This window comes from Chiloscyllium punctatum, chromosome 35 (genome assembly GCF_047496795.1).
Source record: "Chiloscyllium punctatum isolate Juve2018m chromosome 35, sChiPun1.3, whole genome shotgun sequence".
NCBI lineage: Eukaryota > Metazoa > Chordata > Chondrichthyes > Orectolobiformes > Hemiscylliidae > Chiloscyllium > Chiloscyllium punctatum.
Genome location: NC_092773.1, coordinates 17773 through 89861, shown reverse-complemented (window position 1 = coordinate 89861; position 72089 = coordinate 17773).

Genomic DNA, 72089 nt, shown 5'->3' with positions numbered 1-72089 from the left:
ATGGAGCACATCAGCTATGGAGAGAGGCTGGATGAGCTCGGGTTGTTTAGTTTGGAGGAGAGGAGACTGAGAGGGACGTGATTCTGAAGGATAGGATTACGAGGAGCATGGACAGTGTGGATGGACAGCAGCTGTTCCTTTGAGTCAAAGAGCCACACTTTTAAAGTGAAGGGTTTGCGGTTTAGTGAGGATTTGAAGATTGCTTTTCACCCAGAGTGTGTTGGGGCCTGAAATGCTTTTCTTGAGAGGCGAGTTGTCATGGTAACCTCAAAACCATTAGTGAATACATGATAGTGCACTTGAAATGCCTTAAGATTTACGGCAACGGGTATTGTGTCGGAATGTGGGACGAATGTAGACCGTGCTGTATTTCTGATAGTACAGAGTCTTTGCTTCAGTGATTGTATGGCTGTGGAAGGCCAATCACTGAGTACCTTAAAATAGGAATTGGTAGGATTCTGAAGAATATCTTAACAAAGTTTTTCCGCAAAACTTGTAATATTTTCTGAAAATATGTCAATGGCAAAATTAGGGGAAAAAAATGTGCAGCTTTCCTACAGTTTGATAACAGATAATTGAGGACAGGGAAATAGCAGAACCAAGGAGCAAATACTTCAGTTATGCCTTCACAGAAGAAAGCAAAACACAAAAGAAAACTTCCTAGCAATATGAGGGAACTTTAGTCTGGTGAGAAAAAGGGAAAAGAATTAAATTATCAACTAAACAGTTTAGAGAAAGTATCGGACTGAAATTAATGGGCATAGACAAACTCAACAGAGATTCATGAAATAGGAATCATATTTGAGAAAGTGGCTTTTAGCAAAATTATGTCGAAGCTGTCAATGCAATACGATTGGAATTTCAGAAAGATTTTTGATAAAGCCCCAAGCCTACTGTGCAAATTTGAATCCTGTGGGACTGGGGCTAATACATGGACATGGTTCTCGAAGGACAGAGCTGGCAGGAAACAGTGAGTAGGAGTAAAACAACGTTTTTATTATGGAAGGCTAGGAGCATACAGGAAGGATCGTGGCTTGGGCGCCAGCTATTGCCAATACACCTCATATATTTGGTTGAGTGTCTCAAATGCAATATTCCCAAGTTCGCTGACAACACTAAACAATGTCAGCTTGTGAGTGGGTGAGGAGGATGTAAAAAAGCTCCAAGGTGACTGAGATAAGTGAAATGACTGGGCAAATACGAGGCAGATGGAGAGCAATGGGAGAGATGAGATGTTGTGTATTTTGGTGGGAACAATAGAATGGCAGCCTATCATTTGAAAAGGGAGTAGTTGAAAAATGTTGCACTATAAAGGAACTTAAGCTGCATTTTTATTTATTTCTGTGCAGCCCTCAGAGTCCATGTCAGGCAGTGAGTTCTGTATCCATGAGTCAATATTGGTGATGGCATTGGCACGCTGACCAGTGTTTATAGACCCAGCAAGTGGGGAGCTGTAACATTGAAAGGAAACTGGATATCCCTGTACACCACTCACTGAGAGCAATATTTCAGGAGCAGCAAGTAGGGAGGAAGATAAATGCTGTATTCAACTTCAATTCAGGGGGATTTGAGTACAGGAGTAAGAGTATCTTACTTCAGCTGTTCAGGGCCTTGGTGAGACACCATCTCGAACATTGTGCGGCATTGTGTGCAGTTTTGGTCTCTGTTCCTAATAGAGGACATACCTGACATTGAGAGAGAGCAGTAAAGGATGACCAGACTGATATCTGGGATGACAGACTTGTTATGGGATCTGAGTTTGGAGGGACTAGACTTGTGTTCCATGCGGTTTAGGAAAATGAGTGGAGATCTCAGTGAAATATATAACACTCTGATTGGGCGAGACAGATTGGAAGCAGGGTTGGTAATTCCCCAAGCTCGGATGTCTAAAGGAAGGGGCCACAATATCAGTTACAGACAGGCCGCTTTGCATTGAGGTTAGAATAAATGTCTGCTCTCTGAGACTGGCGAACCAGGGGTACTCTCTCCCAGATCAGGCTGTGGAAGTCATGGCGCTGAATATAAATAAGGATTTCTGGAAATTAAAGGGATAGGGATAGAGCAGGAGTACGTTGTGAAGATAGAAGTTCAGCTATCAGTCCAGGTTGTTCTCCAATAACACGGTAGCTGTGTTTCTGAGCAACACTGCGTTGTCGAAAATCATGCAATATTAATAATGGTGTATATGGAAAAAAAGAGGGTAAGGGGCGATCCCAAAAAAATCAGTAAAAACCAAAGATTAAGTTTAGTCTAACACACACACACTAGTTCAGTCTAAATAAATCTTTAAATCACATGTTGTAATGGAACAGTGCCATAAATGTAACACTTTCACACTACAGTCACTCACTGGAGCACTGTACCTTTCACCAGAAAGCACATGGGGGCTGAATAACCACGTGATGCCGATGAGGAATTCCAGGTCTCCTCAAGATTCTCTCCACAGTTTGAAATAAAGTTATTTCGAAATGTAGTCTACACTTTCCAGTTTCAGCCTCAGTTTCAAGGCTTCCTGAGCGCATTGCATTCCTGTTTTAGCTGACCACATTGTTTGTACATTTTGCAGAGAGAGGATACTGAGGCAGGGTTTTGCTGTCCAGCTGGTTCCCGGCAAGGAATCGCGCCACAGTGAACGGGAATTCACTTTATAGAAAAAAGATTCACGAATCACATTGCAGCCAAATTGTATTTAATCAGCACGTGTTATCGGAGACCTGCCTGTATATTGAATGGAGGAGCAAAACCGATGGGCTGAAGGCATACAGCAGTTCTCATTTGATATTTCACAATGTTTAAACATATTAAGGGATATGACTATTGTATGGGGAAAACTGCACTGAGGAGATGTTTGGCCATTAACTACACAGGGAAAGCTCAATGTGTTGTATGACCTGCTCCTGTCACAATGTTTCTGTGCAGTGTGTGGGAAAGCTCTGCAAATATTGTCACAAGCTCTCGACTGTTAGGAAATAGGTCTCTGCAGAGTCGACAGAATTGTGTTTCCCATTCCCTTTTCTACTAACGAGGCTGGGGCCTGGTGTTCGGTACGGGTTTATCATTAAAGATTTCAGTGCAGTTTGATATAATTGAGTGTCTTGCTTGGCCCATTCAGAGATCATTGAAGAGTTTATCACATGTCTGTGTGTCTGGAGTCACTTTTAGGCCAGACCAGGAAAGCACGGGAGATTCACTTCCTGAAATACATTGGGGAAAGAAATCGAAGTTTACAACTGATATTGAACACAAGATCACTATTACCGACACCAGATTTTAGATCTTATTAATTTCTTATTAATTTTTTTTAATTTGCACCAGCTGCCAGAGCATTAGCCTGGTCTGGGTTAGTAATCCAGTGACATTTCCACAACAGCACCATCTCCACATGTGGACCTATCGGAAACCACACTGAGCAGATTATTTCTGTGCTGCTTGACAGCTCTGTCAAATTTGAGCTCCCACCAATTTAACTGTCGTGATGGGACTGAAGGACTAGTAAAGAGTCAGCTTGCAGTAATCCTCCTCTTAGCGGATGGGATATAGTTGAGCAACTTTCCACATGGACAGGGAGATGTCAGAGTTGGAGCTGGGATGGAACAGCTTCCCCAGGGGCAAGGCTTGTTGTGTAGCACAAGTGGTGTCAGGGCCCACTGCATTAGTCATATCTACAGTGTCCAGCTGTTTTTTTTCATGTCACATGCAGTGAATTGAATTGGTTGAAGTCTGCCATCTGTGATTCTGTGGGCATCATGGTGAGGGTGAGGTGGATAATCGACTCAACACTTCTGGGTAAGGATGGTGCAGATACTGCATCTTTTACACTGACGTACAGGGCTGTTCCATTATTTAGGGTGAGGATATTTGTGGAGTCCTCTCTTCCAGTAAGTAGTTTAATGGTCCATTGACTTTTATGTATGGAATTGAGAGGACGACAGAGCTCAGATCTGATTTGTTAGTCTTGGGATCATCTCTTTCTGTATCAGATGTTAGTCCTGCTGTTTGTAGTGTAACCAGTCAAGTGCGGTAGCTTTAATGGATTGTAATCAGGTTTAGGTGCACGTGATTCCGACCCGACCATGTTCACCCACACTTGTCACTGACCCATGGATCGGCTTGATGGTAATGGTAGATGGATGGACTATACTGGGGGAAAAGTTACAGATTGTCATTGAAATCTACAGCATCAGATGATAACCCAGTTTTAGCTGCAATATCTACAATTCAATTCTACTCACTGGCCCCAGTTCATACCGAGACCCATTCACCCATCAGCCCTGTATTCAGTGACCTACTCTGGTTTCTGATGCGGAAATACTTCCACTTTCATGTTCTCATTCTGCTGGAAGTCTTTACTTGGTGTCACGCCTCCAATTTGTTAGATAAACAATATCCATTTAAGGTAATAATCTGAATCTTTTCCTTGCAGTAATGCCATCTTCTGTATTTGAAGTGAATATGTTTCCTTCTGTTTTTCTCCCTGACCATGAATCAGAGCTCTGCAGTGTCAGTGATGCCAGCCTTATGCAGTTTCAGAGTTAAGGAACTTTTCACCATACGTTACTGTTCAGTTCCCAGTGTACGGCACTCCATGTTCGACAGGATGTTTGGTCATCTTTGACAATATGTCGTTGGAAATTGTTCAACAAATAGAAATTGCTGAAGAAATTGCTAAATGTGTTGCAGAATTTTCTGGAGTGAATTCAGAGTTAAATTTTCAGGTCCAGTGAACCTTCCACAAAGGTTTTTGCATTTTTATTTCCAGTATCCATAGTTATTTGTTTAATTGAAGATTTTTTCTGTGCCTATTCATTTCTGGAGAAACTCAGCAGTTCTGTCAACATCTGCAGAGACAGAGAAACAGAGTTAGCGGTTCCAGTCCAGTGTGACAATTCATCGAAACTGAATACAATTGCAAAATGCTCTTTTAATCCCTTGCCAGAAGTGGAGGATGGGTGGCAGGGAAAAGAGGGTGTGGCAAAAGAAAAACGGCTTTTTAGCAGTGGTGAATGAGAAGATTCTGTAAAACGGGTCGAATTTAAGGTGTGAATGGAGGAAAGGGGTTGTCTCTATTGAATGCAAGATAAAGAAGACACAACCATACAAAGTCATACGGAGGCCAGGAGGGAGAATGTTGACCATATGGTATAAGACCATAAAGACCATAAGACATAGGAGTGGAAGTAAGGCCATTCGCCCCATCGAGTCCAATCCGCCATTTAATCATGGCTGATGGGCATTTCAACTCCACTTACCCGCATTCTCCCCGTAGCCCTTAATTCCTTGTGACATCAAGCATTTATCAATCTCTGCCTTGAAGATATTTAGCCTCCCGGCCTCCACTGCACTCTGTGGCAATGAATTCCACAGGCCCACCACTCTCTGGCTGAAGAACTGTTTCTGCATTTCTGTTATGAATTGATCCCTCTAATTCTAAGTTTGTGCCCAAGGGTCCTAGTCTCCTCACCTAACGGAAACAATTTCCTAGCGTTCACCCTTTCCAAGCCATGTATTACCTTGTAAGTTTATATTAGATCTCACCTTAACCTTCTAAACTCTAATGAATATAATCCCAGGATCCTCAGCCATTACTCATATGTTAGACCTACCATTCCAGGGATAATCCGTGTGAATCTCCGCTGGACACGCTCCGCTGGACTGCCAGTATGTCCCTCCTGAGGTGGGGGGCCCAAAACTGGGCACAGTACTCTAAATGGGGCCTAACCAGAGCTTTATAAAGTCTCAGTAGCACAAGATTTATGATATAAATCTGGCCACAGATACATTTTCACTGTCGTAATCATCACACCCTTTAGATAAAGGAATTCAGGTGCTTGACTTCTTATTGACACTAGTAAGCGTTTCATGCTGCCTTAGTATTGTAACATGGAGAAAAACAAATCACAGTAAGACGTTTGGGCTGAGTGTTGGTTACCTGTCATTTTTAAAATTGTTTCAATTTTGCAGTGCTTATCTTTAAACGCTTGTTCTTGAAGTTAGTATTAGATGGAGTGTAGGATGCTGAGGAGTGACATTATAGAAACTTATAAAATCTTGAGAGGTATGGATAGGGTGAATAACCAAGGTCTTTTCCACAGGATAGGGGAATCCAAACAGAGAGGGAATAGGTTTAAGATGAAAGAGGGTAGATTTAAAAGGGATGAAGGGTCAGCGTTCTTACACAGAGGGTGGCGTGGGTATGGAATGGGCTTCCAGAGGAAGAGTGGGAGATGCAAGGAGAGCTACAACATTTAAAACTCATTTGTACAAACATATGAATAGGAAACATTTAGAGGCCTTTGGGCCAAATGAAATCAAATGGGACGAGCTTAATTTGGAAATCTTGCTCAGCACGGACATTTAGAAAAGCTTCACGCAGAGTCAATGTGGGTCTATGAAAGGGAAATGATATTTTGCCCTGTAAAATCATACAAAGTATTTCTGGAGATGCCTGAAAATGTTACAAACGGACTTGATAAAGGGGATCTGGTGGATACCAGGCTTTCCAGAGATTTTCCACAAGGTATTACACATTAAAAGTTCTTGCACAGAACAGAAGCGAAGGATGTTGGATACAGTATAAACATGGGATGATGATTGTTTAACACAGAAATCGGAGAGTCAGGATTAATGGATCTTTATGGTCAAGATTTATCTGCTGGAGTACCACAAATATCAGTCGGATGGCATCAGTTATCTGCAATTTATGCTGACAGCCTGAAGGAGGGAACTGAGTACAATATACATCCAAGTTTATGGATGACACTGAGAATCAAAAGGCAGGCTGTTATTTAATGGAGAGGACTTCGAGAAAAGGAACAGTAAAGGCATTGGAGTCTTCCTGTGTATGAAACATAAAGTCAGCATGATGATGCAGCAAGTAACTTAGATGGTACATTTGGCAGTTTCCTGGGAAGGAAGGGTTGTGTTATTGAGAATCTCTAAAATGGTGAGGCGATTATTCATTGGGGTTTAAATGAATGAGGAGTGATACTGCTCAAACATACAAGACACAGAAGAGGTTGGAGAAGGTTGATGTTTCCATTCTTGTGCAAAGTGTCGAACTCGAGGGTATAGATACCGAATATGGAAAATCCTCCATGCTGATCAACACTTGGAGGAAGCACTGAGGGTAGCACGGACGCAAGATTTACTCTGGGTAGAGGATTTCAATGTCCACCTTCAAGAGTATCTCAGCTATAGCAATACTGATCGAGCTGACCCGGTCCTAAAGGATATAACTGCTAGACTGGTACTGCGGCAGATGGTGAAGGAACCAACAAGAGGAAAATACATATTGACCACAGACTTACTAATCTGCCAGTTGCAGAAGTATCTGTCCATGACAGTATCGGTAAGAGTGGCCACTACATAGTCATTGTGGAGACAAAGTCACACCTTCACATTGAGAATATCCTCCACCATTTTGGGTGGTAGTATCATGGTGCTAAATAGGACAGACTTCGAACAGATCTAGCAGCTCAAGTCTGTGTGTCCTTAAGGTGCTGTGGTTCATCTATAGGAGCAGACTTGTACACCCACACAAGCTCATGGCCTGGCATATCCCCCTCACAACAATTACCATCAATCCAGAGGATCATCATTGGTTCAATGGAGTGTGCAGGAGGGTGGAGTAACACCAGGCAAAACTGCAAATGAGGTGTCAGCCTGTTGAAGCCACCAAACAGGACTAGTTGTGCGCCAAACAGCAGAAGCAGTAAGTGATAGACAGAACTAAGTGATCCCACAAGCAAAGGATCAGATCTAAGTTCTGCAGTCCTCCCACATCTAGTCGAGAAACGTTGGGGACAATGAAACAATTCACTGGAGGAAGAGATTCCACAAATAACCCCTTCCTCCATGATGGAAGAGCCCAGCACTTCAGTGTATAAGATAAGGCTGATGCATTCGCAACAATCTTCAGTCAGAAGTGCTGAGTGGATGATCCATTTCAGCCTCCTCCAGTGGTCCTCAGCAATTCAGTTACCAGTCATCAGCCAATTTGGTTCAGTCCACACGATATCCAGAAACGATTGGAGATACTGGATACTCCAAAGAGTCCATGCTCTGACAACATTCTAGCAATAGTACTGAAAACTTGTGCTCCATAACTTATCACTCCCCAAGCCAAATTGTTTCAATACAGTTACAACAATGGCTATCCCCGATTATGTGGAAAATTACCCTAAGTATCTCCTGTTTATAAAAAGCAAATGTATTTCCAAGTCAGGATGGTGAATGGCTTGGAGGGGAACCGAAAGATGATGGTATTCCCACTCTGTCAGTTTACTCTCGATCATCAGTAAAGTGGTGGAATGTCTCAGTGCTTTTAAGCAGCACGTGCTCAGCAATACCCTGGTCAATGACGCCCAGTTAGGGCTCCACCAGGGCCACTCAGCTCCTGACCTCATTACTGTGGTTCAAACATGTACAAAAGAGCTGAATTGCAGAGGTGAGGTGAGAGCGACAGCCCTTTAAAACGAGGCTGCCTTCGACCAAGTGTGGCATTAAGTGGCATTAGCAAAACTACAATCATTGGGTATCAGAGGCAAACTCCCTGCTGGTTAGAATCATACCTGACACGTAGGAGGATGGTCATGGTTGATGAAGGTCAGTCAACTCAGTTCCAAGTCTGTAGGAGTCCCTCGAGAATTGGCTGAAAGCTTCTTCAGGGCTGCTTCATCAATGACCTTCCCTCCATTTTAAGGTCAGCAATGGGGATGTTCACCAATGATTGTACAATGTTCTACAACATTTGTGGCTCCTCAGATACTGAAACAGTCCATGTTCAAATGCGACAAGATCTGGACAGTATCCAGGCTAACAAGTGGCAAGTAATATTCAGGCCACAAATGCCAGACCGTGACCATCACCAATAAAATACAATCTAACCTGCCCCTTGCCATTCAATGGTGTTACTATCACTGAATCTCCCAGTATCAAATTCCTGGTGGGTAATCATTGCTCAGAAACTCACTGGTCTCACCACATAAACACAGTAACTATAAGAGCAGGTCAGAAGCTCGGAATACTGCGGCGAGTAACTCACATCCTGACTTCCAAATGTCTGTCCATCATCTACAATGCATAAGTCAGAAGTGTGGTCGAAGACTCCCAATTTGCCTGGAAGAGTGCAGCCCCAACAACACTCACGAATCTTTATACCATCCAGAACAAAGCAGCCAGTTTGACTGTCCCTTCATCCACAATGCTTCATCATCAACGCTCAGCAGCAGCAGCAGTGGTTTCCTATCTCCATGCTGCAATGAAATGATTCAACGAAGATCCTCAGAGACCATCTTCCCAACTCACGACCATGTCTATCTAGAAGGACAATGGCTGCAGATTTATGGGAATACCATCATCTTTAGGTTCCCCTCCAAGCCATTCACCATCCTGACTTGGAAATATATCACCGCTCCTTCACAGTCACTGGGTCAGAATCCTGGGATTCCCTCCCTAATGGCATTGGAGGTCAACCAAGCAGGTGGACTGCAGCGGTTCAAAAATGCAGCTCACCACCACCTTCTCAAGGGCAACTAGGGACGGGCAATAAATGCTGGCCCAGCCAGTGACACCCAGATTCACGAAATAAATAAATAGAAATTAAGAGAGGAAGGTTGCTGACGTGTCGCAGGGATCGGTGCTTGGGGACCAGCTGTTGACAATGCCCTTTAAACATTTGGTCGCTGGAATCAGATACACTATATCCCAGCCTGCTGACAGCACTAACGGATGTGGGATTGTGAGTGGGTGAGGAGGATGTAAAAAAAACACCAATATTGCAGGACAAAAAGCAGTTAAGAAAATAAATGGTGTGATGACCTTCATTTCAGGAGGATTTGAGTCCAGGAGAAAAGGTGTCTTACTGCAGCTGCATACGGTATTGGTGAGACATCATCTCAAACATTGTGCAGCATTATGTGCAGTTTTGATCTCCGTACCTAATAAAGGACAACCCTGACATTGATGGAGAGCAGTGAAGGATGACCAGACCGATCTCTGGGATGACAGGCTTGTTGTGGGAGCAGAGATTGGGGAGACTGGGCCTGTATTCCAAGGGGTTTAGGAAAATGAATGGGGATGTCAGTGAAATAAACAAAAATCTGACAGGGTGAGACAGATTGGAAGCAGGGATGATAATTTCCCTGGTTGGGACGTCTAAAACCAGGGGCCACAGTATTAGGTACAGGCAGGTCACTCTGCATTGAGATGAGAATAAATGTCTGCACTCACAGACCAGTGAACCTGGGAATTCGCTCGCACCTGGAAACTGAGACACTGATTATAAATAAGGATTTCGAGACAGTAAAGGGATGGTGGGAGAGCAGGAGTACGGTGTGGAAATGAAGGGCCAACCATCATTATATTGAATTGGTTAGCAAACTCGATGGACCAAACGTACTACTGCACCACCTATTTTACAGCTTCCCAAGGTTACTCACATTAACGGATATGTATATCGTGTGGGGTAAGTGCATTGAGGAGAGTTTTTTCCATGAACTAGAATGGGAAGGCTCACTGTGTTGTTGAACCTACTCCTTTCCCACTGTTTCTGTGCAGTCTGTTGGAAAGCTCTGTCAATGTTGTCAAAAGCTCTCAGATGTTAGGAAGGAGGTTTCTGCAGGGTCGAGAGCATTGTGTTCCCATTCGCTTTTCCGACACTGATGCTGAGGCCGGGTGTTCTGTCCGGTTTCATCCTTTCAGACCTCGGAGTAGTTTGATACAAATGAGTACCTTGATTGGCCGTTTCAGAGACCATTGAAATGTTTATCACATGTCAGGGTCTTTGGAGTCAGTTTTAGGCCAGCCCAGGAAATCATGGGAGATTCACTTCCTAAAAGTACATTGGAGAAAGAAATTCTGTTTATAATCGATATTGGCTTCAAGGTCACTGTTACTGATCCCAGATTTTAGATCTCGATATTTTAATAATTGTCTTTAACTTCCACCCGCTGCTAGAGCATTAGCCTGGTCTGGATTAGTAATCCAGTTACATTACCACAACAGCATCATCTCCACATGGGGACCTATCGGAAAACACACTGAGCAGGTTATTTCTGTGCTGCTTGACAGCTCTGTCAAAAAGAACTCCCACCAATTTGACTGTCGTGATGGGACTGAGGGGATGGTAATTGGTCAGATTGTAATTATTCCGGTCTTTGGGGACGTAACTTAGTTTAGTAATTTTCGACATTGCCAGGGAGATATCAGAGTTGGAGCTGGAATGAAACAGGGACACGTCTTATTGTGCAGCACAAGTCTTCAGTTCTATTGCAGGAATTGTGTCAGGGCCCATTGTCTGTGTCGTATCTACTGTATTCAGCTGTTCTCCATGGCACATGCAGCGAATCAAATTGGTTGAAGACTGGCATCTGTGATTTTGTGGGCATCATGATATGGGTGAGGTGAATCATCGACTCAACACTTCTGGCAGAAGATGGTGCCAGATAAAAGATAAAACATCCTTCTCTTTTACACTGATGTGCAGGTCTGTTCCATTATTTAGTATGGCGATGTGTGTGGAGCCCACTCCTCCAGTTATTTGTTTAATCGTCCATCATCATTTATGACTAACTGTGGCAGAACTGCAGGGCTTCGTTAAGATCTGTTGGCCAAGTCTGGTAGCTTTAATGAGTTAGCATCAGGTTAAAGTTCATGTGATTCTGATTCTGACATGTTCACCCACACTCGTCACTCAGCCTTATTTTCCATTACTATGGTGTTGATGGTAATAGCACACTGAGGTATTACCCTGGCAAAAAGTTACAGGTTGTGGTTGAATGCATGTCTGCTTCTCCTGCTGCTGTGGTCTACAGCACTACATGAATACGCAGTTTCGAGCTGCAATATCTGCAATGCAATTCTGCTGTCTGTTCCCCAATTCTCACTGAGACCCATTCACCCATCAGCCCTGCACTCAGTGGCCTAACCTGGTTTCTGATGTGGAAATACTTCCATTTTCAAACTCTAATTCTGCTGAGGGTCTGTCTCCCCGGGTCTTGCTTCCAATCTGACCCATTCCGCAAAAGCATTTAACTGATCTTAATTCACCTGAATATTTTTCCTTGAGAAATACCATCTTCTGTGTTTAAAGTGAATGTGTTTCCTCTGTTCCTTTCCCTGACTATGATTAAGAGCTCTGTAGTGTCAGTAATGCCAGCCTTATGTAGTTTCAGAGCCAATGAATTCTCTGGATTCCCAATCATCTTCACCACATTGCATGTTTTCTCTTTTGGTTTGATGCCTTATCACTCATGGCTGCCTTGTTCTCCCATGAGTATGTTTCATCTTCTTCGGGTTGCATTTCTGGTATTATCTTCCGAATTATCCCCAGAACCTCATCCCATTGCTGCTCCATGGTCTTTCCTGCTCAACTCCCCTTCCAATTAACTCTGGCCATCTCCTCCCGCATGTCTTGGTAGTTACATTGCTTATTTATAACCACATTGCATCTTGAAGAGAGTATCAGATATAAACTGAAAGAAGGAGTTTTGAGAGATAGGACACGAAGAATAATTGGTGGATTTCTTAACTTGATAGAAATGGAGAACGAGAGAGAGGATATAGATATGGAGATGTGGAAAATGAGAAAACTACATTATCGAAAGAAGTAGATGAACATTCCCCAATGTTTTGGCAATGCCTGTGTGCTGTGGTCCTTTGTGCGCGTGCAACAAAGTAATACGTTCAAATGCTGAGCCTGATGCCAGAATATTTATCTCCAATAATATGACAGACACTAACTTTGGAAAGAACCCAACAGGCCAATATATTGAAGTCCCGGTAAAAAGGGGATTAACTGAAATAAATTGGGACACTAGAATCAAGAATGTGGAGCACACATCCTGGTAAGAATGAGAGATTAGAGTTAGGAATGCCAGAAAAGGAGGGAACGTTGAGAGGATCAAATCATGTTTAATGTTTTATCAATTTTATACATCATATGTTTCTTTTTACGTTAACTGTGTCTCTGTTGTTCATTTACAATGTGTTGTGCACATATGAAAAATGCTACTTATCTGCACACACACATTAATTAAACAGGGTATATAAAATCAATTTTCCAGCATTGAAACTGTCCTGTTGTCGTGTTATGAGGATACATGAACACCAACTGGCCACCAAAAGACATGACGCACTATCACTATGTTCCATACATACAGACAAAGAAAGGCACTACATTGACTGGGACAAAGCACACACACATACGAAGACACGCAAGTACCTTCTTGGAGGAATGGCATTCTAACCAGAAGTCCATCAATAAAAGCATCAATTTAGATCCTGTCTACATTGTATTGTTAAAATCACCGGAAATGACATCACCCATCTTAAGAAACCAAGACCGATAAATATGGAGGCAGGACATACCACCAGAGCTTCAGCGGAGTCTCTCACTGATGAAGTCACCTAGTCATGGTGACGAAACTTCTGAAAACAAACCTTAAATCTCAGTGAGCTAACTTGCACACATATAAATTGTTATTTTTTGTTTATTAGTGGAATTTAGGAGTTCTCTGTCGCTCACGTTTTAACAGACTATGATGTGAGTGAGTTCTTCTGGGTGTGTGGTTTTAATTAACAGAGTGGTTCGACATTGATGTCATAACAGTTTGGGGCCTTGCCGTATGGGATTTGGAAAAACTTGAACAGATTTAGGGTACAAAAGGTCCCAGCAAATTCCAATTCATTGCGATTAGTGATTTTGATCTTCAAATAAAACCAGTGGGAAAATTCGTTTAATTTTGTTACTTGTGGTTGGTTAAATGAAAAGTGAGGGAAATGGCTGTTCACATGACTAAAGAGGTTCCCAAATTTTCCAAGGAAGTTAGAAGGACAGAAGGAGGACATTTTTTAGAATTAGCAAATAGGTTGGAATTGGGTTTAACCAGGGAGAAAAGGGAAGCTGAAATTTTAATGGAGTTGGTCAAGCACTTTGATGTATCTGCAGTAGAGTTAGTAAAACCTTAAATTGCAAATGTGGCAACTGGAGAAAGAAGATAAATAAAGGAAAGGAAACAGAGAGAAAAGAAAGAGAAAGAGAGGAAAAAGAAAGAACGAGAGGATTTGAAATTCAGAAGTTGGGAATTAGACAAGGAAGTTAAATTAACAGGATGGAGATAAAGGGAGAACGTAGGGATGTATAATACTATGCTAATAACTTGTCATATTTCGGTGAAAAAAATGTCAAAACCTTTTTTATTTCATTTGAAAACATGGCAAGGCAGATGACGTGTCCAATGAACTTGTGGGTAATGCTAGTTCAGACTAAGCTGGTGGGCACAGCTGGTGAGGTATGTGCAGCGCTGTCATATGTGATGTCAAGAGATTATCAAGATGTCAAATTGACTATTTTGGATGGTTATGAATTGGTACTAGAAGCATAAAGAGAGAAGTTCAGAAAAATAGAGACGGAACCATGTCAGACTTATATTGAGTTGGAAAGAATTAGCCACAGTCATTTTGACAGTTGGGTGCTGGCCTTAAAAATGGATAAGACCTGTGAGGCTTGAGGTAGATAAATTTGCTGGAGAAGTTAAAAGACTCACTTCCAGAGATAGTAAGAATTCATGTGAATGTACCAAAAGTTCAAGAAGTGAGAAGTGGAGCAGAAATGGCAGGTAAATATGCACTGGGGCATGAGATGATATTTAGCTTCTGGCAGGATTTTCACGTTGTGAGGGATAGAAATTGGGAGAAGGGACGATCACACATTACAAAGCAAACAGTAGCGCACAATACTTTCCCACAGGTGAAGAAAGAAGCCCAAGGGGGTTGAAAGGTAGTGAAAGGCCTCAGGTGTTCTCACTATAAGGGAGTGGAACACATACGATGACAGTGCCGATGGTTTAAGAAGGGCACTGGGAAAAGGTGGTTTCACTGCAGTAAGCTGGGACACACTGTGATGGGCGTTGAATGTAGGCACTTTGGGGAAAGATGTGGTAGAAGAGGCTAAGCCCAGTGGCATTAGTGAAATTGGTAAAGGAGACCCCAAGTAGAGCCGAGGAGCTGCAGGAGAGTGCACAGACGAGGCAAGGGCTGGGTATGGAGTCGGTACCTGATCTCTGAAAGAATTCACCTCTGTGGATAAAGTTTACTCAGAAAGAACAGGGGGAGAAGGACAAAATGTTATACTTTTGTGAGATATGGGATCTGCTCTGCTCAGTCTCTAATAGATGAGAAGTGAGGCTCCGGAAAAGCACAACAGATCAGGCAGCATCCAGACAGCAGGACAATCGAATATCAGGCAGAAACCCATCGTCAGGAATGTGGTGGGGGGACAAGGGGGCTGAAAGATAAATACGAGGGTAGTAGTTGGGCTGGTGGAAAGGTCACTGGGAAGGCAATAAGAAGATATACGTGGGAGTGATAGTGATATGTCGGAAAGGAGCGTGGAGTCAATAGATGGGAAGGAAGTTGGCCAGTTAGGGCAGTCCAAGAGGGCAGTGCGAGATTGAATGGTTGGATCTGGGAGAGGTTGGTGGAGGGGAGATTTGGAATTTGGTGAAGTCAACGTTGATGCTGTACAGTTTGAGGGTTCCAGCTGTCCGACCACCAATAGGTGTCCTATCACCCTCCTCTCCGACCTATCACCATTACAGCTCACCTGCATGGACCAATCGCCTTCCAAGCTCCCTTCCACCCAGCTCCATCCCCACACTCCCATTTATTTCTCAACCTCCTTCCCCCTCCCTTGCCCCCCACTTTCCTAATGAAGTATTTATGCCTGAAAAGTCAACGCCCCTGCCCCTCGGATGCTGCCTGGTTGGCTTTGCTTTCCTCGCCCCACACTTTTCAACTCTCATCTCCAGCATCTGCAGCCCTCACTTTCTCTCACCCTCTAATAGTAAGAGATGAAAGTATTTTCACTCTTTCTGGCATGTTAATCAAGAGAGTGTTAATTTGTAGAATGGGGACAGAAATTAAGCATTCCCTTGTGTAACATCAGGATGCAGTGCGAAATCAAGGTTGGGCAGTAACAGTGACAGTGAATAACAGAGTTTCATTTCCAGGAATACAGTTTGGTCTTGGGAACGATTTCGCAGGATGCGAGGTGGGATATGCACCCCTTGTGGTGGAGAAGTCAACAGAAGACTAGGGAATTGAGATGTTAAAAGAAAAATAGCGAGGATTTTTTCCAGAGTGTGTAGTAACAAGATCCCACTATCATTAGATGAGATTCATTACAGTGTGGAAACAGGCCCTTCGGCCCAACAAGTCCACACCGCCCCGCCGAAGCGCAACCCACCCATACTCCTACATTTACCCCTTGCCTAACACTACGGGCAATTTATCGTGGACAATTTACCTGATCTGCACATCTTTGGACTGTGGGAGGAAACCGAATCACTCGGAGGAAACCCACGTAGACACGGGGAGAACGTGCAAATTCCACACAGTCAGTCAGTCAGTCAGTCAGTCGCCTGAGGCAGGAACGGAACCTGGGTCTCTGGCGCTGTGAAGCAGCAGTGCTAACCACTGTGCCACTGTGCCACCGTGCCGCTCCAAGTTTCACCGTCATAAGTTACAGCAGGAAGGAAAAACGAAAGAAAAAGACAAATGAGTTGATGCTTCGTGAACTGACTCTCTGTTTGATGTAACGGTGCAGGAAACACCTGAACAGGCAGACGATCAGGCAGAGGTGTTTAGTCCTCAAAGGCTAATGGACTTACAACACATATAGACACACACATACACATGCACACACAGAGAAAAGGAATCAGAATATATTGTCGAATGTTGCTAACTTAAGGATAGAATCCTAAAATTAAAATGGAGAACCCAATAGGTCAGTGCAGAAGGGAAATGGGCCGTGGTGCACCACATTGTGTTACCTGTAGCATACAGTGTTATGGCTAGCACATAAACAAGCGGACACCTCGGTGTACAGAAGACTCAAGCTAAGGTACAGAAGCATTTCTAGTGGCCTGGAATGCACAAGGACGTGGGTTTTTTTGTACATGATATAAAAGCAAATGGTATGTAAGTAACAGGCAGTAATAAAACCAGCACCTTTCTCGCCAATTACTGCAGTCGAAGAACATTATACGTGGGTTATGTTTAATTGTGTAGCTCCCCTTCCTAAAATAGAAATGGAAAACTATATTTGCTGACAATAGTGAATATGTCTACCAGATTTCCAGAGGCAATTCCATTACAGAATGTTAAGATAAAAAAGGAGGTGGAGGGGTGGGTAGCTTTCTTTACTCGCTGTGGGCTAGGCAGTAAGATTCAGTCAGACCAAGGATCTCATTTTACTGCTCAGCTTTTTAAGGAAGTCATGGATAGGTTCAGCATGCAGCAGTTTAAATCAAGTGCGTCGGATCCTGAATCCCAGGGAGCCTTGGAAAGTTAGCATCAGACACTGAGGACCATGTTAATAGCGTACTGTTATGACTACCCGAATGATTGGAATAAAGGTGTCCAATTATATTGTTTTCCATTAGAGATACCCCAAATAAATTTACTCAGTTTACTTCCTCTGATTTAATATTCATTTGTGAAGTGAGAGGTCCTTTGAAATTAATTAAATATAAATTGACAGGACCGAAGTCAGAAATCTCACACTTGGATTCTTTGTGTACGGTGAAGGAGAAAGTAGATGGAGTATGTGAGTTTGCTAAATAGTATCTGAAGAGCACAGCATAGAGTGAAGCAGGTGGCAGGTAAAAACTCTGAAATTTGAAGGTTTCCCGTGGGGATGACGTATTAGTATTGCCACCAGTGGTAAGAAATCCTTTCAAAGCCAAGTTTAGTGGCCCCTTTCAAATAAAAAAATGTGGAGTCAGTTAAGCTATCTCGTAAAGATGCTGGAGATGACAAAAAAACTTTATCGAGTATTTTATATGGATGAATAATGCAGTAGCCACATTTAAGACTCAGGAACAGAGCTGTGGCCAGATGAACAAATTGTGCAGTTTATCTGTATGATGTAGTGATCTTTAGCAAGTGATTGAAAGCTCACATGTTACAGTTAGCAGACCAGGTTGAACGATTACAAGCAGCAAACTTGGTAATGACCTTAAAGAAAACAGAATTCGCGAAGGCAGAGGGGACGTTCTTGGGACATTACATTGGACATGGAAGTTTGACCCCATGGAACACAAAGACGAAGGGCTTTGAGGAATTTCCACGACCATCCTCGAAGAAAGAGGTGCTTCGATTTTTGGAATTGAGTGGATTCTATCAGAAGTTTGTCCCAAACTTCAGCAGCGTATTGGCACCACTGATGGATTTATTAAAGAAGAACATAGAATTGTGATGGACAGAACAATGCCAGGAGGCATTTGAGAATTTTAAAGCAGGATTAATCACCACACCAGTTTTAGCTACACCAAATATTCTGAAACCCTTTGAAAACTGTGTTTGATGCTCGGGATATAGGGGTCAGAGATGTATTGATACAGAAAGAGGATGATGGAATTGAATGTCTATTTGTCTACTTGTCGAAAAAACTCAATATCCACCAGAAAAAAATACAAAATCCCCATTATTGAACAAGAATGATTAAGTTTCACACTGGCCTGACAATATTTTAATGTGTATATGACAAACAAATTGTCGGAGATGGTTGTGGACAATGACAAGTCTCTCGCATTTTTTGGAATAGTTAAAGAGCAGAACATGAGACTATTTCATTGGAATCTTATCACACCGACTTTAAACTTACAAAATGTACATGCTGCGGCTCCGACAATGTGATAGCAGATGTGTTATCGCTGATTTAAAGGAAAAAGTATCGATACGATTTACCTTATTCCAGTGTTATAATGGTGTGCAGAATTAATATGAATGATATAACTGAGATTAATACTTTTGCAATTCATAAAATTGGGATTACGAATTAGAGGAAAAGAAATGTAACCATCTTTTCATTCTGCTTGTTCATTTTATTTTCTGAAGCGGGAAGATGTTATGAAGCTAAAAACATGTAGGGTACATTAAAACAGAACGATTTTTAACGAATAGAAATTAATGCCACAGATGCCAGCTGACGGTCAAACTGTTCGACATGTCACCATTAGCTGAGAAATGGATACCTGAGTTTTGGTTGCTGTTTTGACAGCAATTCAAATGCAACCAAAGAGTTTAAATAACGCTCAAGATACCAGAAGCCAAAAGAATTTGAATATTACTGTTTGGACACCTGGTAAGCAACCAAATTATGGGAATTATTATATCATGGGGAGTATACATACCCAGCATTTTGAACACTGGAGGGAGAGCCACTGCCATCCAACAGCAGGTTAGCTGCTGTAGAGCAGGAGTGCTAACTGGCCATCTCAAACACTCTCTGTCAAAGACACATGTTCATCTAAACCTACATGCAGTAAAAAAAATACCCAGGGAGATCAGCAGCTGGAAGAATGAGTACAGCAGGGAAGATAGAGATGGTGCGCTCTTGAGATTGTAATGTTTAATATGTGGATTGTTGGAACAGCATATTTTTACAGAGTTGGGGTCAGATAGTAAGTAGCTAAGAAAAGAGGGGCTTGTATTTGTGAATAGTTGTTGTTTAGTGTTCACTATTAAAGTTAAGAAACTAACTTGATAATTTTATTTTAAATAGTGGAATATAGGAGCACTGTGTGGCTCATATTTTTTTTAGCAACAGGGAGAGTCCTTGCACGTGTTCACAGTCACAGTCACAGTCACAAAATGATCCAGTCTCCAAAGGGAAGGAAACGGTCGACTGGCCAGTCACAACTCCAGGGTGTTGGTGTACACCGCGTGCTCCTTCTCCAAGGACACCCGGGCTCGCTCATATTTTAAGAGATTACGAGGGGTGAGGCGAGCTTTTCTGGGTGTTTGGTTTTAATTAACAGAGAGGTTCGACTCCACCTTGTAGATGTCCATCCACGTTAGCCCCATTTCCCTGCAGATGGCCCATATCCTTCCAGCCCTTTCCTATCGACATATTTTCCAAATGCATTGAAATGTTTTTAATGTACACCCCCCCCCACCCCCCGCCCCACCACCAACCACATCTGCTGGCAACTCATCCATGTACCAGCCCTCTGTGTAAAGAAATGGCCGCTCAGGTTCCCTTTTATTCATTCCCCTCTAACCTTAAACTGATCCCCTCTAATCCTCGATTCTGTACACCTTGGAAAAAGACTGAGAGCATTAACCCTATCCATACCCACATGATTTTAGACAGCTCTATAAGGACTCATCATTTTCTGACACTCTAAAGAAAAGGTCCTAGCTTGTCCAACCTCTCCCTATAACTCAGACCATTTGGTCCTGGCAACGTCTTTGTAAATTTCTTCTGCACTCTTTCTAATTTCATAACATCCTCCCGATAACAAGGTTACAAAAAGTGAATACAATACTCCAAGTGCGGGCTTACCGAAGTCCTGTGTAACTGCAACATAAATTCCCAACTTCTATACTCAATGTCCTGCCTAATGAAGGCCAATGTGCCAAAAGCCTTCTTCACTGCCCTGTCAACCTGTGACTCTACTCTTAGAGAACTGTGCCTGTGAAAACCAAGGTCTCTCTGCCCACTGCACCTCTTAAGACCCTCCCCTTTACCGTGAAACTCCTACCTTGATTTGAGTTTCCAAAATGCAAGAGCTCACACATCTATATTAAATTCCATTTGCCATTTCACGGCCCACTTCCCCACCTGATTAAGGTCTTGCTGCAATTTCTGATAAACTTCCTCACTGATCATGCCACCACGGTGGCACAGTGGTTTGTACTGCTGCCTCACAGCGCCAGAGACCCGGGTTCAATTCCCCCCTCAGACGACTGACTGTGTGGAGTTTGCACGTTCTCCCCGTGTCTGCGTGGGTTTCCTCCGGGTGCTCCGGTTTCCTCCCACAGTCCAAAGATGTGCAGGTAAGGTGAATTGGCCATGCTAAATTGCCTGTAGTGTTAGGTAAGGGGTAAATGTAGGGGTATGGGTGGGTTGCGCTTCGGCGGGGCGGTGTGGACTTGTTGGGCCGAAGGGCCTGTTTCCACACTGTAAGTAATCTAATCTAATCACTTATTTTAGTGTCATCTGCAAACTTACTAATCATGCCTTGCATATTCTCAACCAAATCATAGATAACAAACAGCAATGGACACAGCCTTCAGTCTGACCATCATCCTTCCACGAAACCCTCTGCTTCCGACCATCAACCCAACTGTGTATCCGATTGGCCAGTTCCCCCAGCATTCCACGTGATGTAATCTTCCAGAGCAGCCTGCCATGTGGAACCTTATCAAAGGCCTTACCGAAATCCATAGAGACTACGAGTACTGCTTTGTCCTCGTCAACCTTCCTGGTCACTTCATCAAAGAACTCTAACAAATTTGAGAAGCATGATCTCCCACTCTCAAGTCTATGCTGACCGCTCCGAATCAAACCCTGTGTAAGTAATGGGTGCAGTCAATGGTACGCTGTCCTTCATTGTAAGATGATTTGAGTACATAAGTAAAGCCATCTTCCGGCTGTTGTAGAGCCTTGCTGAGAGAGCATTTGGGGCACTCTCTACAGATTTGATCTCCTTTGCAAGGAATGATATCCTTCCCACAGATGCAGATGGCGGTATCATGAGGGTAGAGTGAAGAACCTGAGAGTTTAATCTGCAGAGCTGTGAAATACGAAGAAATGGTGATGCTGAAACATGAGGTGTAGCAGGTATATTTCGAAAAGACACATTGATAGGGTGAGAAATTCCATTCTTTACTCAGGATTGATTGGTGTGATTTATTGTCACGTGTACCTCAGTACAGGGAAACACTTTATTTATGAGCAGATGAGGCAGATCATAGTAAGCATGGCCAGACAGATCATAGGGTGGAAATAGGCTTGGACAGAGTAAGGCATACAGGTTATACTGCACAAGACAAGCAATCGACAAGATCAACATGAGCAAGATCAGCATTATGTGAATTTAGAGAGTCCATTTATCAGTATAACATGACTTTCCAAATAGTTTATATGCCTAACTTAACTCTCCCCATGTTATTGTGCAGTCGGCGTGTGAACTCTGTACTGAACGTCATGTTGTTCACAATCCCCAACAGCAGCCACAATACCCTCCATCTGAAACAGGTAGCCATTCCCACCAGCTTCCGCCCTACATAAAGAACACCAGGCTGGATTCTCAGAGATGGAAGGTGCCCTCTTGAGACTTCACACAAGACATATGGCTTCCCTCCTCAATACTAGAAAACCACGTTAAAGTCCCACGTGTTTATCATGAGCAACGGAGCCAGGAGGAACAACGTGGAGCAGTCTGTCTGCCCCACTTGTTCATCATATTGGAGCATCAATCTGGAGACAGTGAGGACTGCCGATGCTGGAGATTGTAGTAGAGAGTAGATTGCTGGAAAAGCACAGGTGGTCAGGCAGCTCCGAGGAGCAGGAGAATCCACGTTTTGGGCATAAGCCATTCATCAGGAATCAGCATCAATTACCTCATTCTGTCCCTTTGGAAGTGCGTTGGGGGGAATGGCCTCCTACTGTTCCTGTGTAAGTGACTGAAGGGGCTGAATTGCCTCCTCCTGTTCCTGTATAAGTGACTTTAGGGGCTGAATGGCCTCCTTCTGTACCTGTGTAAGAGACTGAAGGAGCTGAATGGCCTCCTCCTGTTCCTGTGTAAGACACTCAAGGGTCTGAATGGCTTCTTCCTCTTCCGATTGGACATGACCAAGGGCCTGATTGGTTTACCCCTGGTTCCTGTTTGACAGCTCGATGTACTGACAAGTGTGATGATGCTGCAGGCTTTGAGAGGTTATTTTGTCCTGGTTTCTTTTCAGAGAGAGATTGAATGATCGTTACCAAACTGGTTAGTTAAGACCACTGAGTAAACAGAAAGGGAGGCCTTGGGTTTATTTTAATGCAGCCTAAATGGGTGTGGTCAGCTCTCACAGGTTACGATCTCTGGGTTTTGGTTTCTCAGCAGTATCAGAAACTGTTGAGGTCTCCACAGAGTTGGAAGCTTCCGTGACTATCTCCTGGCTGCTACTCTCTGAATTTTCTCTTGGTGCTGTTTTTAATTCCTGGATTAGAGAAATGTTTGCGACAATCTGTGTCTGAATTTCCCTTTCTGCCAGGGGCTGTGTTTATGGGATTTTCCTATATTGGTACAGTTCATTAGTAATAGTTCCTAGATTTTTTATTCTGTTAACTTGTCTAATAGAATTACGTTTTTCTAATATCCTCTTTCTTTGCTTTCATTTTATCTTTCGAGTTTCAATAAATAGTATTTAGCTTCACACCGAGTAGTTTGACCTGTCACAATGCATCTGGGACAGACACTTCACATTTCCTTTAAAATAAAAAAAAGATTCTAGGCTACCGCCTTCAAATATTTTCGAGGGGCTCTGGTGTGGTCCATCACACTAGACTCCCTCTCTTCCAGAGTAATAGGCTGGAGGCACTGAATGGGCTGTCCCTGTTCTTCTCCGATCGTGTCAATGGGCTGAATGGCTTCCTCATATTCCTGTGAAACCAGAGTGAGGTGCTGAATGAACTCTTATTTTACTGTGGCAATGTGCAGTGTAAGGCATTGCTGGTAGATGAATGTTACGGACCATTTAACAGCACAAGTCTCAATGGAGTCTGGGTCTTGCTGCACATGGACACTGGCTGGTTCAGGAGCTGACGGGGGTACAAAATGTTCTGAACATTGTGCAATCTTCAGCGTCCATCCCCACTTCTGATCTTATGGTGGGGAGGGTGGGGAGGGGAGCCATGGATGAAGCAGCTGAAGCTGTTTGTGAAGGGGAAGCTACCCTGAGGATCTCCCACAGAGGTGACCCAGGACTGAGATGATGACCATCTTCCTTTGTGCCATGTTTGACCCCAAACACTGGAGAGTTTACTCTGATTCCCATTAAGTCCAGTTTTGTTAAGCTCCTTGATGTCAACAGAAGTTAATCACTGCCTTGATATCGGGACCAGTCATTTTTACCTGAACCCTTGCCTCAACCTCTTTTGTTCATATCAATAAACCATGATATAGGAGCAGCAAGTGTTTTCATCAAACAGGTGGGATTGAATGTCAGGATTTCTCTTCTCAAGAGTGTTCGGGGAGCGAGATGACTGAAAGTATTTGAAGAGGAGGTAGATGGATATTGATCTGTCAGAGACGTGAGGGCTATGAAGAATTGGGTATGAAAGAGGATTTGAGACAGAGAGCAGATCAGTCATGATCTTAGTGAAGGGCAAGGCAGGCTTGGGGCGTGAATGACCTGTTCTTGTGTCTGATGTTCTCACATTTTGTTCTTGGAAAGTTAGTGGGTTTTATTTTCATGAATGTCTGTTATGGAATGTTGCAGTCAGGGAGACCAGACGAATTTGTGAGCCATCTCTGGGTGAGGTATATGGGCTGTATTCTCAGTGTATCTGGGTCTACAACATGACCAACAAATGGAGCACAAGTTGCAGAGAGGGGAAGCTCTGTAAAGAGAGATGAGGGGACACTTTCATACCCGTGCCTGGATTTTCCAATTGCATTTCCCAAATCACTTCAAAGCGTGTGTGACAGGCTTGAGAGGCTGAATGGTCTCTGTTTCTGTGCAACAGATTGTAGGAGTAAGTGGCCTCCCACCTCTCCTATCTAACAGGTATACGGGGCTGGATGGAATACAGAAACATGGGACTGAGAAGCAGGAGTGGGACATTAGATACTTTGAGCCTTCTTCACCAGGCACTATGATTGTGGACTCAGCCCCACTTTCCTGTCTGTATACTATTACCCGTGACTCACTTCCTGTCAAATATATAACTAAACAGCTTTCAATCCATGTGAACATAGAGGCACGATAAACTTCCAGTGAAGAAAATTCCCACTTGAAAGGTCCTTTCAGAATGTTTCACCATCCCTCTTATAGAATCCGACAGTCATGCAGAATGGAAACAGACCCGTTAGTCCAATCTGTTCACTCTGATCAGATATCAAATCTGATCCAGTCCCATTTGCCAGCATTTGGCCAATATCCCTCCTCTTTCAGATACATTTTAAATGTGCGATTTTAGCCACCTTCACCACTTCCTCTGACAGCACTTTCTGTACACGCACCACTCTCTGTGTGAAACATTTACCTTCAGGTCCATACTAAATTATTTGCCCTCTCCCCTTCAACCTATTCCCTCTTGTTCTGGACTCCCCTCTCCTGAGTAGCAGAACATGTCTGTTCAGAATATCCATGCCTCTGATGATTCTATCAACCTCTATCAAGTCACCCTTCGACCTCTGAGACTCCAGGGGGAAACACCTCAACCTAATCCACCTCTCCCTAAAGCTCAAACCGAGTTGCATGCAGTATTCTTAAAGTGGCCTCACCAACTTACTGTTCAGATGTAACATGCAACCACACCTCCTATAATCAATGCTCTGACTGATTAAAACAAATGTGCCAGATGTGTTCTGCACCACTCTGTCTACCTGCGACTCCACTTTCAAGGAACTATGTGCCTACAGCCCTATGTCCCTTTGATTAACAACACGCCCCAGGACCTTACAATTAAGTGTATAATTTCTGCCCTGATTTGCCTTCCCATAATGCAATACTTCGTATTTATCTAAATTTATCTGTATCGTCACTCCTTGTCCCTTTGTCCCATCTTATTGTGGTCTCGTTGTACTCTGAGACAATCTACTACACCACCTTTCTGATGTAATCTGTAACCTAACTAACTATGGCCCCTATATTCGCATCTAAATCCTTTACATAAATGATGAAATGCAGTGAAGTCAGTACTGATTCTTACAGCACACTGCTGCTCACAAACCTCCAGTCTGAAAAATACCCCTCTTCCTTCAAGCCAGTTGTGACGAGCTTCCTCTGTATCTCGTGTGACCGAACCTTACTCATCTGCCTACCAATCGGAATGTTGTGAACACCTTACTGAGGTCCATGTAGACAATGTCTACCAAACTGCCTTCATCAATCTTCTTTGTCACCTCTTCATAAAACTCAATCAAATTAATGAGACATGATTTCGCATGCAGAAAGCCACGTTGACTACCCCGATCAGCCCTTGCCTTCCCAAATGCATGAGCTGAAAAATGTGTTGCTGGAAAAACACAGCAGGTCAGGCAGCATCCAAGGAGCAGGAGAATCGACATTTCGGGCATAAGCATGTATGTAAATCCTGTCCCTCAGAATCCCCTCCAACAACTTACCCACCACTGACATCAGGCTCACCGGTCTATAGTTCCCCGGCTTTTTGGGTCACTGTTTCCTTTTCTCGTCCCACTCCTCCACTGCTCACAACACATGTCAAATGTAACCAGGTTTGTGACATGTCCGATGATATCGGTCTCAGACCGGGTCAGTGTCATTTTAACAACCAAGTAAGGCTAGTTTCTTTAATCTGCTAAAATAGCACGTTTATGATCCAGAGCAATATTACTCAAACTATGGTGGAAAGATGAATGGCAAACTGTTTGGATATTGCAAATACAGAATCGACATTTCCCTTTCTAAACACACACACACACACACAATCTCTGCAATTTCAAGTTGAACGCATTTTGTCCATATATTATTGTAACTCATGACATAAGGAAAAATTGAGGGATTGTTCAAAATGTTATTCTGCTTCTGAAGATATTCTACTCACACAAGCTGCTAGCAATGGGATTTTATCCTGGAACAGTTCGATTTGGCTGAATTCCCTTTGCATTAGGCAGTGAAGAGATTCAAATGAATTCTGGCCAGGGATCGCCCAAGGGTATCACAGTGTCTCCGTGGTTAGCACCGCTGCCTCACAGCACCAGGGACTTGCGTTCAATTCCAGACTCGGGTTGCATATTCTGCCCTTCTAATGGTTGCTCCAGTTTCCTTCCACAGTCCAAAGTTGTGCTGGTTAGATGGATTGGTCATGATAATTTGTCCGAAGTGTTCAGGGGTTTCTAGGTTAGATGCATCGGTCGGGATAAATGTAAGGGAGTGAGCCTGGGAAGGTTGGTATGGACCTTTTGGGCCGAAGGGCCTGTTTGCACATTGTAGGGATTCTATAAAAATAGGAATGGTAACGATGACTGCAGATTTTTTGTTTTAGCTCGCACACATTGCTGTGATGAGGAACAATGAAGGAGAGAGAGTGTAATCGGCCGTTTCTTCTCAGGCTGATTACATTTTCTCCCTCTCTGAGCTGAATCACACAGTAATGTCATCCTCTCCCAAACTGGACCATGTGAGGTCTCCTTGTACATTGTCCAAACTATGTCTCCATCACATTCCCTGTTCCATGTAGGTGCATCATTGCTGCTGTCATACACAGAGCCATATCCTGAGAAGAAAATGGCCTTGGTCTATTTCAAGATATGTTTATATGTCGCTGCGTCATTAAAAATAAAATGTTTAATGTATTCAGAATACCTGTGTTAAAATGAATGCATTTTTCAACAAATACAGAAATTGCTGGAAAACCTCGGCAGGTCTGTCAGCATCCAGATGCCTTTTACATACTGTATTTGTACCAGCCTCCACCACTTCCTGTGGCAGCTCATTCCACATGCACATGTCAAAACCTTTTTCCTCTCAATTTCCACCAATGCCCTCTAGTTTTGGTCGCCCCTAACCTGGGGAAAAACCCTGACTACTCACCCTATCCATGACCATATTGATTTTATAAACATTTACTGCTGCGAAATGTGACACCAATCAACACGAATGTCTGTGCTTCAAATCATCCTGGGCCTAAATTCTGAAATGCAATACTGACACCTCTTCCTTCTCCATCAGGTCACAATTCTAATTCCATTTTAATCAGTTTGTTCAGGTGTGTTATGAAACACTTCTGTGGGATTTGCGTCCAGACCTTTGTGCCCGCAGGTAGGGACACTAGCACCACTCGGCAATACCCATAGAGCTGAAACATTATTCTCCTGTGTGTTTGTTCATCAGCCTGTTCTGACATGCTGGGACATACATCTACAACAGGCAGGACTTGAATCCAGAACTTCTAGTCTAGAGCTTGGAACACCACCACGCACATTCAGGAATCAAATCCAGACCTCTGGCTCAGAGGCAGGGACATTACCCACGACACTACCATATCCAGATTTTGGGTCATATTTTAGTGCCCACATTCAGCTCGGTGGGGATTTATTATAATCAGGTTACCATTACTGAATTACAGAAAACACTTTGTATTGTTAAACAAAGGCAAAATATTTTTCTCAACTCTAGGATGTTGAGGATATCTGATTCGTGGTGCTGGAAGAGCACAGCAGATCAGGCAGCATCCGAAGAGCAGTAAAATTGACGTTTCAGGCAAAAGCCCTTCCTGATGAAGGGTTTTTGCCCGAAACGTCGATTTTACTGCCTCTCGGATACTGCCTGAAATGCTGTGCTCTTCCAGCACCACGAATCCAGAATCTTGTTACCAGCATCTACAGTCATTGTTTTTACCTTGTTGAGTGTACGTGCTTTATCATCGAAGTTAAGTATGAACAGCTTTAATTGCTATTATCTGTCGTCTGCAATATTAGGGAAAGAAATCCTGCAGACACACTCTGCACAATGAAGGGTCTCGAATAGATTTTCATTACGGAACACCAGAGACGGAAAAAGGCCATAATTTCTGGCCCCAAAAAACCGATCAGTATTACCCAACTCTCACGTGTGACTGCCCTCTTCCTAAAACCATGAAATGATACCAGGCGCTGATTACTGTCCAGCCTCCCTACCCCACTGACTGTGTCTGCAATCTGTCCCTCCTCCCCCTCACCAAACAAGGCAAACCAAGCTCAGGGTCTTTGTAAAAATCAAGGCCAGAGTGTGCAGGCCTCCTGGAGAGGGGGAGGGAATTTAAAATTAAACGGGGAAGGTGAGGTGACAGTAATGTCACACACTGGGCTGAGGAGTGGCTGATGGAGTTTAGTTTGGATTAATGCGAGGTATTGCATTTGGTAAATCAAACAAGAGCAGGACCTATACAATTAAAAGGTGGGCCTTTGTCAGTGTTGTAGAACACAGACCTAGACCGTCAGCGTCCCCATTGGGTGAGGGGGGGTGGGTAAAAACCCTATCAAGTGTCGTTGGCACTTTGGATTTTGTTTCGTTCTTTTTGATGTTTTTAGCTTTGGAAAGTTTTGAGAGCTTGTTAGTTGCAGTAGTTTTAGTTTGTACAGATTTTAGGCACGATGAGTCTTTTGTCATTAATGCTCAGCGATGTGTAATTCGATATGAAATTCTCTAGAGTTCAAATGTTGCTGAGTGTGTTATGGATAATGATGTGCTTAAATGGTGTACCTGGAACATTAAGGGGGGGGCATCTGACAGTTAAGAGGAAAAATATACTTTCTCGTCATAAAAAAGAGAAAATTGTCCTATTGCAGGAGATGCACCTTGATGACAAGGAACATTTGATGTTACAGCAGGGCGGGTTTGGTCGGGTTTATTTCTCGTCTTTTAATACTAAGAGTGGGGGAAAAGTCATAATGGATAGGAAGAATCTTCCATTTAAATTACTAGATTGTATTAACACCCATGGAAGGATCATAATCCTCAAAGTCTTGAACTACGGGAATTCATACAGTATTTTAAATGTTTGTTGCCACCCGGTGCACCCTCTTAAAATCCTGGTAGATGCATTTTCCAAATTCAGTTATCTTGCAACATGGCGCATTATTGTAGAAGGAGATTTTGACTGTCTTATCGCCCCACGATGGACAGAATGTTCAAAGGTCCCTCAATACCCTCGTTATAATGTAAGCAAGTTATGGATGTGTGTCTCGAATTAGAGCTGGTGGATGTCTGGAGGCAGATCTACCTCACAAGTGGGGATTTTATTTTCTTCTTTAACCCGCAGAAATGGCACACGAGGGTTGATCTCTTCCCCATCCCTGCAACAATCTTAGATTCGGTGGCATCCTACACAATTGGAAATCTTACCCCAACATACCTGGCCCAGAAGTGGGATAAAAGTCACATAAAATTATGTTGTATGCAGATGGCCTTATGTTTTTGTCAAATCCCGCAATTTCGGCAACTCACATGATGCAATGCAATAATTCGCTTGTCGCCTTTTCGGGCTTTAAGATTAATTTTACAACGTTGCAGGCCATGTCTATGGGAGGTCTTGGGGAAATAGCTGAATGAGGACAAATCCTGGTTTCCTTTTAAATGGTCACGGGGGTGGGGGGGGGCGAGGTTCTCTATTTCAGTATATTCATTACATCCGTCTTTGATCATTAATTGAACGTGAACTATGTCCATTTGTTTGACAAGACTAAACAAGACCTTCAATGATGGGAGGCACTTCCAATTTCTTGGCTAGGTCGGATAGCTCTTATTAAAGAATGTCCTTCCTCATTTACTATACCCCGTGGGAATGCTTCCTTTGATATTTCCCCCATAGGTATTTGGGGGACATAATGGCTGGTTTAGCTCTTTTATTTGGCAGCATAAGCGACTCTTTATCAAGCTAACCAAATTGCAACTACCCCACAGATTGTGGGGAGTAGATCGCCCAGATAAAAGCTATCAATTAAGCTCTTTTTTATCCTATGTTAGTGCCTGGTCTGCTGAGGACTCAGCGTCAATACTGACAGATATTGAATCCGATGAGATAAAGTGATCCTTTATGAGGCTGTTCTTCTTAGCTAAATTGACAACATTTATGAAGTATTGTCATAACCCAATAATTATCAATATTGTTAAAGCATGAATGACAATGCGTCAGATCGAGGGCAATACAGCCAAAACCATGTTTCTTACCCCTATAATTGGTATGCTGGGTTGTCATCCGGGGTTAATGGATTCCAGGTTTAAACTGTGGGCAGGAAGGGCTGTACCTTGCTTGAGTGATTTAGAATTAGTAGAATCCCTGCAGTGTGGATACAAGCCCTTGGGCCCTGCAAGTCCACTTCGACCTTCTGAAGAGTAACCCACTCAGACCCATTCCCCTACCATCCTATATTTACCCTGACTAATGCCCAAACCTACACATCTCTGAACACTATGGGTGATTTATCAATGACCAATTCATCTAACCTGCACATCTTTGTACTGTGGAAGGAAACCCACACAGACACGGCGAGAATGTTAACTCCGCACAGCCAGTCACCCAAGACCAGAACCAAAGCCGAGACCCTGGTGCTGTGAGGCAGCAATGCTCACCACTGAGCCAACACGTTTTATTTGATGGAGAAACAATGATATCATTTGATCAAATAACTCGTACGTATGGACTACCTAGTAGAGATCTCTTCTGTATTTTTATCCAGATCAGAGATTTGATTTAAAAAAAACAGACTTTTACCACACTCTTTCAGATCCGATCGAGAGAAGTGGGCGCTTATTGCTTAGAATACACGGTCTGTCAGTACCCTTTATCATTAGTTGGAGAGTGTCCACTCAGACGAGACTGTGCAGCTTTGTAATGTCTGCGAGAGATTTGGGGGTTCAGGCCACTTCGGAGACATATTTGTGAAAAAGCCCGAAGGATTTTGATTTGTAATAGGACCCATACCATGCAGTTGAAAATTCATCGTAGGGTCTATCTGACCCCAAATTGTCTCTCAAAATGCAAAGTGGGATGATATTTTGCATGTACTAAATGCAGAATGACTACAGGCACTCTTACTCATTGCTTGTGGTCCTGCTGCAGACTTCATCTATATTGGATCACTGTGTTAGGTGTGGTAGAGTGGGTCTACGGGACTGAATTGGAGATGGACCTGGTTTCGCTTTTCCTGGGCCTGCCCAGGGTACTTTCCACAGATGCACATGGGGAAAGAAAAAATACATCCTTACATTCCGTAATTTCCGTGCTAGGAAAAATATTCTGTTATGTTGGATGTCTGAACTCCCAGAGAGGAAGAATTATGAACATAAAAATGTGTATCAGTTAATGCTCTTGATGAACGAGAGCTGTCCTTTTGTTATGCTGAGCTGTATTATTTATTCATTATTTATTGTTTAGTTTTGTTTTTTTCTTCTGTCTGTGTCGTGTTTTAAGTTGTTTTGTGTGTACATGCAATTGGATGTAATTTGTTTCAGTTATTTGAGTTGAGTTGTTATTGGTTTATTATAATATTAAAAATCTCTTTTTAATTTTTTTAAAATTAAAATGCTAACATTGATAGAATACAGTCCCAAAAAACTCTCATTAGAGAGCCCACTCATGGTGGTTTATCCTGAGGATCACCACATCTCGGGTGATGGGGTGAGGCTGAGAGAGTGTCCCCTTCTTGGTAACCTCTGTCAGTGTGAGGAACTGAACCTGCGCTTTTGGCCTCCCTCTGCATCAAAACCAGCCGTCCTGCCAACTGAGAAGGAGGCAGTGCAAATGTTACAGAGAGAAACAGTCACAGAAAAAGGGTAAGAGAAACATTCATAATATGGAAAGTGGTACATATCAAATAACGGTCAAGATAACGCCTGAGGGTAAAAATGTGGGGGATCATGAGCCTTGTTCAGGGGGGATCGGTGCAATAACAGATATACAGTGATTGTGAGGGAGCAGACAGAATACGGTGACCCTTATCCTGACAGAGCGGAGAAGGTTATTGATGCTTGTCCTGTATTGCTGGATATTTCTTCAGACCTCAAATACTGCACTGAACTCGGTAATGAGCACAGACCATGCTCGGTGGGTCTGGTGGTGTGGCACCCTCTGGGATGGGAATGTTCCCCCTCTGTACTCACCCATCCAATGTGCTCACCGTGCTCTATCAACAAACCATGGTGTAATTGCCCCTTATATACCAATCTGCCATTTCCCTGCCTTTGCTCTGCATCCATCTAATCCTTTCCTATCTGTATTTGTCCAATTACCTTATCAATATTGTTAGTGTGCCCACTTCAACCACTTCCACTGGCAGCTCAGTCTAATTTGCCAGTTCACCTTGGATTCCATGCGATTTAACCTTCTAGAGCGGCCTACTATGTGGAATCTTATCAAAGGCCTTACTGAAATCCATATAGAATATGCATACATCCCTGCTCTCACCGACCTTCCTGGTCACTTCCTCAAAAATCTCTAACAAAATTTGTAAGGCATGATCCACCACGCACAAAGCCATGCTGACGGCTCCAAGTCAAACTATGTCTTTCCAAATGCATGCACATCTTATCTCTCAGAACCTTCTCAAGTGGTTTACCGAAAACAGGTGTGAAGCTTACTGGTCTATATTTCCTAGGCTTTTTTTTGCAGCCCTTCTTGAATAAGGGCACAACATTTGCTACCGCCCAGTCTTCCAGGATCTTTGTCCCTAAGCTTTTTCTCTCGCCTCTTACAGTGCTCTCAGATATATCTGGTCAGGACCAAGGGATTTGTCTGACATTGTGCGTTCTAATATGTCCACCAACACCTCTACTGTGATATGGACAGTACCAAGATATCGCAACTAACCTCCCAAAGGTCACAGGTCTTCATGTCTTTCTTCATGATAAACACAGAGGGGAAGTTGAGGACTTCACCCATCTCTTGAGGTTTTACGCATGCATGCCGGTTTTGGATTTTAAAGCATCCTATTCTCTCTCTGGTTGCTCTTTATCTTTCCTATACTGAATTTGGATTCACTCTAATCTTCTCAGCCAAGACTACCTCATACCCCCTTATGGCCTTGCTGATATCCTTCTTCAGTAAACTCCTCTATCCCCTGTATATACCTCCAGGGATTCCCTTGGTCCCAGCTGCCTGAACATGAGCCACGCCTCCTTTTTTCGAGTCAAAGCCTCAATATCTCTTGACATCCAGAGTTCTCTCTTCCAGTCTCACATCACCTTCACCCTCACAGGAAAATGGAAACCTTGAAGTCGAGCTATCTCACTTTTAAAGCCCTCCCACTTGCCCGGGATCCTTTTACCTGGAATCAAACTACTCCAATCATCCCCTGCAATCCACTGTCTAACTCCAACTACATACGCCTTGTCCCAATTTACAACTTGAATCTGTGGACCAATTTTGTCCCTCCCATAACTATTTTAAAATTAATACAACTCTGATTACTTTTCCCAAAATGCTCCCCCACTTTATCTCCTTCACCTATCCTGCCATATTTCCCAACAGTAGGTCGTGTTTGTCCCTTCCCGAGTACGATACTCTATATATTGATTGTGGAAACTTCGCTGAACACACTTAACAAATTACGTTCTACCTAAGTTATTAACCATCTGGAAGCCGCAGTCTATGTTGGGAAAATTGAAATCACCTATTATAACAACCCTATTGTTCCTGCAAGTCTCCCCGGTCCCCCTGCATATTTGTTCCTCTAATTCACATTGTTGATTATAGTGCAACCACTATAACATTACCATCCCCCTCTAACTACTTTGCACCATTCACGAAACCTCACTGGATATTATCTCAGGTATTTCAACTTTAAATACTGGTGTGATGCTTGCCTTAATCAGAACTATTGGTATTTAAACTGTTTCCATTTACTTCTCTACATCGCAGTGATTTTCATATCCATGGCACCCCTTGTGAAGGCACAGTGGAGATATTGAGCTGTAAATGGATGGGAGCTGCACATCCTGTCACTACCAACATTGGCAGCAAGTTTCCCCACGCTGGACAGTGATCTAACACAGTGTTACCGAACAATGCAACAGCCTGGGTTTATATATGAATGAACCAGTGCGGTCTGCACAGCTCCCCACCCTGGACATTTAGCCCAGGATTATAGATCCAGCATTGGTGTGGGCTGCATAGAGTTCCATTCTGGACATTGCTGGGTTGTATTCTGCAGTACGCGAGCCATAGCTACACAGTGCTCCATCCTGAAAGTATAATGGACGGGCTGGTTATTGCGAATGTGAAAGAACTAAACATCTGGCTATACCTTTATTTAATGTTTTCATTCTTGTTATTGGACCCTTCAAATCCAGACTCATCCGGTTTGACCCGACCCTCTGGATGAGTCATGGTGACTGTTGTTACAGTATCTGTGTTGGCAACATGACCAACAAATGGAGCAGAGGCTGCAGAGAGGACAGTCTCCATAAAATGGAATGAGGGAATCACAATCAGATCAGCCGTGGTCTTAGCCAATATTGGGGCAGGATTGTGTGGACCACGAATGCAACTTATCATGTATTTGTGTTTTTTCCAAGCAAACTCCCCTTCTCTCCCAGTGTCCCACACTGGTGGGGAGTGAGTCCCCTTCTCCTGTTCCTGCGTAACAGGATCCTCGGGCCTCACTAGCCTCCAGATTTCCCTGTGTCCCAGTTTCGAGCAGTTGAATGACCGCCTCCTGTTCCTGTGTCCCAGTTTCGAGCAGTTGAATGACCGCCTCCTGTTCCTGTATTCCAGACTCGAGCGGTTGAGTGACTCCCTCCTGATCTTGTGTCCCAGTCTCGAGCAGTTGAGTGACTCCCTCCTGTTCCTGTGTCCCAGTCTCGAGCAGTTGAGTGACTCCCTCCTGTTCCTGTGTCCCAGTCTCGAGCAGTTGAGTGACTCCCTCCTGTTCCTGTGTCCCAGTCTCGAGCAGTTGAGTGACTCCCTCCTGTTCCTGTGTCCCAGTCTCGAGCAGTTGAGTGACTCTCTCCTGTTCCTGTGTCCCAGTCTCGAGCGGTTGAGTGACTCCCTCCTGATCTTGTGTCCCAGTCGCGAGCAGTTGAGTGACTCCCTCCTGTTCCTGTGTCCCAGTCTCGAGCAGTTGAGTGACTGTCTCCTGTTCCTGTGTCCCAGTCTCGAGCAGTTGAGTGACTCCCTCCTGTTCCTGTGTCCCAGTCTCGAACAGTTGAGTGACTCCCTCCTGTTCCTGTGTCCCAGTCTCGAGCAGTTGAGTGACTGCCTCCTAATCGAAGTATTGTGAAGGTAGATGTCCTCCTCCTGCTCCTGAGTAACAGGCTCCAATAGCTCTGTGCTCACCTGCTGGTCCTGTGGAATGGAGGTGAGGGACTGAATGGCCTCTTCACATTCTTTACAGCTTTTCTTGACTAAAGGCCTTTCCCCTGTTTCTGTAAAACACCATCAAAATCTGAATGATTTATTTTTGTATTTTACTGTCAGTAATTGAGCAAACCAGCTGACTGACAGAATTCAGAAGCTGAATAGCCTCCTCCTGTTCCCGTATTAAACACTCAAGAGTCAATAGAATCTCAGAGATGTATAGCATGGAAAAAGATCGTTCGGTCTGGTCATCCATACCAACCAAATATCCTACATTCATCTCGTCTCCCTTTCCAGCACTTGGCCCATCTCCCTCTACACATTTCCCATGCATGGATCCATCCAAATGCCTTTTAAATGGTGTAACAGTACCTGCCTCCACCACCTCTTTTGTCTGTTCAATCCAGACACGCAGCAGTCTCTGTGTGAAAATGTTGTCCCTCACGTCCCTTTTTAAATCTTTCTCCTCTCACCTTAAGCCTTTATATTCTATATCTGGAATTGTCTATCCTGGGAAAATACATTGACTTATCTATGCCGCTCATGATTTTATAAACCCCTTTAAGGTCCCCCTCAGCCTCAACACTTGAAAATAGCCCCAGCCTGTTCAAACTCTCCCTGTTACTCCAACCCTCCAACACCTGCAACATTCTTTTAAATCTCTTCTGCACCCTTTCAAGTTTGGCAACATCTTTCCGAAAGCAGGTTGACCAGAATTAAAGGCAATATTACCAAAGTGGCCAAACCAATGTCCTGTACAGATGCAACACGTCATGCAAATGTGCGAGATAGGTAGCTATCCAGCCCCATCTACGGCACTTTTCATTTCCCTTCCCAGGAACAAAGACACGGAGGAGTCTGTCCAAAACTTTTCATTCAACTTTGCAAAGTCGGGTGCTGTTCCCAAAGGTACACACACACAAGCATAGTAATCTCCACACATTATATACATGTATATGTGGGCTGGGTTTACTACTGCTGCCTTGACCAACGAGTGCTCGGATTCCGCACTGTTTTCCTTTTTTGGGTTCTGGTGCCTGGGATTCTTTTATCATTCACTTGGCCAATCAGTGTTTGAGCTTCCCATTCTTCCCTTATATGGATGATGTTGTACAACTGTGGTTAAGGGCGGCCTCTCAACTATCGAGGAAAGCTGTTACAACTGTTTCATTCATATAAACGTGGGGGAGGTCCGGCAACAGTTTCGAGTGTCTGCTTGTGTTTACTATGAGGTAGAAAAGACTAAAAGGCAGCTAACCGTTTAAAAATTACACTACCCCCTACAAATCCCCCGTGTCTTTTCTTACGGCCTGTAATTTTTCAACCGTAAGTTTCTTCTCCAGGGCATTTAATAACTCCCGAGCTTGTTCATCAAACTGCCCTTCTCTAATACTACCCCCGCCCAAGAGGGATTCACGTTGTTCCATCTCGAGATTTATTCGTTCAACCTGCCCATAGGGAACATCTTTCTTAGTAAGGGCGGTTTCGATCAGTCGTTGAGTTAATCCCCGGACACAGGGAATAACGCAACACCCAAGGGCAGTGAGTACCCCTGCCACCACTATACATGAGACAAGAAAGGGAACGACCACCCCCGTCCATTTACCGAACCAAGCTTCCAACCAGTCCGTGAGGCCAGAGTCAATGCCTGAGTTTTCGGCCAGTTCGTCCGCCAATGTGGTGAGTCCATCCAGGGCGCGGGTGATGGACCCATCAGGGGCTGTGTTGTTTGGGATGAAAGTGCAGCACTGAGTGCCTATCATGACACAAACACCCCCCTTCTCTGCCAACATCATGTCTAAGGCCAACCTATTTTCCCACGCCATCCTACTAGTGGCGTCCAGTTGTTCTGCTATTCCTTTCACTGCATCCCGGGTATAATTAATGAACCTCTGCTGATTGTAGTAAATATAATTAATCCAATCCACATTCTTATTGATGGTCACCCACCAGAACAGTGACGACTCAAAACCCGCCGCTATCTGGTTCCTAGCCTTGTATTCGTCAGGAACACCCCTGGGGACCCCTATGGCATCTAAATATATGTTATCATCGAAAGAGGTCTCCAAAGCTCTCTCCGTTCTTCCACTAGAACGGGGTCGCTCTTGTTTTTCGAATACCAGGGTGAATGGGATGGCCAATTGAACGATCGCACAAGTGCCCGTCCATTTTTGGGGCAGGGTCGGTCGCAGAACCCTCCCACCACAGTACCACCAGAGGTCTGCCCTAGGTACATGAATGTGGGAGTAATTCCCGCCCCCGGTAGTTTCATTGACCAGCCGGATTGATCCGCTGCACTTGTCAAATGTCCCCACATCGTCGTCCCACTGTAGTCCCGTCCGAGAGACGCAGGCCTGGTGCGTACCCGTTACCCCTGAGAATGATGGCGGGCGGGGCGCCCCCTCAGACCTGACGGGGGGAAACTTCAAACTCAAGGGTCGACAAGTGGGGTCGTTCCAGGCCTCTCGGTCCTGGTACAGCCTTATCATGCAGTCCATGGCTCGTGGGTGTTTCTCCCATCCCAGCGGGAATGGGACCACCTGAGGGTTAGGGCGGGCAATCGTGCATGCGTAGCAATCACTCTTTTTTATGCTCCTCACAGTATATTTGACCCATTCCATCCAGGCATTCGCCTCCCCGTATCCCGTTTCTATTTCAAAGGTCTTTTCCAAATCCGTTGTCTCAATTATTCTAATCTTTTCCTGCTTATCAGTGGTGGATGAGCCCCCAGACTCAGCTTCAATGACCGTGATATACGTACAGCACAGCTGCTTTCCCCCCCATCCTGCCTGGCCCTCAACTCTAATACCCAATATTGTTCTATTAAGTCTCGCCTCGTTCTTTTCCAAGTTCTTTATGGTCAGATAGAGCGGATTGCACTGATTCTGCCCACAATCCCGTCCAGGGGTGATGGGATCACGGACAACTGACACCATAGCCTGGACCCCGGGGGCTGGAGGCCTACTTAGGCCTTCCCTACCATGCAATTGTAATACTAACGTCTGACCCTGGAATCCCCTCTCTCTCTCTAGATTCTGCTTAGTTTGATTCAGTTGACTTTTAGTCCTACAGGGCACCAACTCACATAGGTCTAAGCTAAGTGTCTGTGTTGATTGGTTGGCAAGCACGGAGATGGTGAACCACTGACGGTCCTCTGCTTGTTTTAACCAGAGGCCAAATTGGGTAACACGCACACAAAGACCCAGCCCAAGGATAATGGCATAGCAAGTTAACAATACGATTGACCGCATTTTGTCGCGACACCCGTAGCCCGAGGGCACAGTTCCTTTAGACTCGCCAAAGTCCGATTAGTTCGTTCTCAGGGTCTCTGTTCCTTAGATGCCTTTGTCAGAGAGGTTCGTTCGTCCTCCGTCGGTTGTGGCACTGGTCCCTTGACTCGAGTGTAATGTGTCCAGCCCTTTTCGGCCGTACGGACAGCCGTTTCGGTCGTCAAAAGTACCAGGAAGGGACCATCCCAAGTTGGTTCGAGGGTACGTTGCTTCCAGCTTTTAATCAGGACCCACTGACCCGGCTTGACGGTGTGCACCGCAAACTCGAGGGGCGGCGTCTGTGCCAAAAGTCCCTGTTGGCGTAAACGAGATAGAGCAGACCCCAGAGCCACCACATATTTTTGCACAAACATATCCCGAGACTCAAATACAGGAGGTTCCCCCTTCGGCCCATGGAACGGGAGGCCAAATAACATTTCGAAAGGGGAGACGCCCAAATCCCGCCTTGGCTGGGTGCGAATTTGCAACAGGGCAAGGGGTAGGCATTTGGTCCAAGGCAGGCCGATTTCACTAGTGAGCTTGGTTAGCTGCTTTTTGATGGTCTGGTTCATTCTTTCGACCTTGCCCGAGGAGGAGGGATGCCAGGGGGTGTGCAAATCCCAGTCAATCCCCATTGCTTGCACGACATTCTGGAGGACGGTCGAGGTGAAGTGGCTCCCCTGGTCAGAGTCAATAGCGCGGGGTAGCCCAAATCGTGGGATGATTTGCTCGAGTAGAATCTTGCTAACCTGAGTTGCCGTTGCCGTGGTAGTGGGGAAAGCTTCCACCCATCCTGTCAGGTGATCTACCACTACTAATAGATACTTCAGTCGACCTATGGGGGGGAGCTCAGTGTAATCTACCTGGATATACTCAAACGGCCTATAGGCCGGACTCCTACCCCCTTGTCTTGCATGCTGCCGCAGCCCCCTTTTGTTAATCTTTCGACACGTTATGCAATCTCCTGTGACCTGCTTGGCTACCGTGTACAGACCAGGGTGAGCATATCGGCGCAGGAAGGCATCACACAGTGCCTGGGCGCCCCAGTGACCCCCTTGGTGTAAACGGGCAATAATGTCCCGCGTCAACGGTCGATTTAGTAGCTGGCGGCCATCGGGTAAGGTCCACTTGCCTTCCCTATCCTTTGTACCCCCCAGAGACGCGAGAAGAGTTTCTTCTTTGTCAGTAAACGTGGGCACTTCGGTAATTTCGGATATCTGTGGAATCCTTACCAGGCAGTTTATTACTTCCTTCCCCATCCCAGCCAATTTTGCCTGTTCATCTGCCAATTGATTCCCCAGGGTCTCTATTTTATCGTCTTTCTGGTGTCCTTTCACATGTACTACAGCAATCTCTTGTGGCAGCAACAAATCCTCCAAGATCATGGCTACTAGTTCCTCATGGACCAACTCCTTTCCTCTACTATTTATCATTCCCCTTTCTTTCCAGATCTTCCCAAAGGTGTGTACTACCCCAAAGGCATACTTAGAGTCAGTGTAGATTGTCCCGGCTATTCCCTTTAAATTCCTCAGAGCTCGGTGCAAGGCGTACAATTCGCACGTTTGTGCGGACCAGGCATTCGGTAGCCGTCCACTTTCCACTAATTCCCAACCAGTCTCACTAATGACTGCATAACCGTTGTGTCTCTTCCCATCTATCACTCGAGAGGACCCATCAATGTACCACCGCCTACCTGCATGTAAGGGGGTATCCCTCAGATCTTCCCTCACTTTACTCTGGTACTCTATTATGTCTGAACAGCAGTGTTCCAGTTCCTCCTCGCCCTCCCCTTTCCAAAGAAAGTCCGCCGGGTTCTGGCAGCCCCCGACTTCTATTCGGAGGTCTTCTCGGTCTAACAATATGGCTTCATATTTCAGAATTCTCGAGTCAGTCAGCCACCTCCCGGCCTTCTGATTCAGAATAGTTCGAACCTGGTGGGGAGTAGTGACTGTCAAGGGGGCCCCAAAAGTCAACTTCCTGCTTTCCTCTACCAGCTTTGCCGTGGCTGCCACCGCTTGGACACACTCCGGCCACCCTCGGGAGACTGGATCCAGAATTTTTGACAGGAAAGCCACGGGCTTCCTTTTACCCCCCCAGTCCTGGGTCAATACTCCAAGAGCGGTTCCCTTTCTGAAGTTCACAAAGAGGCGAAATGTCTTACTAAAATCCGGCAAGCTTAAAACAGGTGCGGCCATCAATTTTCCTTTTAGGATTTCAATTAACTTTTTCTCCTCCTCCTCCCATTTTATTCTGTTGGGTGCCTCCTCAATGAGTTTTAGGTACAAGTCTTTAGTAAGGGGGGCATAGTCGTCTATCCATAACCGACAATAGCCTAAGAGTCCCAAGAACTTCCGCAACTCCCTCTTGGTCGTTGGGAGGCCTAGTTCGATTATTGCCCGCACTCTTTCCGGACTTATTCGTTTCTGTCCCTGGCTTATCAAGTGTCCCAGGTACTTAACCTCTTTCTCAACATATTGGAGCTTCTTCTGACTCACTCTTAACCCCTTCTCAGCTAGGTAATTTAACAGGGCATTAGTCCCAAGTAGGACGTCCTCCTCCGCCGGTCCGGATAAAAGGAGATCGTCCACGTATTGTATAAGCTTAAGGGACGGGGACAAGGTTAGTCCCTCCAATAATTGTTCCAGAATCTGCCCGAACAGAGTCGGGGACTCAGTGAATCCTTGGGGGAGTACGGTCCACCTGTACTGTTGTTTTCTGCCAGTATCAGGATCCTCCCATTCAAAAGCAAAAAGATCCCTACTGTCCTTGTCCAGGGGACACGCCCAGAAGGCATCCTTTAAGTCTATAACACTAAACCAGCCGTGGTCCGGGGGAATTCGCCCCAGAATAGTGTATGGGTTCGGTACCACAGGGTGCCGTACTTGGACAATTTTATTTACCTCCCTTAGGTCTTGGACCATTCGGTAGCTCCCATCCGACTTCCGGACCGGCAGGATTGGGGAATTGTATCGTGACATACAGGGCTCTACCAATCCATCTTTTATTAGGTCTTCCATAACTGTCTTCAGGCCCTGCCTCCCTTCCCAAGAGATGGGGTATTGGCGCACTCTGACGTCGGGGCTCTGGGGCTTTAATTTTACCTCCACAGGTCGAATTGCGAGTCCCCCCCGGTTCCCTTTGGCGACCCAAACCCTAGGGTCTATCTCTGTCAATCGGGACTCACTAAGGTATGACATGGTAACGGCTAATTCTTCCTCTTCTCCCACTTCTATTCGCAATCCGAAACGGACTATCAAATCCCGTCCCAACAACCCATAGGGAAGATGGGGGAGGTGAAGGAGTTCAACCTGGAGTTCCTCCTCCTCCAGCTGCAGGGGTTGTGGTTCGAATATTCTCGCATTAAAAACCCCACCCTTAACTCCTGAAATGTTTAATGTTTTAGCTTGGAAGCCAACCCCCCTCGGATGGAGGGGAATTGAGGACCTGTGTCAACTAAGAAGGTAACATCTTGTCTAAATGGGCCCACCCGTAAATTTACCAGGGGTTCTTGGTAGGCCCGTGTTCCGATCCTCCCCTGACTTCCCTAATCCATTTGTTCACACTCCATTTCATACATCCCTTCTCTTTCCCTTTTAAACTCGGGACAATCCCTTTTGAAGTGTCCCAGTTTCCCGCAATGGTAACATCCAGCCTTCTGAGGGCGCTCAATTCCATAAGATCCTCCTCTCTCACTTCTGCCCCGTCTCGCTTCTCTCCCTCTCCAACTTTTCTTCGACGTTCCTCTTTCCACCCCAGAATCTCCCTCCCCCATTCCGGTGGACTTACAAGCTTCCCGTACGGCTGCCACCATCATTTTTGTCTTATGTTTCTCCCTTATTACATCCCTCTGAACGTACACCTTCTGTGCTTCCCGTAATAATTCTGCAACATCCTTTTCAGCCCAATCCTCCACTTTCTGTAATTTCTTCTGAATGTCAGGCCATGACTTAGTCACAAAGTGCACCTTAAGCATGCTCTTGCCTATTTCCCCATCGGGGTCTAAACCTGAATACTTTCGCATGGACTCCCGCAAACGGTCTAAAAACTCACTCGGGGATTCATCCTTTTTCTGTCCAACTTCAAATGCTTTTGCTAAATTCCGCTGTTTGGGCACGCAGGTTTGGATCCCCCTGATTATAAGGCTTCTGAGGTCTGTCATATTGGCCCTTCCCCCCGCGTCGTTATGATCCCACCGGGGGTCCTCTAAGGGGTACTTCTGCTCTCCACGCTGAGGGCCGTCCTGATGCTCCCTATCCCAAATGGCCATTGCACTATTCCGGATCATAACAATTTCATCGTAATTAAATAGTATTCTCATCATGGCCTGCAGTTCAGCCCATGTGTATATACTGGGCCCCAGAAATTGGTCCAGTTGTATTCCCACACTGACGGGGTCGTCCAGTAGACGGGGTAGTTCATTACGGAGATGCCGGATATCCCCAGAATTTAAAGGTTGTACTACGAACCCGGTCCGTTCGTTCCCAAACGGCACCTCTCGTAAGGGGTTCAGCTGTTCAATATTATCACTCCTCCCAGCTCTCAATCCCTCTTCTCGACCTCTCCGCATCTCGAGTCGGACTGATTTCCTAGTGCCTGGGGTGAGTTCTGTGCCCCCTCCTGTACCCCCCCCAGCAGTCCCTTCCTCACTGGTCGTAGCCTGCTGGGACTCGGAATTATCCATCGCAGGAGGGAGGTCCGCGCTGGACGCCTGGTCGTGCGCGGGTGGTATATATGGGGGCGGGGAAGACGGTGGCAAACCGTCGGTGAGGATGTCCCAAGACTTCTGGGGCTTCCTCGGGTCTGTTTGGGGAGTCAGAGGATAGAGACGCGTGGGACTCTCGCCGTCTCCCGCCAACCAGGCGGCGGCATATTTGCTCTCCTCTGGGTCAAACGGTTGTTTTCTGTTAACATATACATTTAGGATTTGACACACCCAGTCTTCATCAGACCCATACTCGGGCCAAACTACCGAGGGGGCGCGGATAGGTTCTTTGGTCCATATAAAACAACAATATTTTATCATGGTCTCTTTCTTTAAGTCCTTCGTTCTACTACTGTCCGTCCATAGACTTAACTTCCGACCTAATGGACTATCGGGGGGTATTTCTTTCCCATTTGCAGTCTTCCCTGACTTTTCCTTAGTAGATCTAGAAGTCTGATTTCCCATGGTTTATCTTCGGTCCTGGTCTTAAACGCCCAAAGCGTTTTCACAGATGACCGTCAAAACCACAATTTCCCGTGGTTTATCTTCAGTCCTGGTCTTAAACGCCCAAAGCGTTTTCACAGATGACCGTCAAAACCACAATTTCCCGTGGTTTATCTTCAGTCCTGGTCTTAAACGCCCAAAGCGTTTTCACAGATGACCGTCAAAACCACGCGGCCAACAAGGAAGAACAAAAGAATCTCTTACCTTGATCCGTGCACGGAGTTGTCTGGCCTTTTTAAATGTGTGTACCCCCGTGTATAGTCACTAACCGGTCGTCCCAGCACTCGTCCGTGTGTTCCTTTTCCAGGATTCAAAATTATTTTTAAATGAGCCGGGTCACATCGTCCCTTGGCCGACGGCCAACGGACCAAGCCGATCAGTGAGAAGTATAAATATATACTAGACGCGTCTTTGTTGTAATCAGGCTTGATCCGTGAGCCGAAGAGACTGCCCCCCCCCCGGCAATAATTATTTCATCCCGGACGAGCCCCCAATTGTGCGAGATAGGTAGCTATCCAGCCCCATCTACGGCACTTTTCATTTCCCTTCCCAGGAACAAAGACACGGAGGAGTCTGTCCAAAACTTTTCATTCAACTTTGCAAAGTCGGGTGCTGTTCCCAAAGGTACACACACACAAGCATAGTAATCTCCACACATTATATACATGTATATGTGGGCTGGGTTTACTACTGCTGCCTTGACCAACGAGTGCTCGGATTCCGCACTGTTTTCCTTTTTTGGGTTCTGGTGCCTGGGATTCTTTTATCATTCACTTGGCCAATCAGTGTTTGAGCTTCCCATTCTTCCCTTATATGGATGATGTTGTACAACTGTGGTTAAGGGCGGCCTCTCAACTATCGAGGAAAGCTGTTACAACTGTTTCATTCATATAAACGTGGGGGAGGTCCGGCAACAGTTTCGAGTGTCTGCTTGTGTTTACTATGAGGTAGAAAAGACTAAAAGGCAGCTAACCGTTTAAAAATTACACTACCCCCTACACAAACGCATAGACTCAAAGCACGCACCAATAAAGGGAAGATCACCGAGTGCCTTCTTCACTACACTGTCTCCCTGTGACAACAATTTCAAGGAACGGAGAACCCGCACCACAAGCTGCCTCACAGGGCAGCGACCTGGGTTTAATTCCATCCTTGAATGACTCGCTGTGTGGAGTTTGTACATTCTCCCCGTGTCTGTGTGAGTTTCCTCCGGATGCTATGTTTCCCTCCGACAGTATAACGTTATACAGGTAAGGGTAGATTGGCCATCCTAAATTGTGCATAATACCCTTGGATGTGAGGGCAAGGTGCATTAACCATGGGAAATGCAGGCTCAGAGTGATAGGGGAGGGGTTTGTCCAGTGGGATACTGTTTAGAGAGACGGTGTGGCCTCGATGGATCGTATAGCCTTTTTCCTAACTGTGGGGATTCTATAATTTTTATGGAGTTCTCCGTGATTGGCAACTTTCGACAGTATCCGACCTAAATGCCTGGCCCTGATTTTTCTTGCCAAAATGCAACACCTCATATTTATCTAAAATAAACTCCATCTGACACTCCTCAGCTAAGCTAATTAAGTTCCCATTATATTCTGAGAGATCAGTCCTCACTGTCGACTACACCACCAAATTTGGAATGATCTACAAACTTACTGACAATACTTCATATACTCAAGTGCAAATGATTTGTATAAGTAACAAAAGGCAGTGGACCCACTATTGACCTTTGTGAGCAGCGCCACTTGTCACAGGTCTCCAAGTTTAATGAACTAACGTCCACTGTCACGGCCCGTCTCCAATATTCAAGAAAATTTTGGATCTTAAATGGCGAGCTCTCCATGGATCCCAGGCAGCCAAACCTTGCTAACCAGTCTACCATGTAGAACATTTTCGTTTTCTTACTGAACTCCATGAAGACAGCATCCACTGTCCTGCCTTCATCAATCATCTTCTTCACTTCCTCAAAAAATTCCAACGAGTCAGTGAGACGTGATCTCCAATGTACAAATCTCTCTTCAGTCCTTGTCTTTCCAAATGCATATACATCGTTTCCCTCAAAATCCCCTCCAACAATTTAGTCACCATTGACGTCAGGCTCACCGATCTATAGTTACCTGGGTTTTCCTTAATTTCTGAAATAATGACACTCTGTTAGCAACCCTCCAGTCTTTTGCCACCTCACCTGTGGAAATCAATGTTACAGATATATCAGCAAAAGGCTGAGCAATTTCTTTCCGAGCTTCCCACAATATTCTGGGATACAACTGACCAGGTCCAAGGGCTTTATTCACCTTTATGTGTTTTAAAATGTTCAACATCTCCTTCTAATATAGATACTTTTCAAGATATCACTATGTATTTCTTCACTCGCTCGCTATTGTAACCTCTTCTACATTAAATACTAGGAAAGATACTTGTTTAGTATCCCTTCCATCTCCTATGGTTCCACACATACGTAGCCTTACTGATCTTTAAGGTGCCCTATTCTCTCCCTAGTTAATATTTTGTAATTAAAGGATGTGTAGAATTGCTTCAATGCCTCGGTAACCCTATTTCTAAAGCCATCTCATGTCCACATTTTTCTGACCTGATTTCCCCATTGACTATACACTTACTGCCCTTATACTCCTCTCGGGATTCACTTAATCTCATCTCTGTTTACCTGACAAATGCCTCCTTCCTTACCTTGACCAGACCATCAATATATCTAACCATCCAGCACTCCCTGCACCCACCAGCCTTGCCCATCTCACTAATGGGAACACGTTGGCTCTGGACTCTCTGAAACCAAGTTTTGATGGCCTTGCATTTACCAACCATCCCTTTACCTGTGAATAGGGTATTCCAATCAGCCTTTCACAGGGCTCGCCTAACACTTTCAAAATTGGCCTTGTTCAAAGTTAGAACTTAAATGTTTACATCAGGTCATTCCTATTCCGAAATTAATTTAAAACTAATATTTATGTGTAACAGACTTGAAATGTTAAATAAACACTTCCTGCCCCTCTGTAACAGGCTCGAGAGGCTGAATAGGCTCCTCCTGTCCCTCTGAAATAGACTGGAGAGGCTGAATGGTCTCCTCTTGTCCCTCTGTAATAGACTGGAGAGGCTGAATAACCTCCTCTTATCCCTCTGAAATAGACTCAAGCGGCTCCATGACCTCCTCCTGTACCTGTGTAACAGATCTGAGACATTAAATAACACAGCAACCCGTGAATTATAAGCAGCTGGTAAACTGTATCTGATGGAGGTCCATCCTTTCTCAGTTACAGAAACACAAACAACACTATGTACTCCAGGTGCCCTCTCAGTGACACCTCATACAGCTGCAGTGACACATCTCTTCGTTTTGAATGATTCTGTTGGCAAAATGTGCCAATATTCCAGCTTTCCACCTTTTTAAGTAGCAACAGGTTAATATGGGCAGAATGACCTTCTCCTATCCCTCTGTAAGAGTCCCATAGGGACAGAATTTCTTCGGCCTGTTCCTGAGCAGCAGTCTCAATGCTCTGTCTCAAGGTTATGAAAGGATTTGAAAACAGGGCATTAAAACCAGGAGTAGCTGCCCACTGGTCAATAAGTACCGTACTTTGATAACTTTCAATCCCACCCCTGGCTAATATTTGCAGCTGAAGCAGACAAGTCACAACTGTGAGAGATCCCTTTGACTATGAGCTGATTCTTGACACCATTCCCTGACCATTTCCATCTTGAACTACTCAAGTATCGAGAAACTTGCCCACCCGAATTTTTTTTTAGCAGCCGATCTGTTCTTTTATAACTGCCTCCTTTCATAAACAGAGTGGAACATATATCGACCCCTGCAGTGTCCTGTTAATACTCTCATATACAAGTTAATAAAAAGATTTAAAAGATTTTAAGATTTATGATCCATTCCTCAGCAACCCTCATCCATTCCATCCAAAACCAGGAAATGAAAAGTGATGTTTTGATCTGGTTAACTGAGCCTATTTGTTCAGTAAGTGCGATTAAAGCCAATCTCCATGGATTCTAATTATCCCAGTGGAGTGTTTCCATCTTTTAACGATAAATGGGCACCGTTCAATGTGTTATCCCATAACATGAGCGGGAGCATCACCGACAGCACTGACAGGGATCAGCAGATCCAGAGAGAAGGGGAGGAGAGATCAGAATCTGAGAACATGAGACTGGAATGTGCCAACAATGGATCAGAATCCGAGAATATTTGACTGGAATATACCAACAATGGATCAGAATGTGAGAATATTAGACAGGAATATTCCAACAATATACAGGAGCTTATCCGATTATGTTTGGTATCTTTCTACATTTGATTGGTGGTCATTATCATCGCGGATTTATTACGCTCTTCTCATTATTCAATATTTTTATTATCCCTTCCTGGCTATCGTTGGTGTTCCTGGTAAGTGTCACTCTCCAGATTTTGTTTTCTATAAACCAGTTTTGACTGTATTATGGTTATTTCATATACTCTACACATCTTGTCACTATTATTGTTCCTGTTGAATCTCTCAATCCAGATATTCACTCTACAGACCACTACTAACTACATCAATGAACGTGTTCAATTACTGCCTCCCTCTCTGCTCTGACAGTGTTACTTTCGGGTCTCTATGTTGATCTATTCAGTTTCAGGGGAGAACCACAATGCATTGTATCATTGCCTTTGCTGTTAAGAGCATAGAGGTCACCGTCTCCTGCTCTGGTTACAAACTCCACTTCCTTCCACTGTTTCCTTCCCATCCCTGGCCAATATCTGCAGCTGAAGCAGACAAGTCACAACTGTGGGAGATCCCTTTGACCATGAGCTGATTCTTGACACCATGCCCTGACCATTTCTAACTTGAAATACTCACCACCCCAGAATATATCTCACTGGTTTATTCCATCTGCTGTTTGAACCTTGAGCTATGAAGTACAGGCTTAATGAAGCCAATAATCTGCTGCTGACGCTCCGGCTTCAGACCTGCCAAAACAAATCTGATTCAACCTCACACCAAACTCCGATCGATCTGTCATTCATGTGCACGCAGATGTATATTGCTGTTGTGTCTGGCAATGCCTTTATTTTAACATTCTCAAACACTTTATATCATCTGTCCATGAAACTTCCCTCGTTCTCTCTATTGACTAATAAAAGGCCTGCCAGTTGCTCCTATTTAAAATAGTTTCTACATGTGCAGTCCTTCTCAAACAATGAGTTTCTCATTCAACCACACACACAAACACACACACACACACCAAACCTTCCTATTGTAGACAGTAATCTGATGCGAGTATAGTTAGCATATGATAGTAAAGTTTGCAATACTCTCTATGCTGGGCTGTCATTTTGTCCCAGTTTATGTTTGTTTGTGGTGGTCGGTGAAGCAGATTCAGGATTTGATGTAACAAACCATTTCCGCTGATCTGACAGTGCCTTTATTCAATGTTCTCATTCTTGTAATTTTACTCATGAAGATCTCACATCTGCAGTTAGTCCCACTGCCCTGCCTTTTTCCACATATTTCCACAACATCTTTTCAGTTAATTAACTGTGTGTTTCTGTCTTTAATGTGAATCTCTCTGTCCCATTGTATCTTTCCCTGGCCTTGGGTTTTGTCTCCCTAGTGTATCGAGTGCTGGCATTGTGTAGCTCAGAAATACTGAAATGGTGTTTTTTCAAGCTGTTGTTCCCTTCCCGGTATGTCCCATGTGATGGTTCATGGACAGGCGTGTTTCAGAAGTTATAAGACACATCCTTGTAACTTGGTCTGTACCTGTGATTGTCTCTCTCAGGTGACCTTGCGATCAGTAACACGAGGAAGCCCACTGAGCGAAGGACCAGGCATATAAATTGTGTGGCAATGCTGCTACTTTTTAAATAAACGTTAGTTTCTCATTTTTTTTTAGTAAGAGGTCTTAAAGGCCAAACTGCCGACTGAAAACAGCTCAAGTAAATAACTTACGGGACTTTTAGTGTTTTTAATAAATAGTAGTAATGCTCACACAGCTCACACAGACCAGATTCCACAGAAATCGTGTGGAAGAGCAGAGTAACAATGGCAAGATTAGAAGCTGAAATGGCTGATGCTGATGCTTGAGTTCAGAAATCAAAGTTTGGTTTCTGTGAGGGATTGAGAAGAATGTGTGAGGTCTTCTTAAAGCCAGCTCACACAGACTAGGCTTTCTAGTTTGTTTTTTCTTGTAGCTGTAACAATCACCGGGTGCTTGGGGTCCCAAAGGGGTTGGAAGTTTTAGTAAATTATCCCTAACTGCTGCTCTCTCTAAAGCCTCACTTGATGGTCTTTCCTCCTGGATTGGAGAACTGTATGCAAGAATGCATGTCTGAATGTTCCTTTTTGCCAAGGGGTATGTTTCGGTGATGTTAATAGATTGAACAGTTCATTTGTAGAACGTACTGTATCCATTATTCGGTTAAGTTTTCCAATAGTTAAGTTATTCTAAATTCCTCTTCATTTTGTATGGATTTTCATCAGAGAATAGTGAGGATGAGCAACCCTATGGTAGCCAAAGGCCTGATCAGGATCTGTTTAAATACATCCAGGCATTATCTAAATTTGATGAGAATGATGGGGGAGCCTTTTTAATTTCATTTCAGAAAGTGGCTAAACAAGTGCAGTGGCCAGAGAACATGTGGATTTAATTTATCCAACCAAAGCTGATAGGTATTTGCATCCCTATCGGAGGAGGTGAAGAAAGCCATCTGAAGTGCATATGAGCTTGTGCCAAAAACCGACAGACAGTGTTTCAAGAATCTAAAATAGTGTCCGAGGTTAAACGCACGTTGTGTTTGAAAGAATCAAACAAAGTAATTTTGAAAGGTGGGGAAGGATATTAAAAACAGAGCAAACCTATGACACTCTGAGAGAGACTCTAATTTTGGAGAAGTTCAACAATTCACTTCCTGCAGTCGGGAGAAATCGTGTGGAAGAGCAGAGTAACAATGGCAAGATTAGAAGCTGAAATGGCTGATGCTGATGTTTGAGTTCAGAAATCAAAGTTTGGTTTCTGTGAGGGATTGAGAAGAATGTGTGAGGTCTTCTTAAAACATATCCCTGTGAGAGTAAGGTTTACTGGCATAGGCCAGGAGTAGCAGGTAAAGAGGTTACAGCATTAAGAGATACAGAAGCATGTAATTCTTTTATGCTGAGACATGAGGAGCTATGTCATTCAGAGGGACTATTGGAGAGATGAGAAGTGCTCCATTATGGGCCGTGTGGTTGGAGTGTCCAGTGAAGACATCAACAGATTTATTCCACACTGGGGAAGGAGGCCTTGAGCTTGGTGTTGGCGTTACTACATTTCAGCATTTACATTGCAAATAACATACTTGAGACAAATCTTTATCACTGATCGTGACCCCTTAAAGTTTGTGGAGAAGTTTAGGGAGAAAACTTTATTGAGTTTATTATTGCTGCCATTCAATATGAAATTATAAAGTTGACAGGGCAAGAAAAAGTAAGTTTTGACACGTTGTGGGGACTTGGACGAAGAAAGATAAAAGGCATTCTGTGGTAGGAGTAAAATGACTGAAATCGAAACTACCTGTGAACATTTGTATGCTCAGAGTCAATGTAATATATATTCATTCCAGTCTACTAATAGAGGAAGATTAGGAGGTCTAAAATGAATCCACCTTTGTATATTGATGGATTATGTTATTACCGATGGAGCCGGGAGGATACTATCACTGTAAATAGGTTACAGTGATAGTATCCTCTTGGGGTTTTTTTTTGACGAGAGGTTTTAAAGGCAGAGGTGAAGGACTGCTGTCTGAAAACAGTTTAAGTAAATAACTGAGAAAGCCTTTAGGTTTTATTAAAACGATGGTAACAATGGAAGGGCAGTGGCCAGCTCTCCCAGATCAGGTTTACTCATTTTGTTTTTAGCTGCAGCATTCAGAAGCTGTTCGGGTCCCAGAATGGTTGGAAGTGTCAATACATGATCCCTCGCTGCCTTTCTCTCTGAGATCTCTGTAGATGTTGATTTCTCCTGGATCAGAAAACTGCTGTATGGATCTGTATTTGAATACATCTTTGTGTCAAGCGGTGTAAACCACGAAGGTATTTTATCTATTGTTTGTGTAAGTGTTCCAACATATAAGCTATCCCAAAATGTTCTTTTCTTTGTTTGTATTTTAACTATAGCATTTTAACAGATTATATTTTGCTTAACGTCGAGTGGTTTGACCAGTCATAACATATCTGGAAAGCACACTTCACATCAATATTCAAAATAACGAAAGGTTTGGGTCTAAGCAGCCTTCTTAAAATATATTGCGGGAATCTGGTCTGGTCCACAACACTTATAGGTGAGGGGTTTCTAACTGACTCCTGTTATTGAAAAGTTAGTGCCGCAGCTGGGGATGTTTTGCTGGAGGTTGTGCTGTGAGCTGCCTCAGACATTCAGGGAGACCTGAGGATTTGGTGACCCAACTTTGGATGGAGCGTGGGGACTGTAGTTACAACATCTGGGTCTGCAACATGAGCAACAAATGGAGCAGAGGCTGCAGAGGGGGGAAGCTTTGAAACCACACAGTGAGTGTGAGTGTGGAAAGGGATCTGCGGGATCCACCCCGGGTTTTCCAGGAACAGCTTCCCAAGCTCCACTTAAACCAGGAGCAGAGTGTGAGGGGCCCTGACTGAACAAGGAGCTGGTCACAGAGCGGTGTCACCTTCTTTAACACGTCCTGCAGCTTCACACCAGGGGGAGGACAGTGCTGCCAGTGGCTGTTAGGGTCACTGTTTCATTCAGCTTCTATGTTCTGGAACTTTTCAAACAGGACTGGGTGACATATCCATCATCTCCCAGTATGTTGCCATCAATGTAACCATTCAGTGACGGAGGATATATATGGTGGATGAGGTAAATACATTGTTTCACCCACAGCAGGGAGCTGCCGGGTGTATCCAGTATAATGGGATTCCCGATGGTGTACATGGCATCTGCGGAGTAGCCGTGTCAATGGGGAGAGGTAGAGGAACTGAAGGAGCACTCTCTGTATTAATCTTGAAGCGTGCCCATCACAGTACATCATGCTGGTGAATATCCCTGTCCTCACTGCAGCCACAGCCTCTTCATTCACAAGCAGGCAGCCATTCCCATCGTCTTCAGATCTCCATGTAGAAAGGAATGAATGTATCTTGGATAAAGGCCATCCCCTTGATACTCGTTTGATAACAGCATCCCCCATCACCAACCAAACACTTCGAAACATTCCATGTGTACGGAGAGCAATGGGGTCACTTGGAGCATCAAGGAGCAGACGATCAGGGATGGAGCAAAACCTCCCATGTCTGAACGGGTCTGAGTGAACCCCCCAGTACACAGGATCATTTATCCCCGTAATCCCTCTCCATTTCAGTAACATACTGCCTTCCATTATTACTGTAAATGAAATGACAGATTATATCATGTTATATTGCAGCTGCCAAATTGTTATCCATTGCCTTTACCACTCTGTATCTATGTGTAGACCCTCCAACCTCTCTTGACATTTAATCTCTTGCTTATCACAGCAACATGACCAAACTCAGTATTTCTATATCTGTTCCATCCTCCTGATCATTGATATAGATTGTAAATAGTTGAGGACCCAGCACTGGTCACTGTGTGACTCCACTGGTGACGTTCTGTCAAACTGATTAAGACTGATTTATCCAGAGAGCCTCCTTCCTGTTTGATACATAATCCTCCCCCATTACTGTGTAACACAGTCGTAAAGCTGAATATGAACAAGGAGCATCAGTCAGGAATCCAACCCTTCGAACCTGCTCCACCATGGAATACAATCATGGCTGATGTCATCGCGGCCTCTGTTCCACTTTCCTGCTATCTCTCGATCCTCAAACTCTAGTCTCTTATTGTAGATTGCGCCACATGAAAACATATCCACTCCACAGCTACACTTTCAATTACGTTTAGCATTTTACAGACCTCAATGAGCTCTCCTTTCATTCTTATAAACTTGAGAATATAGGCCTAAACTGCTCAATTTCTCTTCATAAGACACACACTTCAAATAAGGAATCATTCTAAAGAAGCTCTTCTGAATTGCCTCCAATGGAAATACCTCATTCTGCAGGACACCCAAACTGTACTCCAGTTGCAGCCTCATGAACGCCTTGAATAGCTACAGCAACACTCCCTACCTTTCTTCTCTATCTTTTTATAAATAAACACTGAAATTATGCTTGCATTCCTCATTACCTGCAGTACCCGTAGGCAAGTTTTCTGTGATATGCAAGCAGGCACCCAGATCCCTCTGCACTTAAGCACTTTGAAGTTTCTCTCCATTTAGATAATAATTTGCTTTTTTATTATGCAGGCCAACTTGAATAACCCCATATTTATCCACTTTAATTTTCATTGCCAAATGTTGGCCCATTCACCCAATCTATACATATAGTTTTTAAATCCCTTGCATCATCATTCCGAAGAAATTTCCCACCAATGTTAGTGTCGTCTGAAAATGTAGCTATAGTATTTTCTATCCCGTCAACCGAGTAATAATATCGATCCCAAATGGTTGAGGCATGAGAACTGAAATCTATGGCTCCCAACAAATTGCATTTTCCAATATAAAATGATACATTTAATTCATCTGACTGCATTTTGTTGGTTAACCAATCCTCCATCCAAACCAATAAATTACTCCTAAACTGATGCTGTCTGATCTTACCACTCACTCTTTGGAGAAGGGACGTATCTGAATCCTTCACGAAGACTAGATATATTCCATCTCCAGGATTCCCACTATCCACCTTGTTTGTCACATCTTTAAATAACTCAAGAAAACACTTCAATCATGGTTTATCTTTTGTAAAGCCATGTTGAGTCCGAAGGATTGTGGTTTACGTTTGCAAATGTCCTCAACAATGGATTCTAATAATTTGCCTTAAATTACAATAATTTATTGTTACAATTTACTCCCTAATGTATTCAGCTATTATAAGTTCTTCCCTTTCTAAAACCTTTACGTTTTCTATGAATTCCTGTTTGATGGGCAAAGGGTTTTAAGAGATGTGCTCCAATTGCTGCATAAGCGGTATGTGTGGCTGACTGGACTCATCATCCTGCTGGTGTACAAAATCGATGGGATGAAGTCTTTCTGGGGTTCCCATGTTGTCATCTCCAAGGCCAGAATGACCACCTCCTGTTGCTGCGTTAGAGGGGTGGGGGATTATGGAATCTTCCCGTTACTGTGTAACGTTCTGAGGGGCTGATGGGTCTTCTCATATTTCTCCATAATCGGTGGAGATACTGAACGGTCTCCTCATGTATCCCAGAGATGGGACGAAGGGAGCGATTGGTCTTCTCTTGTTCCCATACAACAGACACGTGTCTGAATTATCTCCTCCTTTCTCATGAAAAAAGTCTCAGATAATTTTTATCCTAACACATTTCCCTTGCAACAGACTCGGTGGGTCTGAATGGCCTCCTGTTATCCCAGTGTAACAATCTCCAGTCACTGTGTGACCACTTCCAGTTCCTATGTTACGGACTTGAGGAGGCTGAATGGACTGATCCTGTTGCTGTGTAACAGGATACTGGTGCAGCATGGCCTACTCTGGGTCCGGTGTTATAGATTCGAGGGGCTGATTGGCCTCCTCCTGTAAATATACATCGGGCTCGAGGGGCTGAACAGTGTCGTCCTATTCTGGTGTAACAGGCTCGAAGGCCTGAATATCCTCCTGTTGTTCCTGTGAAACAGGCTGGAGAACGGAATGGATTTCCCCACTATCTGTGTAATTCTCTTCAGTTGTTGACTCCTTCCTGTCATCTATGTTGAAATAAGTTCATCCTTTATTTTTGTAAACTCCAATGGCGATTGGATCAACCTGATCATCCTTTTGTTATAAGCTAGCATCTTGATTGCAGGAATCAGCTGAGGGAACCACCTCTGAGCTGCTTCCAATATAACATCATCCTTTCTTCATTGGAGAGACTAAATCTGTACACACTACTCCAGATGTGATCTCACGAAGACCCTGTACAGCAGCAGTAATGCTTTACCAGTCTGCTGTAAGGTTCCCACCCAGGTTAGAGCTGTCTCAGCTCTCTGGGGAAATACAGAGCATTGTTGAACGATCATTGTCCTTTTCTACTCCACTAGCATTACGGGAAATCTGGAGAAAATGTCACAATGATGCTTAAGAAGATCATAAATGATGTGGCGAGATGATCTCTACCATTAATTTCCCCAAAGCCCACGTCGCTCAGATTCTACAGAATCTTGTAATGTGGAGCGTAAAAACAGCAAGGAGAAGGAAACATTGATGGGAGTTATATATCAAAGTGAAAGCTGCAATACAAATGCTGGACATGTTATAAAACGGAAAATGAGATAAACACATTTGTGGGTACTGCAGTAATAACGTACTGTTGACATGATATCTAAACTGTGTTAACCCAACTGAATGCTAATGCTGGGAAAAATGGATTTCATGAGCATGTGTTAGATATCTGGCATTAACATTTTGTCGAGCACTGAGCTAGAGATCAGGTTATTTAGGAATTGGTGTTGGATGATCAGAAAAGCTAATTGAAAACTTTGCTGTAGAGGACATTTTGGGAACAGTGGCCACAATGTATTGGTTTTCTTTTATGCTGTTTGAGTACACGGTAATTTTTGTTTTATTTGAAGTAACTGTCATAAATCTGAATCATGCAAGCCCTGAAGGTGTGAGGAGAAAGTGGGCACTGCAGCTGCTGGAGATCAGTGGCGCTGGAAAAGCACAGTCAGGCAGTGTACTAGGAGCAGGAGCATTGACGTTTCTGGCACAACCCTTTATCAGGAATGAGGCTTCTGGGTCAAGGGAGCTGAGTGATAAATGAGAAGAGGGTGTGGCAGGAGGCAGGTAGCTCGGAATGCGATCGGTAGATGAAGGTGGTGTTGAAAGTGATAGGTGATGAAGGGAGACAGAACCCCTCATCTACTGCACCCTTTAAACTCAGTGTGGTCTTCTCTACATTGACGAGACATACGTGGATCATTTCAGGGAACATCGTTGGAACAGCCACATTGACCAACTCCACCACCTTGTGGCTAAACACTTGAACTCTCCTTTCCACTCTGCCAAGGACATGAGAGTCCTGGGCCTCCTCCATCACCAAACCCTAACCACCTGAAGCATGGATGAAGAAAGGTTCCTCTTCTGCCTTGAGGACCTTCCAACCACAAGGGATTAATGTAGATTTCACCAGTTTCCCCATTTCCCCTAACTCCACCTTATCCCATTCCAATATTCCAACTCAGCTTTTGAACGTTCCTATGTGTTCATCTTCCTTACCATCAATCTGGTCCACCCTCCTGTCCGACCTAACCCTTTCAGCCTCACCTTTAACTACTTATTAGGACAAAGGAAGCTGCTTAGAAAAATGCCAAGTGTTGTAGTAAGCCAGTGGATTCGGAGAAAGGTAGGACCCAGCAACGGATGACCAAGAAACTGAGAAGGAAGTCAAAAAGCGAAACAGCATGCAAACAAAAGAAAACCATAAAGACTACTAAAGAAAACCATAAAGACTGCTAAAGAAAAACATAAAGACTTCCAAAAAAAAACATGCATCAGTGTATGAAACAAAAGAAAAAACAAGTTAAAATGTGGAACAGTAGGTGTGCGGGACAGGATAATTTATTGAAGAGAACAGAGAAATCACAGGGGAAAGAAACAGTTTATTTGAGTCTATTTTCAAGGCAGAATATCCAGAAATTCTCCCAGAAATACCAAGTGACCATGGGACTTGTGCAAGTAAAGTCTAAGATCATTCTTATCAGTGTTGAGGTCATCTTTGAAAAGAAAGCTGGATTGAGTATTTGCAAATCTGACAGATCAGATGTACTTCATAGAAGAATTACAGAGGAAGCAGCAATAGACGTATTGATTGCATCTCAGATTTTCATGTTATTTTCCAATACATTCTGGAAAGATATTTAGTCAATCTGGATATGGCAAAAGTTATGAATATTATCCAACAGTTTAGGAAAGGATAAAGATTGAGAGTGGTGAACTACAGATCAGTTAACTTGTAATCCGCGGTCGGGTGTCTCTTGGGCTGAATCACAAAGAACGTGTTACTGGATATATTGAAGTTAATGAGAAAACTGGGGAGGATGATAATGCATCGATGAAACGAAAACCATAGTGACAAACATTTTTTGGAATGATTTGGAGATGATTCTTGTGGACGTAGACAACAATGGATAACGTATCGTTAGATATTCAGGAAGATCTTTCTTTAAGAACTCTCCCACTCTCATCATAAGAAATGTTAAAGTGAAAGGAATTGGGAAGAACGCATGCAAATAGGAAACTAAAAATTAGGTTTACATTTATGTGAATGTAATTGCAATATAGAAGATGTCGTGCACCAGCTGCATAGAGTGTTGCTGAGACTAAACTTAAAGTATCGTGTACCGTTTGGAGTCCCAATCTAAGATCGAATATACTGACTACAGAGGAACTGCAAAAGGTATTTTCCAGACTAATCCATAAAATGGCAAGATTGTCTGATGGGGAAACAGCCTGTGATCTCGAGTTTCAAAATATGAGAGTTGATTGTAGTGAAACTTAGAAACTTAGGAACATTGAGGGGACTGAATAACAGAGAAACATGGAGAAGTGCAAGCAGTCGAGATTAGGGAGAATCCCATGATATTCTACACGGTCAAGTAGAACAGAATAATCAGCAACAGTTAGTGTCCATTAGAGATCAAAGGGGGGCAATCAGTGTGTCCACCCGGAGAACATTGATAGATTGTCACATGAAAACATCACAGCTGTTTTACTTGGGAGAAGGAGGATGCAGGTACAGAATTCGAGAAGATGGACTGGAAAGCTCTTGAACAGATTGATGTTAAGTATGAGCAGGAGTTTGAGGCTTTGTCTGGTATAAAATTCGACCAATCCGCAGGTCTGGATAATGTTGGAGTCAAGGGAGGAAAGACGCTGATTGGAAATTTTAATTAGATTCTGACCATGGGGAGGTGCTAGAGGACTGGAGAGCAGCTAATATGATTCCAAATTCACAGTCAGGGTGGTAGAGATTTTCCAAGGTAACTATAGATGAGCGAGTACTAGATCACTGTTCAGGAAACTACTGGAGAAAATAGAGAAGGAGAAAATCGAACTCCAATCAGAGTCGCAAGGTTTGATCAGGGATAATAATCATCATGACTTTCTCAGAGTGAAGTCACACCTAATGAATTTGATTGAATTAGTTTGAGGAGGTTGCTTATTTAGTTTTGCAGCAAGGCCTTTGACAAAGTTCCACATGGGAAATTGAAAAACATAAAGTAAAATATCAGAGTATCGAGGGTAACTTGAAAATTTACAACGAAAATTGTCTTAGTGTCAGGAGTCAGAGGGTGGTGGGAGAAGGCTGTTTGTGTGACTGGAGACCAGTGTCCTCTGGTGTACCACAGGGATCAGTGCTGTGTCCCTTATTGTTGAAGCATTCGTAAATGGTATAGATGTGAATCTGGAGGGGGAGTGGGTGGAGGGGTGGGAGTTGAGATAAGTAAGTTTGTGTTTGACACAAAGATTGGCCGAATGGTTTGCAGTGAGGAGGAAGTTCTGTTTTTACAGGTGGAATGATCAGATGGGCAGATCGATGGCAGATGGAATGTGATCCTGATAAATATGAGGTGATGTACTTTGGAAGGAGGAACCAGACATGGGGTGTACACAATGATTGGCAGCACACTAGGGAGCTCAGAGGGTGTTTCTCCACACATCCCTGAATGTGACTGAACAGGGTAATGGACTAGTTAAGAATTGAACCTTGGGTGTCGCGTTTATTAATCAGGGAGTAGATTATAAATGCTATGCAGGGCTTGGTTTAGTCCATGATGGAGGACTGTATGTCGTTCTGGGAGCCTCATTACAGGAAGGATGTGATTGTACTGGACGGTGTTGCAGTGGAGACTTAACAGGTTGTTCCCTGGGATGGGGCATATCAGCTATGGAGAGAGGCTGGATAAGCTCGGGTTGTTTACTTTGGAGCAGAGGAGGCTGAGGGAGATGTGATTTAGAAGGATAAGTTAACAAGGGTCATGGACGGGGTGGATAGACAGTAGCTGTTCCCTTTAGACAGAGGGTCAAGAACAAGGGAGCACACCTTAAAGTGAAGGGTTTGACGTTCAGAGACGATTTAAAGATTACTTTATTTTCACCCAGAGAGTGTTGAGGTCTGGAATGCACTTCCTGAGAGGGGAGTTATCACGGCTAACCTCTCAACCGTTAAGTGTACTTGGACGAGCACTTGGAAGTGTCATAATATTCCAGGCTATGTGCCTGGTGTTGGAAAGTGGGACTAATATAGATCGTGCTGTATTTCTGTTGGTACAGAGACTATCTCCTGTGCGTGTATGACGTGGAGCTGAGCAGCTTAAGACAGGAATTGATAGGTTTCTGAAGATAATGTTCACAAAGGTTATAAGAGTGAACTGTTATAGCTTGTCAAATTATGTCAAGGTGAGAAGTATGAAAAAACAGTGCAGGTTCCTTCCAGTTTGAAACCAGAGGTTGGAGAATGGGAAACAGGGAAATGGCAAAACTATGAATCCACAACTTCAGTTCTGTTTTCACAGAACTTTCTGACGATACCAGGAAAACCCAGTCTGGTATGGAAAACGAAATAGTACATGGAACATAGAACATAGTAAGTAAATGGTTTGGGAGAAATGATTGGGACTGAAAATAATGGTCATAGACAACACTAACACAGGTTTATGAAATGGGAATTATGTTTGAGAAACAGACTGGGAGACACGCGGATTTTCAGAAAAAGTTTGATAAACCTCCAAGCCCAGTTTGCAAAATCAAATCTTAGTGGATTGGGGTGAAAATACGGACAAGCTTCTAGAATGGGACATCTGGCAGGAAACAGTGAATAGAAATAAACAGACTTGTGAAGCAACAGCCTGACCTTGTATCTAAGGTATGGTTCTGTGAGTATGACTATATCCCTGACATCCCATCACCTTCCCTGGATATCTCCTCTCTCACCAGCAGGACAGACAAAGCAGAAGTGGTGGCACAGTGGGATTCAGCTGGAAGGGAATTGCTCTGGGAGTCCTCAACAGTGACCTGTATCCCATGAACTCTCATGGCGTTAGTTTACACATGGGAAAGGAAACCTCCTGCTGATTACCATGTACCAGCCTCTCCCAACTGATGAGTCAGTACTCCTCCATACTGACCAACACTTGGAGGAAGCGCTGAGGGTGACAAAGGCACAAAATGTACTCTGGGTGAGGGACGTCAATGTTCACTAAAGGAGTGGTTCAGCAGCAGCATTACTGATTGAGCTGGTTGGGTCCGAAAGGATATAACTTCTCCACTCGGTCTGCGGCAGGTGGTGAAGGAACCCACAAGAGGGAAAAGCCATATTTGACCACAGCCTTACTAATCTGCCAGTTGCAGAAGTATCTGTCCATGACAGTATCGGGTAAGAGTGACCACCGCATAGTCATTGTGGAGACAAAGTCACACCTTCACATTGAGAATAACCTCCACAATTTTGTGTGGTACTATCACCATGCTAAATAGGACAGACTTCGAACAGATCTAGCAGCTCAAGTCGGGGTTTTCATAAGGTGCTGTGGGTCATCAATAGCAGCAGAATTGTACACCCACACAACCTCATGGCCTGGCGTATCCCCCTCACAACAATTACCATCAAGCCAGAGGATCCACCTTGATTCAATGGAGTGTGCAGGGGGGCAGGAGCAGCACTGGGAATACCTGAAAATGAGGTGTCTGCCTGATGAAGTCACCAACCAGGACTACCTGCGTACCAAACAGCATAAGCAGTTCGTCATCGACAGAGCTAAGGGATCCCACAAGCAACGGTGCAGATCTAAGCTCTGCAGTCCTTCAACTTCTAGTTGAGAATAGTTATGAACAATTAAACAAGTCATTGGAGGAGGAGATTCCACAAGTATCCCCATCCTTAATGATGGAAGAGCCCAGCACTTCAGTGCAAAGGTAACTTTCATACATTCGTAACAATCTTCAGTCAGAAGTGCTGAGTGGATGATGCACCTCAGCCTCCTCCAGTGATCCTCAGCAATTCAGTTACCAATCATCAGCCAATTTCATTCAGTCCACGTGACATCCCAATTCAGTTGGAGACACTGGATACCTCAGAGGGTACATACCCTGACAATATTCTGGCAATAGTACTGAAACGTTGTTCTCCAGGCCTTGTCACTGCCCTCACCAAGCTGAACCAATACCGTTACAACAACATTTCTCTGATTACGTCGAAATTTACCCCAAGTATCTCCTGTATATAAAAAGCAGAACAAATCCAATCCGGCCAATTACCACCCCATCAATCTCCTCTCGATCATCAGTAAAGTGGTGGAAGGTCTCAGTACTTTTAAGCAGCACCTGCTCAGCAATGCCCTGGTCAATGACGCCCAGTTTGGGCTCCACCAGGGCCACTCAGCTGCTGACCTCATTACCATGGTTCAAACATGGACAAAAGAGCTGAATTCCAGGTGGGGTGAGAATGACAGCCCTTTAAATCAAGGCTGCCTTCGCCCAAGTGTGGTATCAAGGGGCCTTAGCAAAACTGGAATCAATGGGTATCAGGGGCAAACTCCCCGCTGGTTAGAATCATACCTGACACGGAGGAAGGTGGGCATGGTTGATAAAGGTCAGTCAACTCAGCTCCAGGACAAGTCTGTAGGAGTCCCTCGGGCAGTGGCCTAGGCCCAAACATCTTCAGGGCTGCTTGATCAATGGCCTTGCCTCTATTATAAGGTCAGAAGTGGGGATGGTCGCCAATGATTGCACCATGTTCAGCAATGTTTGTTGCTCCTCAGATACTGAAGCAGGCCATGTCCAAATGCGACAAGATTTGGACAGTATCCAGGCTGACAAGTGGCAAGTAATATTGATGCCACACAAATGCCACACCGTGACCAGCACCACTAAAATACAATCTAACCACTGCTGCTTGGCATTCAGTGGTGTTACTGTCACTGAATCCACAGTGGACAGCAGTGGTTCAATAAGGCAGCTCACCACCACCTTCTCAAGGGGCAACCAGGGACAGGAAATAAATGCTGGCCCAGCCAGTCACACCCAGGTTCAGGAAATAAATATTATTTTTAAATAGAATAACAGAGGAAGGTTTCTGGGATATCATAGAGATCGGTGCACAGGCCCCATCTGTTCACAATACTCATTAAACATTTGGTTGCAGGAATCAAATACAATATATCTCAACCTGCTGATAGAACTAAAGGATGTTGGATTGCGAGTGGGTGAGGAGGTTGTAAAAAAGCTTCAAGGTGACTAAGACAAGTGGAGTGAATAGGCAAATACGTGGCAGATGGAGAGCAAGGTGGGTTGGGGTGACAGTGTGCCCTTTGGTGGGAACAATAGACTGGAAGACTATCCTTCGAAAAGGGATTGTTTGAAACATGTTGATCTACAAAGGGATGTATGCTCCTTTTTGTTGTTTCCTTCTGCGCAGCCTCTGAGGTCCCTGCAGCGCAGTGAGGTCTGAACCCAGAAGACAATACTGGGAATGGCACTGACACACTGGCAAGGGTGCATAGACCCACTAAGTGGGGAGCTGTAACATTGCAAAGGATCTGGATCTCCCTGTACAGCAGTCACTGAAAGCAATATTGCAGGAAAGAAAGCAGTTAGGAAGATCAATGAAGTGCTGACCTTCATTTCAGGGGGATTTGAGTCCAGGAGTAAGCGTGTCTTACTGCAGTTATACAGGGCCTTGGTGACTCCCCATCTCAAACACTGTGCAGTATTGTGTGCAGGTTCGGTCTCTGTACCTCATAAAGGACAAACCTGACATTGAGGGAGAGCAGTGAAGGATGACCAGATCGATCTTTGTGATGACAGGTTTGTTGTGGAAGCAGAGTTTGGGGCGACTGGGCCAGCATTCCATGGGGTTTAGGAAAATGGGAGGAGATCTCAGTGAGATATATAAAGCTCTGACAGGGTGAGACAGATTGGAAGCAGGGATAATAATTCCCCTGGCTGTGGTGTCTAAAACAAGGAGTCACAGTATTAGGTACAGGCAGACCATTCTGCATTGAGATGACAATAAATGTCTGCACTCAGCGACTGATGAACCTGGGAAATGCACTCGAACCAGAAAGCCAACACACTGAATATAAATACAGATTTAGAGGCAGTAAAGGGATGGTGGGAGAGCAGGAGAATGGTGTGGAAATAAAGGGCCAACCAACATTTTATTGAATTGGGTAGCAAACTCGACAGACCAAAGGGACGAATGCGCTTCCTATTTTATAGCTTCCCAAGGTTAATCACATGAACGGATATATTCATTGTGTGGGATAAGTGCATTGTAGAGATGTTTGAACATGAACAACAATGAGGAAGGCTCAATGTGCTGATGACCTACTCCATTCCTGATGTTTCTGTGCAGTCTGTGGGAAAGCTCTGTAAATGTTGGAGAGGGAGAGGGTACAGTCAGAAGTGACAGTATTTCTGTTGAATAAAGGTAACTATGGAGCTATGAGGGAGGAGCTGGCCAATGTTCAATGGTGCAATACCTTAGCAGGGATGACCGTGGAGGAACAATAGCGGATATTTCTGTGTATAATGCAGAAGTTGCAGGATCAGTTCATTCCGAAAAGGAAGAAAGATCCCAGGCGGAGGGATGGGTGGCCATGGCTGACGAGGGATGTTAAGGAACATATAAAGGTAAAAGAGAAAAAGTATAACATAGCAAATATAAGTGGGAAAACGGAGGACTGGGAAGCTTTTAAAAAACAACAGAGGATTACTAAGAAGGAAATACGCAGAGGAAAAATGAGGTACGAAGGTAAACTGGCCAATAATATAAAGGAGGATAGTAAAAGCTTTTTTAGGTATGTGCAAGGCAAAAAAAAAATGGTTAGGACTAAAATTGGGCTCTTGAAGACAGAAACAGGGGCATATATTACGGAGAACAAAGAAACGGCAGAAGAATTGAATTGTTACTTCAGATCTGTGTTCACTGGGGAAGACACAAGCAATCTCCCTGAGGTAACAGTGGCTGAAGGACCTGAACTTAAGGGAATTTATATTTGCCCGGATTTGGTGTTGGAGAGACTGTTAGGTCTGAAGGTTGATAAGTCCCCGGGGCCTGATGGCCTGCATCCCAGTGTACTGAAGGAGGTGGCTCGGGAAATCGTGGATGCGTTGGTGATTATTTTCCAGAGTTTGATAGATTCGGGATCAGTTCCTGCAGATTGGAGGGTGGCTAATGTTATACCACTTTTTTAGAAAGGTGGGAGAGAGAAAGCAGGAAATTATAGACCAGTTAGTCTGACCTCAGTGGTGGGAAAGATGCTGGAGTCTATTATAAAGGATGAAATTACGACACATCTGGATAGTAGTAACAGGATAGGTCAGAGTCAACATGGATTTATGAAGGGGAAATCATGCTTGACTAATCTTCTGGACTTTTTTGAGGACGTAACTCTGCAGATGGATGAGGGAGATCCAGTAGATGTAGTGTACCTGGACTTTCAGAAAGCTTTTGATATAGTCCCACACAGGAGGTTAGAGAGCAAAATGAGGGCGCATGGTATTGGGGGCAAAGTTCTAGCTTGGATTGAAAATTGGTTGGCTGATAGGAAACAAAGGGTAGTAATAAACGGCTCCATTTCGGAATGGCAGGCAGTGACCAGTGGGGTAGCGCAGGGATCCATCCTGGGACCGCAGCTTATTACAATATATATTAATGACAAAGAAGATGGTATCAGCAATAACATTAGCAAACTTGCTGATGATACAAAGCTGGTTGGCAGGGTGAAATGCGATGAGGATATTAGGAGATTACAGGGTGACCTGGACAAGTTAGGTGAGTGGGCAGATGCATGGCAGATGCAGTTTAATGTGGATAAGTGTATGGTTATCCACTTTGGTGGCAAGGACAGGAAGGCAGATTACTACAAAAATGGAATAAATTTAGGTAAAGGGGCAGTACAGAGAGATCTGGGTGTTTTTGTACACCAGTCAATGAAGGCAAGCATGCAGGTACAGCAGGTAGTGAAGAAGGCTAATAGCATGGTGGCCTCCATAACAAGAGGGATTGAGTATAGAAGCAAAGAAGTCCTTCTGCAGCTGTACAGGGCCCTGGTGAGACCACACCTGGAGTACTGTGTGCAGTCCTGGTCTCCAAATTTGAGGAAAGACATTCTGGCTATTGAGGGAGTGCAGCGTAGGTTCACGAGGTCAATTCCTGGAATGGTGGGATTACCTTACACTGAAAGACTGGAGCGACTGGACTTGTACACCTTTGAGTTTAGAAGACTGAGAGGGGATCTGATTGAGACATATAAGATTATTAAAGGATTAGACACTCTGGAGGCAGGAAACATGTTTCCGCTGATGGGTGAGTGCCGAACCAGAGGACACAGCTTAAAAATACGGGGTAGACCATTTAGGACAGAGATGAGGAGAAACTTCTTCACCCAGAGAGTGGTGGCTGTGTGGAATGCTCTGCACCAGAGGGCAGTAGAGGCCCAATCTCTGGATTCATTTAAGAAATAGTTGGATAGAGCTCTCAAAGATAGTGGAATCAAGGGTTATGGAGATAAGGCAGGAACAGGATACTGATTAGGAATGATCAGCCATGATCATATTGAATGGTGGTGCAGGGTCGAAGGGCAGAATGGCCTACTCCTGCAACTATTGTCCATTGTCTATTGTCTATTGTTGTCACAAGCTCTCAGACGTTAGGAAGGAATTCTCTGCAGGGTCAACAGGACTGTGTTTCCTGTTCCCTTTTTCCAATACTGAGGCTGTGGCCGGGTGTTCTGTCCACGTTTATCCTTTAAGACCTCAGAGCAATTTGATACAATAGAGTGTCTTGCTTGGCTGATTCAGAGATCATTGAAAAGTTTTATCCCATGTCTACGTGTCTGCAGTCACAGATAATCATAGATAATCATAGATAACAAACAGCTATGGACCCAGCCTCCAGTCAAACAAGCATCCTTCCACTAAACCCTCTGTTTCCTATCAACAACCCAACTGTGTATCCAATTGGCCAGTTCCTCCAGCATTCCACGCGATGTAACCTTCCTGAGCAGCCTACCTTATGGAACCTTATCAAAGGCCTTACTGAAATCCATAGAGACTACGTCTACCGCTCTGTCCTTGTCAACCTTCCTGGTCACTTCATCAAAGGACTCTAAGAAATTTGGGAAGCATGATCTCCCACTCACAAGTCTATGCTGACTGCTCTGAATCAAACCCTGTGTAAGTAATGGGTGCAGTCAATGGTATGCTGTCCTTCATTGTAAAATGATTCGAGTACATAAGTAAAGCCATCTTCCTGCTGTTGTAGAGCCTTGCTGAGAGAGTATTTGGGGCACTCTCCATAGATTTGATCTCCTTTGTAAGGAATAATCTCCTTACCACAGACACGGGTGATGGTAACATGAGGATAGAGTGAATAAGCTGAGTGTTTAATCTGTAGAGTTGTGAGAGACGAAGAAATGGTGACGCTGAAACACGAGGAGTGGCAGCGATCAATTATTTCCAAAACAGACATTGACAGGGAGAAAAATTCCATACTTTACCCAGGATTGATTGGGGTGATTTATTGTCACGTGTATCTCAGTACAGGGAAATACTTTATTTATGAGCAGTGGAGGCAGATCATAGTAAGCATGGCCAGACAGATCATAGGGTGGAAATAGACTTGTGCAGAGTAAGGCACACGGGATACACTGAACAGGACGTGCACTAGACAAGGTCAACACGAGCAAGATCACCATTATTTGAACTTAGAGAGTCCATTCATCAGTCTAACGTGACTTTCCTAATAGTTTATATGCCTTAATTAACTCTCCCCATGTTATTGTGCAGTCGGTGAGTTAACCCTGCACTGAACGTCTGGTTGTTCACAATTCCCAACAGCAGCCACAATACCTTCCGTCTGAAACAGGTAGACATTCCCACCAGCTTCCTCCCTACATAGAGAACACCAGGCTGTCTTCTCAGATATGGAAGGTGCCTTCCTGAGACTTCACACAAGACATATGGCTTCCCTGCTCACCACGAGAAAACCACGTTAAATTCCCACGCGTGGATCATAATCAACGGAGCCAGGAGGAACAACGTGGAACAGTCTGTCTGTGCAGCCTCTGCCCCACTTGTTCATCATGTTAGAGCATCAATCTGGAGACATGTAAGACTGCCGATGCTGGTGATCAGAGTTTCCAGCATCTGCAGTCATTGTTTTTACCTAGTTGATTTTAACCCTACTGCGAACCCTCTTGCAAGGATGCCTGCCTTGAGGAAGTTTTCCTCCTTGAAGGGCTTTTGCCTGAAACGTCGATTTTACTGCTCCTCGGATGCTGCCTGAACTGATAGAGCGTCGATTGCTGGAAAAGCACAGTAGGTCAGGCAGCATCCGAGAAGCAGGAGAATCGACGTTTCGGGAATAAGACATTCATCAGGAATCAGCATCAATTACCACATTCTGCCCCCGCGTAAGTGCATGGGGGTGTGATTGGCCTCCTACTGTTCTTGTATAAGTGACTCAACGGACTGATTGACTTCTTCCTCGTCTGATTGGACAGAGCCAATGGCCTGACTGGTTACCCCTGGTTCCTGTTTGATAGCTCGATGTACTGACAAGTGTGATGATGCTGTAGCTTTAAGAGGTTATTTTGTCCTGGTTACTTTTAAGAGAGAGATTCAACGATCATTACCAAGCTGGAGAGTTAAGACCACTTGGGTAAACAGCGAGGGAGGCCTTGGGTTTATTTTAATGCAGCCTGAATGGGTGTGACCAGCTCTCACAGGTTAGGATCTCTGGGTTTTGGTTTCTCAGTAACATCAAAAGCTATCGAGGTCTCCACAGAGTTGGAAGCTTCAGGGAATGTCTCCTGGCTGCTACTGTCTCTGAATTTTCTCTTGATGCTGTCACATTGCATCTGGAACAGACACTTTACATTCCCTTTAAAATAAGAAAACATTAGAATCTAGGCTATTGCCTTCAAATATTTTCGAGGGGCTCTGGTGGTCCATCACACTAGACTCCTTCTCTTCCTGGGTAATAGGCTGGAGGCACTGAATGGGCTGTCCCTGTTCTTCTCCAATAGTGTCAATGGGCTGATCGGCTTCCTCATATTCCTGTGAAACCAGCGGGAGGTGCTGAATGGACTCTTGTTTTACTGTGGCAATAGGCAGTGTCAGGCAGTGCTGTTACATGAATGTTACTGACACGTTAACAGCACAACTCTCAATGGAGTCTGGGCCTTGCTGCACATGGACACAGGCAAGTTCAGGAGCTGACGGGGGTACAAAATGTTCTGAACATTGTGGAATCTTCAGTGACCATCCCCACTTCTGATCTTATGGTGGGGAGGGTGGGGAGGGGAGACATTTATGAAGCAGCTGAACATGTTTGTGAAGAGGAAGCTACCCAGAGGATCTCGCACAGAGGTGACCCAGGACTGAGATGATGAACATCTTCCTTTGTGCCATGTTTGACTCCAAACACTGGAGAGTTTACTCTGATTCCCATTAAGTTCAGTTTTGTTAAGCTCCTTGATGTCACAGAAGTTAACCACTACCTTGATATCAGGGTCTGTCATTTTTTTCCTGATCCCTTGTCTCAACCTCTTTAGTTCATATCAATAAGCCATGATATAGGAGCAGCAAGGGTTTTCTTCAAACAGGTGGGATTGAATGTCAGGATTTCTGTTCTCAAGAGTGTTCGGGGAGCGAGATGAAGTATTTGAAGAGGAGGCAGATGGATATTGACCTGTCAGAGAGTTGAGGGCTATGAAGAATTGGGTATGAAAGAGGATTTCAGACCAAGAGCAGATCAGCCACAATCTTAGTGAAAGACAAGGCAGGTTTGGGGAGTGAACGACCTGCCCTGTTTCTGATGTTCTCACATTCTGTTATTGGAAAGTTAGTGGGTGTTATTTTCATGAATGTTATGTTATTGCATATTGCAGTCAGGGAGACCATATGATTTTGTGAGCCATTGCCTGGAGAGGTATAGGGGCTGTATTCACAGTGAATCTGGGTCTACAACATGACCAACAAATGAAGCACAAGTTGCAGATAGGGGAAGCTCTGTAAAAAGAGATGAGGGGCCACTTTCATACCCAGCCTGAGCTTTCCAATTACATTTCCCAAATCACCTCAAAGCGTGTGGGAGAGTCTTGAAGGGCAGAATGGTCTCCTCTGTTTCTGTGCAACAGGTTAGGAGTAAGTGGCCTCCAACTGCTCCTGTCTAGCAGGTTTGAGGGGCTGAATGAAACACAGGAACATGGGACTGAGGAACAGGAGTGGGTCATTAGATACTTTGAGCCTTCTCCACCTGGCACTAAGATTGTGGCTGATCAGATTGTGGTCTCAGCCCCACTTTCCTGTCTGCGTCCCATTGTGCATGACTCACTTCTCTGTCAAATATTTAATGCAGCTTTCAATCAATCTGAACATAGAGGCACGATAAACTTCCACTGAAGAGAATTCCCACTTCAAAGGTCCTTTCAGAATTATTCATCATCCCTCTTATAGAATCAGAGAGTCAGGCAGAACGGAAACAGACCCGTTAGTCCAATCTGTTCACTCCGATCAGATATCAAATCCGATCCAGTCCCATTTGCCAGCATTTGACCAATATCCCTCCTCTTTCAGACACTTTTTAAATGTGCGATTGTAACCGCCTTCAGCACTTCCTCTAACAGCACTTTCTGTACACAGACCACTCTCTGTGTGAAACATTTACCTTCAGGGCCCTTCTAACTCATTCGCCCTCTCACCTTCAACCTCTGCCCTCTTGTTCTGGATTCCCCTAACCTGGAGAGCAGAACGTGGCTGTTCAGAATATCCATGCCCCTGATGGTTTATAAAACTCTATAATGTCACCCCTCAGCCTCTGACACTCCGGGGGAAACACCTCAACCTAAACAGCCTTTCCCTAAAGCTCACACCTCCAGTCCTGGGACATCCGTGTAAGTCATTTCTGCAGAAAACCGAGTTGTACGCAGTATTCTTAAAGTGGCCGCACCAACATCCTGTACAGATACAACATCCCACCACAACTCCTATACTCAATGCTCTGACTGATTAAGGCAAATGTGCCAAATGTGTTCTGCACCAAACTGTCTACCTGCGACTCCACTTTCAAGGAACTATGTATCTGCAGCCCTATGTCCCTTTGTTTCAGAACACTCTCCAGGACCTTACCATTAAGTGGACTATACCTGCCCTGGTTTGCCTTCCCAAAATACAAAAACTCATACTTATCTAAATTAAACTTCATCTGTCACTCCTTGCCCCTTTGTCCCATCTAATTGCGGTCTTGTTGTAATCTGAGATAATCTACTACACCACCTTTCTGATGTCATCTGTAAACTTACTAACTATGGCCCCGATATTCACATCTAAATCATTTAACATAAATGATGAAATGCAGTGAACTCAGTACTGATTCTTACAGCACACTGCTGCTCACAAGCCTCCAGGCTGAAAAATATCCCTCTTCCTTCAAGCCAATTGTGACCAGCTTCCTCTGTATCCCAGAGAGTGGTCTGTGTACAGAAAGTGCTGTTAGAGGAAGTGCTGAAGGCGGTTACAATCGCACATTTAAAAAGTGTCTGAAAGAGGAGGGATATTGGTCAAATGCTGACAAATGGGACTGGATCGGATTTGATATCTGATCGGAGTGAACAGATTGGACTAACGGGTCTGGAGGTTGTGGAGTTGAAATGCCCATCAGCCATGATTAAATGCCAGAGTGCACTTGATGGGCCGAATGGCCTTACTTCCACTCCTATGTCTTA